This window comes from Pogona vitticeps, chromosome 6, assembly GCF_051106095.1.
Source record: "Pogona vitticeps strain Pit_001003342236 chromosome 6, PviZW2.1, whole genome shotgun sequence".
NCBI lineage: Eukaryota > Metazoa > Chordata > Lepidosauria > Squamata > Agamidae > Pogona > Pogona vitticeps.
The window spans coordinates 104,674,609-104,737,030 of record NC_135788.1 but is presented as its reverse complement, the minus strand read 5'-3'; the positions used below and the strand labels follow the sequence as shown (position 1 = coordinate 104,737,030).

General features: G+C 42.9%; 4 protein-coding genes and 1 long non-coding RNA gene across 10 annotated transcripts; 4 read left to right on the top strand and 1 right to left on the bottom strand.

Moving 5' to 3' along the window:
* The first annotated feature begins 2,239 nt into the window (after positions 1-2,239).
* On the top strand, positions 2,240-10,071 carry LOC110086462 (uncharacterized). Its single transcript, XM_073004477.2, has 4 exons — positions 2,240-2,369; positions 4,014-4,964; positions 6,296-6,419; positions 7,606-10,071. Exons 2-4 carry the CDS (start codon positions 4,257-4,259, stop codon positions 8,646-8,648), a joined length of 1,875 nt encoding a protein of 624 aa, XP_072860578.2. The 5' UTR covers positions 2,240-2,369; positions 4,014-4,256; the 3' UTR covers positions 8,649-10,071.
* Positions 10,072-15,657: 5,586 nt separating this feature from the next.
* On the top strand, positions 15,658-27,458 carry LOC110086464 (serine/threonine-protein kinase SBK2). 3 transcript variants are annotated; one of them, XM_073004484.2, is made up of 4 exons: positions 15,658-15,752; positions 21,634-21,798; positions 24,388-24,590; positions 26,162-27,458. In XM_073004484.2, the coding sequence occupies exons 2-4, from the start codon at positions 21,636-21,638 to the stop codon at positions 26,738-26,740; spliced, it is 945 nt and encodes a 314-aa protein (XP_072860585.1). In that variant the 5' UTR covers positions 15,658-15,752; positions 21,634-21,635; the 3' UTR covers positions 26,741-27,458. The 3 variants fall into 3 exon arrangements, with proteins under 3 accessions (XP_072860585.1, XP_020663057.1, XP_020663056.1); XM_020807398.3 differs by lacking the exon at positions 15,658-15,752 and adding an exon at positions 15,975-16,088; XM_020807397.3 differs by lacking the exon at positions 15,658-15,752 and adding an exon at positions 19,258-19,472.
* A 2,907-nt stretch (positions 27,459-30,365) lies between these two features.
* On the bottom strand, positions 30,366-31,659 carry LOC140708478 (uncharacterized). Its single transcript, XR_012088689.2, has 3 exons — positions 31,521-31,659; positions 31,306-31,407; positions 30,366-30,458 (listed from the first exon to the last, which is right to left on the bottom strand). It is a non-coding gene; the product is annotated as an uncharacterized LOC140708478 (long non-coding RNA).
* A 10,981-nt stretch (positions 31,660-42,640) lies between these two features.
* On the top strand, positions 42,641-49,185 carry ZNF628 (zinc finger protein 628). Of its 2 annotated transcripts, none has more exons than XM_078378121.1 (2): positions 42,641-42,776; positions 44,632-49,185. In XM_078378121.1, the coding sequence occupies exon 2, from the start codon at positions 44,651-44,653 to the stop codon at positions 48,260-48,262; it is 3,612 nt and encodes a 1,203-aa protein (XP_078234247.1). In that variant the 5' UTR covers positions 42,641-42,776; positions 44,632-44,650; the 3' UTR covers positions 48,263-49,185. The 2 variants fall into 2 exon arrangements, with proteins under 2 accessions (XP_078234247.1, XP_020663044.3); XM_020807385.3 differs by having other exon boundaries at positions 42,660-42,776; positions 44,635-49,185.
* Positions 49,186-53,039: 3,854 nt separating this feature from the next.
* On the top strand, positions 53,040-58,788 carry NAT14 (N-acetyltransferase 14 (putative)). 3 transcript variants are annotated; one of them, XM_020807401.3, is made up of 3 exons: positions 53,040-53,211; positions 55,292-55,425; positions 57,010-58,788. In XM_020807401.3, the coding sequence occupies exons 2-3, from the start codon at positions 55,345-55,347 to the stop codon at positions 57,553-57,555; spliced, it is 627 nt and encodes a 208-aa protein (XP_020663060.2). In that variant the 5' UTR covers positions 53,040-53,211; positions 55,292-55,344; the 3' UTR covers positions 57,556-58,788. The 3 variants fall into 3 exon arrangements, with proteins under 3 accessions (XP_020663060.2, XP_020663058.2, XP_072860586.2); XM_020807399.3 differs by having other exon boundaries at positions 53,043-53,211; positions 55,230-55,425; XM_073004485.2 differs by having other exon boundaries at positions 53,110-53,211; positions 55,240-55,425.
* Positions 58,789-62,422: the final 3,634 nt, after the last annotated feature.

The window sequence follows — 62,422 nt, the reverse complement described above, 5'->3', positions numbered from 1 at the left end:
CCCGCCCCTCTAGACAGAATCTACTCGGGGCGGCTTACAAAGAATCATGACCACTGTGCAGTGAAGGAAAAATAAACCCACTCACCCCTTATAAAAGAATATTTAAGTTAACAACAATGATAATAAATGGCTTTACTGCCTGTCCCTAGCCTTCCCATTTTCTTACTTTATTTTCCTTAATAGGGAGGATGCTTGGGTAAATGGGAAACAGTGAGTATGAGTACAGTATTAGAGAACGGAGGCAGAATGCACATTCTCCCCCTGCTTGGTCAATAGTTAAGATTGATTAACTTAAATCAGGGTTGGGCTAAGTGCAGTCCCCCCCCCCTGCCACCTTCAGATGTTGCTGCCTTGCAACATAGCCAGTGGGGGAATTGCTGGGGTTGGCAGGCCAAGAAGACCTGGAGGGCTGCACATTGCATACCCCTGACATACACTAATGGGTTATTTGAACATTCTTGCTTTAAAACAATGGTTAAAACCTAACACTTTGCCTGGGATTTGTTCTTGGCTTTTAAAAGTGCTTAATATTTAGCACTCCGGTTTGTTTAGCACTTAGATTAGCAAGATGAGAGACCTGCTGGATTCTCCATGAAAGGTTTCTCTAATCAAACACCCCACAAGGGCTATCCCTACCCTCTAGTTATTAGCATTTTGACACCCACGGCTTCTCAGCTCATAGGCTGCATTTGGCCAGCTGCCTAGTCCCTGATAGATATACAAAAAAGAGGAATGAGGGAGTTATGTAGTTCTTATATAAAACCTCAAAACAAATCTAAGCATTGCCTTTATTAAACCACTAAATAGGCAAGCAAAACTCAAAAACTTTTCTTTGTGTATTTTAGTGATCTAACAAAGATACTGAAATAATTGTGCATTGATTCTGCTTTAAAAGTGACTCTTTTCAAAGTTTTCTAGGTATTAAATACTCAGAAGTAGTTGTAGTGATCTAATAGAGTATCTCAGTAAAGTTGGTGTGTAGAGTGTCTGGGTATGACTTTGGAGACCTGGGTTCAAATCTCTACTTGGCCATGCAAACTCTGGGGTGGGAGAATTTCCTAATTCCTTTATAGAGGTATATTAACATACAGTACACCATGTGGCAGTGCATTCCATAAATTATGCATCACAGAAGAACTTTCTTTTGCATACCATATATTTATGACATGCAGTGATCCTGCAGTCATGTCAAGGTGGTGTTCATGTTCTCTTCCCTACTTTATCCTCACAAACAACAACATGGTGAGGTGGAAGAATAGAGCAATAAAAGTGTAGCATTGGAAGAGACTTCAAGGGCCACTTAGTTCAACCTCACGCTGATCTAGCTTGGCCTGAGAGTTTGACTGTCCTAAGGGAACGCAGTGAATTTCATGACTTACAGGGGACTCGAACCTGGATTTCCTAAGACTTGCTCTGTGAGGTACAGTAGCTGGCTCTTTAGCACTGTTAAGACAGTTCATTGGTAGTGCCATTTTACAGATGGCAGACTGAGGAGTAGAGTTGATCTACACAGCCAATGATAAAGGGAAGTAAATGCACCAACAAGGCTTCAAAAGTATTTGAAGATGAAAAAGGCCAGCTATACCATTAAGGCAGAGTGAGGCAGATGCCTCAGGCAGCAATTTTTTGTGCCAATAATTACCTCCAGAGGGTGGTGAGCGCTTCAAGAGAAAATTGGGCAACCATCTGTCAGATCTGCTTTGATTTGGATTCCTGCATTGAGCAAGACATTGGACTTGATGGCCTTATAAGCCCCTTCCAAATCCATTATCCTATGATTCGATAACACATGGTGTTTAATTTTTTTTAAAATTGCTCTTGGCATTTTTACAAAAAGCAAGGAGAGGCACTTGTGGGGGATTTTCTGTCCCATGTGCCAAAACAAGTTGGTTTTAGATACTATACAGCTTGGATGGGTGCAGCGCCAGTGGGAGTGAGGCCCCTATTTGCCTGAAACAACAAAATGGACATAATTTCCAACAAACATAGAAATAAAGTATCACTGAATTACAAGAGAAATCAAAAAAAGCTCTTTTAGAAGAAGCTCATACCCACAGTTATAAAAAGAAAAAGTCTTCTTTTCAAAAGAGAAAAAGGTTCCCATGATCTAGTTGTCTGTATCCACTCATGTCTTCCTAGCCTTGGGTCCCTGAGTATCCATCAAGAAGCCTCTCCTAGACTAGATTATGGAGGGTTAAATGAATTTTGCTTTCTGGGTCCTAAAGCCATCCCTATCTTTGAGAGACAGGGGGGAAGGAATACGGTAGGGAGCTTCCTCTCTGAGTCAGCTCTGTTTTTTTTTCCAACAGCAAGCAAAAGCAGCGCATTTTCAGGCAGTGGAAGTCCCCAAGCTGAGCAAAACAACAGAGGTGAGTGGGCAGAGTGGAGCCAGCAGTGTAAGGGGTGGTCTGGAAGCTGTGAGCATGTTTTACTAATCAAGGAAGAAGATGAGTCCTTTGGTATAAAGGGCTCCATTATGTCCTATGCAATGGTGAACATCAATATGTTGGAGAGAAAAATTGTTAAAATTCAGGAGGCACTCCACCCTTGAGCTATGGCAAGATCTAGTTAGCTTTAATGCCCATGGAATCCTTAATAATAATAATAATGTGCGGTCAAATCAATTTTGACTTATGGTGACCCTTTTCAGTGTTTTCCAGGTAAGGAATACTCAGAAGTGGTTTACCATTCTTTTTTTCAGGGGATACCCTGAGACTGTGCAGCTTGCCCAAGGCTACACAGGCTAGCTTTTCTCCCTGGAGCACAGTGGAGAATCGAACTTCCAATTCCTGGCTCTGCGGACAGATACCCAAATCACTGAACTATCCATCCAGCTTGGCAGTCTTTATCTTGATCCTGGCTACAACAGCCCTGTGAGATAGTTTGTAGTTGTTCCCATTTTACAGATGGGAGAATTGATGTTTGTGACTGGGTAGAAATCTTGGTTTGATCCCTAACACCCTGAACAAAATATCAGAGAGAGATTTCTTTTCAAATGTCATGGGAATTGTTCACTTATTCATCTGTGAGTTAGAAATTATTAACAATGCAAGCCTATGGATATTGCTCAGAAGTAAGGTCCAGAGTTCAGTAGAACTTTAAGTGTGCTGCTTATATACTGCCCCAAAGCACTTAAAGCACTCTTACCAGGTAGAACTTACTGCTTGGTAAGTGTGTATACAATCACAGCTTAAGAGATACCCATGCATAAATCAATCTAACTTAACAGAAGAAAATTTAAACTTTGATTCATATAGAAATAACTGTCTGTGTGGGTGGTTTGCTTTGTAAACAATGGTGGGATGGAGCACTTTTTGAGACAGAAGCAAATTGATGGTGACTGTTTATATCTCAGTGCAATTCTTTTATCACATTGCTCAAGATAAAATACTGGTATTAGGTGCAGATCTAGAATCCTAAGAACAGGCTTTTAATGCACCAAAGATAGCTCTAAGAGCATGAGACCTAGGGCAAAGGAAGATAGAATGCCTAATGAGATGTTCATGGTTCTGGTGGCACCTGATTTGAAATCTCTCCTCTCACTCAATTAGCAGAACCCAAAACTAGCTGTTAAATACGTACAAAACAATTTTGCAATAACTACAGAGTTTTTAGACATTGTTTTCTTTTATGTCTCTTGATTCTTGCTTATTTTGAATGAATTTTTAACATGTCGGTATTGTCACACCTTTCCATCCTTTGTTACATAGATTCTTCTTTCCTGTGCCTCTTGCTAATTGACTTCCTGGCTGTTAACAATTCTTCTTGAAGTAGGCTATGAGACACCTTCTTAGATCCTTTTTAATTAGTTTTGTTTTACTTCAGCCAAAGCAATTTTCCACTTCCCTCAGAGCAGGTGCATTTTTTTTTTAGTATTTGATTATTAACCTGTCCCTTTCAGTATGCATGTTTGTAAAAATTCTGTGACATCACAGCATCTGAGCTAATAGCTAGGAGTGAGGCTTGCACCGTTTAGTTTTGGGTATTACCTATACAAATCTCTGTTATTTTAGGATCAAATGAGGATCATTGGAAGAAAATGGTGCTGTGCTCCGTTTTGGTCCTTGGATTTTGAAATCAGCATGACTTGTCTACAGCATTGTTAATGATAAGGCCTGCTGTAGCTAACACCATCCTAAAATTTCAGTTCTGCTAGTTGTGATGTGGAAGACGTGGACTTAAGATGACCTGAAGCCAATAGCTCCTCTCCAAGAGGTAGAATAACAGCTGCCTTAGTGAGTACTCCATAGAGAAGAATGGAGGGGCCACATCCAGCACGCCTTATACTAGGAGAAGGATCAGGAGTTGGAAAATCCTCTCGGGCCCTCCAGGCTGGGGCAATCAGTGAGTTCTTGAGGTGGGCCACACCACCAGGAAGCAGAAACGAACGGCAGGAAGGAATTCCATCCCATGGGGAAGCCCAGTGGCATGAAATCTTGAAGACTTCTCACTCAGGATGGGTAAATTCCCAGTTCGCAGAATTGCCTCCTTGGGATGACCTGTCCACATTTGAGCGGGTAGCTGATGTGTATCAGTGGCCATTTAAGGAAGGCATGGCCAAACCAGTGCCAAATCTCAGTGGAGAAACACAGGCAGCCTTTAATAGCCTAGAAGCCAGAGAGAGAGGAGACTACGGCAAAGTGAAGGCCATTGCTCCACAAGTAGACTCCATTAATGCAGAGAAGCAGCGTCAGCATTTCAGGCAGTTCCGCTACCAAGAAGCTGAGGGGCCGCGGGAAGTATGCCTTCGTTTGCGTGAGCTTTGCCATCGTTGGTTAGAGCCGGAGAGCCGAACCAAGGAGCAGATCCTGGAGCTGCTGATCATGGAACAGTTCTTGACTATTCTTCCGAAGGAAATCCAAAGCCAAGTTCGCGAACGTGGACCAGAGACCTGTGCCCAGGCTGTGGCGTTAGCAGAGGGTTTCCTGTTGCGGAAGCAAGAGAGTGGGAAACAGGAACGACAGGTGAGATTTATTTATTTTGGGTCATCTTGGCGGAATGGAAGGAGAACTAGAGTTTGTTCCACAGTTCTTCAGGGCTCCATTTGAGGCAACATCCATGGGCCTTAACATGTACACATAACTTTCTAAAAATGGACTTACTGGGGCTCAACTTGCCTCAAATTATCCTGGACCCAAAAGAAAATATTTTAGGATGGACATAGAAGGAACATAGAGAAACATTTGCAGGGGGAAAGAACATACAAAAAGTGCATTTTCTACCAAAAAGGAGGAGGCAAGCTACTTACTTGAGGAAAGGCGTTACAGCATTTCACAACCTCATCAATAGCAGGGATGGGCAACACACAGCATATGGACCACATTTTGATCTTTCAAGGCATTGTTGTGCCTTCCATTGCCCCTCTTTGCCACTGCTGAAATCAGTGAGAACACAACTGCACTGCCAAAAAAAATATCCTATAGACTGGAAATAGATGGTGATGCCTGTCCTAAATTCCAGATACAGCGCTGACTGTCATTACTTAGCACTGAGTAAAATGAACTATATGCACCTTCCTGGGGTTCTTTCTCTTCATAGACAAAGGGCTGAACCATGACAGAAGTCAGACCTGATTCCAAAACAAATCAGGGAAATAGTCTTTTCTTGAATTCAGTTGGTGCTATCAAACAATCCAGAAACTGTACAGAAGTGCTTTGTGGTTGCCTAGCAAGAGTCCATACAGTCTCTCAGGGAGGGATATCTGCAGTTGCCTAACAACTATTTATTTCTCCTCCTTTTTTAATTTTTTCCGTACTTTCTACAGGAGTGTTTCTCAAGGCTTTAGAAAGTTTTTTTTTGTTTTGTTTTGTTTTGCCTCGGCCTGTTATGAGAAGCTGGCAACAATGAGGCCAAACGGAAGATAAGCCCACAAGTTCTGCTTATCTTGGAGTAAAGATTCCTGTGCTGCCCCCTTGATGGACAGATATTCCTTCCACTTTTACCAACCACATATTTGTTTCCAGGAGTGATGTTCATTCAAGTGTTAGGAGAGTTGGAGGCAGAGGGCAGAATAGGCTGATCATCTCCAGCTTTTCCTGTGCAGGCTAGGAATAATAGTCAATACATCTAGAACACAGATTCCCATCTTTGAGTCCCCAGATGTTCTTGGACTACCACTCCCAGAAATCCTGTTAAGCACAGCTAGTAGTGAAGGCTTCTGGGAGTTTTAGTCCAAGAACATCTAGATACTTGAGGTTAGGAACCGATGCTCAAGAGAGAACAAGGTAGGGGGATGGCTCTCTTAGGCCCAATATTTCCTTTCTTATCTCCTACATAATTATTCCTACTGTTTCAGATATCAGCCACCATCCAAGGAGGTGCAAATTGCTCTGAGACCCAGCGATCCCCAACCAATGCCAGACCTAGGCAAATCTATAAGGAAGCCAGACAGCAGGATAATGGGAATGTGACCTCACTAGGTAAGGATAGGTTTACCACACATTTCACCATCCCTTACTCCAGTGATGGGAAATACATCATGGTCCTGCAGATGTTGCTGGACCACAGTTCTCAAAATCCCTCACTATTGACTGTGGTCCCAAGAGTTGATGGGCATTGCAGTCCAGTAAGAACTGGAGGACCACACCTTTCCAATGGTGCTCTGCTCTCTTCCCTCTATAGTTCAACACATTTGTTCCTGTGGGGTCCACACTTTGAGGGAAATTCAAACAGCAGAAGTATTATAGGATGGCTTCTAACAAGAATGTCAGCTTTTCTCTCTCATTAAAGAAAAGAGTAGTTGGTTGTCCTCTCTTTTCAAATTCTTTGGGATTTGGGGCCCACTTGCTGACAGAAGGAAGTGTATGCTTGAACAGTATGGAAAATGTGCTTAAAACACACTAGTGTCTTTAAAACCTGCTTGATACATACTATATGACATTTCACCTGGGTAGAAATGTCATATAGAAATGTCATATAGTATGTATGTTTATCTTGAATGTTTCAGTATATTGAGGAATCTTCTGCTGAGACATTTGGCTCATGTACAGTGGTGCCCCACTTGACAATTACCCTGTTAGATGTTGAAATCGCTTGACGATGAGTTTTTTGCGATCACTCTAGCGATCGCAAAACGATGATTCCAGTGTTTTTTTTTTCATTTTACAATGATCAGTTCCCTGTTTCGGGAACCGTTTTTTCACATTACAACGATTAAAATCAGCTGATCGTCGGGTTTTCAAAATGACTCCCTGCTGTTTTCCGGACCTATGATGGCTTCCCCTATGGAGGATCTTCGCTGGACGAGCAGGTATTTCCCCCATTGGAACACACTGACCAGTTTTCAGTGCATTTCAATGGGGTTTTTACTTTTGCTTGACGACGATTTCGCTTAACAGCGATTTTAATGGAACACATTGTTGTCGTCAAGCAGGGCATCACTGTAGTTCAATATTGTCAGCTCTGACTTGCTACAGCTCCTCCAAGTTTCAGATAGATCTCTTTCCTGCATCAGGTAGCACCTTTGAACTAGAGGCAGACATTTTCCCCCATGGTTCTTATTAATTAGTTGATTGTCATACTTCCCTCCTGTTTTTGTAAGGTTGCACCTTTTCCCCGCCTCCTTGCCAAGAGGTTCACATTTGCTTTTTCTGTCTCGCTCAACAGGTGCCAAGTTTTTGGGAAGAGCTGGACAATACTTCCAGTGCCCAGACTGTGGGAAAAGGTTTAGGGGAGAGGAAGAACTCCGAGCTCACGGAGGCATCCACAGGAAGGACAGACCTCATGCCTGTTCTCAGTGTGGGAAAAGATTCACTCGCCCGTCAGGCCTAGCCAAGCACCTAAAAACTCATTCGGGAGAGAAGCCCTACCACTGTGGCCAGTGTCCCAAAAGCTTCATTCAGATGTCACACCTCACTAGGCATCAGAGAATCCACACTGGGGAGAAGCCCCACCCGTGCGCTGAATGTGGGAAACGGTTCAACTGCCCGTCAGACCTGGCCAAACATCAGCACATCCACACAGGGGAGAAGCCCTTCCGCTGTGCTGAATGTGGGGCAAGATTTAACCAGTTCTCCCACCTCACAAGGCATCAGAGAATCCACACAGGAGAGAAGCCCCACGCCTGCAGTGAATGTGGGGAAACGTTTAGCCAGCGGGCACATCTGACCAGTCACCACAGGATCCACACAGGAGAGAGGCCTTATCGCTGCACCTATTGCCAGAAGTGTTTCAGTCACCTTTCCGCTCTCACAGTACACAAGAGGATCCACATGGGCCAGAGGCCTTATGGCTGCCCTGAATGTGGGAAAAGGTTCATAGCTTCCTCTGCCTTAACTAGGCACCAAAGGACCCACTCTGAAGAAAGGCCTCACACGTGCAATGAGTGTGGCAGGAGGTTCAACCAGCTCTCTCACCTTCATAGGCATCGAAGGACCCATTCAGGTGAGAGGCCCCATAGCTGTACCGAGTGTGGGAAAAGATTCAACCAGCTCTCCTCTCTGACCAGGCACCAGAAGATCCACACAGGAGAGAAGCCGTATTCCTGTGAGGAGTGCGACAGGAAGTTTATCCGACTGGCTGATCTCATAATTCATCAGAGAATCCACACCGGAGAGAAGCCGTATCGCTGTACGGAATGTGGGAGGAGGTTCAGGCAGAGACAAACACTGGTCAAACACCAGAGACTTCACCCAATAACAAATTCATAATGTATACGTACATATATGAAATAAAGCTAAGTTCTGTCTTTGGGTTTATGTCCAACAAATGGATATTCTGAAGCCTCTAAAATGTTTAAAAGAACAGCAAGAGAGAGATGTAATTTCCGGTATCTCGCATTCTCCTGTCATCCGATCGTTCTTTTTGGTCTTACCAAGGAAACAGGTTTTTTTCAGCAACAATTTTCAAAACTCCCCCTGCACAAAAAGAGAATTTTCCAGTCAGTTTTATCATCAGATGGCCACATATGTACCTGAATGGGCTCTCTCACATTCTGAAGGGGGAAAAAAGGATCTATGGCTTTCCAAACATTTCAGCTTCAGCTCTGTTTTTAGATCTTGAATGGGAATCCAGAGGATAACTCCGTATCTGGAAGTAATGTAAAGTTGTTCCTCCAATACACACTTTTGTGCAAGTAGCACTCAATTAACTTGATCACGTAATGATCAGCTGACCGAATCCTGTTGCAAATTGGCTGTACAGTAGTCCTTCTGTACGCTAAGAATTGAATGGTGTAAGGAACCATCTGGGTTTGGTGCACCTGCTGCTCATGCCCACCCTAGAAGACTGGACCTTCTCCTTAAAATCCTGTGGGGTAAAAAATAATTCCACTTTGAGGCAGGGTACATTGGCATCCAGTGTTAGAGTTCACCTATGAAATATGTCATGGGCTTACAAAATGGGCTGAATGTGTTCTGCCTTAATCATTCTAGCACTGGTAGAATAAGAGAAAAGGGCCTTACAGATATATGGGTTGTCTTGTTGGGTTAGCGAAAGGCTTGTCTAGTCCACGATCCTGTTCCTGATGGTGGCCAGCCAAATGTCTTCAAGTACCTCACACTGACCATGGTAAATTGCTGATTGTCCTTAGTATCTGCTGTGATCTAGCTTCCATGTTAGGAGGTAGAATTCCCAGGTATGTTTGAACACCTCTCCTGTTCAGAAGTCAAGTGAGAATGGTTCTGGATTCTGGGATTGTTGCATTTTATTTAAGAAAGTGTTTCAGTCTAAAACATTTCCCTACCAGTCTGTGTGCAAGTTCAAGAATGTAGCTATAGAGGCATGTGCTTAAAGATAATATTTTGAAGAAGGAAGAAGAAACTTGAAGTTGGTTGATGTGCTTTAAGGGCTGGAGGGAGACAAGCTGAGGTATATCTTCAAACAGAATCTTCCAGCCAGCACAAGAGTAGCCATGTTGGCTAGGTTATTCTGGGAGCTGTCGTCTTGAAAAGTAATATTTCTAGGCTCTGTCCTGGAGCCATGTGAGGGGGTGGGGGGGACAATTACCTGTCACATTGAGGGGTGGACTGAGGAATCACTGAAAACAGCTTTCCTTGTGAAGTGAAATAAGTAAAATGGCTAGCTGCATTTCTGTGGTAATGAATTATTAAAGTATGGCTTGATTAACTAGAAGATTGCTTGGTTGATTTCTGTTTATTTATACAGCTTTGTTGTTACATGCTGCCAAGTTGTCCCAACTTATGATTATCCCATGAAGGAGCAAACCTCCAAATTGTCTTCTCATTAACAGTCCTGCTGAGTTCCTCAAAAGCCAAGCTGGAGTTTGGAAGAAGTGTTGAGGAGAGGGTAAGAAACAATTATGGAGGCAAACCATTTCTTATTTGCTCTTTCTCTTACCCTATCAACTAATGACACCCAAAAGGTCCTGTCATTAACAGCTGTGCTCAGGTCCTGCAAACTCAAGACCATAATTTCCTTATTGATTCAATCCATCTCATGATAAATCCTCCTCTTCTTGGTTGTAGTGGTTTTTTTGAGCTGTTTGGCCATGTTTCTTCCTAACGTTTCACCAGTCTCTGTGGCTGGCATCTTCAGAGGACAGGAGCCAGAATTTTAGTTCCTGTCCTCTGAAGATGCCAGCCAGAGAGACTGGTGAAACATTTGGAAGAAAAACCTCTAGAACATGGCCAAACAGCCCGAAAAACCCACAACAACCATCAGATCCCAGCCATGAAAGCCTTTGAGAACACCTCCTCGTCTCCTTTTCCTGCCTTCCTCTTTCCTAGTATGTCTTGTCTTCTCATCATATGTCAGAAGTACAATAGCTGCAGTTTATCTATTTCAGTTTCTAGGGAGAATTTAGATTTGATTTAATCTACAGTCTACACATTTGTCTTTCTGGCAATCCCTGATGTTTTTAAAACTCTTCTTCAACACCACATTTCAAATTAATCTTTTCCCTGTTAGTTTTCTTTCTCTAGCTTTTATATTTATATATCATAATTGGGAATGCCATAAAGAGCTCCTTCAACATGTTCTCTTTTATGCACAGCTTAATGTGGCGAGAAGATCGGAGAGGGGCAGGAAAACAGCAATGCCATCGTGGGAAAACTCCTTTACAAATTCAGGCTTTTAGCAGGTTTGGCTAAGGTGGAAAGGTCAAAGCGAAGTCACTAGCTAAGATGCATCTGTCTTAAGGAATTAACAGTCCAATCAGCACAAGAGAACTGATGGTTTCAGTGCTTATGGGGCAGAGACATTTCTTGAAGAGCAACTAGTAGATAGGACAGTAAGCAGTAAGTCAGAGTTCCGAGTCGTAAGATGAGTCTGAGTCACTGAAAAAATATCACCTAGTTGAGTTGAGTTGCCAGTGAAACTTAAGTCCGACTTCAGAGTCTCCATCCATGGTAGAAGGTGGCACTGATGGAGGATCTTACATAGATACTCAAGATGATTCTTGATAGTACTGTGCAGAAGGTGGCCATAGTAAACCACTTCTGAATATTTTATACCGGAAAAACTTTACAATGAGGGAAATGCTATGAATCTGTAAAATCATTTTGAAAACTGGATGCAGTTCTCCATGTTGCCAGTTGATGGTGCTACAGACCTAGTATATGGCATTCACTGGGTACTTGTTTTTTCTTTTCTTTTTTTGTCCCTTTGACAGTTTGACCTGTGTAGTCTGTTTCTCAGATAGCAAGCAGTTAGGTCTTGAATGTGTAAACACAGATCACAATTTCAGCAAGGCTCATTTCATTTCACATCCTCCAGGCCTGGTGGCAACAGCTCAGTAAAGTTAAGGCTGAGCAGTGGCACGGTTGGCCACGGGTGTGTGAAGAAATTCCCTCAGTTATTTGGATGGAAGGGTGTTTAGAAATATTCTTGTACCCTCTATACCATTTGCTTCCATGATTGTGTTCTTTGTGACAATCTTGCCAAAGTAGCTTAATACTGTGATAATAATACAAGCTGGAAGATCAGTATCATGCAACAGATAGCATATTGAATATTCAGAGGGAAAGCTTACACCAGATCTTTGTGTGCTATACAATGGTGGGCCAGGTGCCAACTATTAGTCTAACCCATCCCACAGGACTGTTGTGCTGATAACATGGGGGAATGAACCATATACAGTGGTACCTCGCAAGACGATTACCCCGCAAAATGGTTTTTTCACGAGATATTGACTTTTTGTGATCGCTATAGCGACTGGCAAAACAGTTTTTCCTATGGGGGATTTGCTGGACGATGATTTGGTCCATGCTTCGCAGACCGTTTTTTCGCAAGACGACGATATTTACAGCTAATCGGCAGCTTCGCAAAACGGCTTCCCTTTGGGCGATTTTTGCTGGACGATGACTATTTTCCCCATTGGAACACATTAAATGGGTTTCAATGCATTCCAATGGGGAAACGCTTTTCGCTAGACAATGTTTTCACAAGACAGCGATTTCAATGGAACGGATTAACATTGTCTAGTGAGGCACCACTGTATACCATTCCAAGCTCCTAGAAGGAATGATGGGATAAGAATATAAGCAGGGTCTTAATTCTGAATGTCAGAGTAAATTAAAGGTAATTATAACTTCATAAGGATATATCTAAAACAGTTTCACTTCTGATAGCCTACAAATCTAAGGCCCTGCAAAATAACAGTCATGGAACAAAACAGCCTTTTACTACAACTCCCAGCATACCACAGCCAGCCTGATTACAGGCATGGCTGCTGTGAGATTCTGGTAGCTGTAGCCCCAAAATTTTTTTCCAAGCTCTGGCAGTACCTACATTTGTATTGCTACCTGAAAAAGCTAATGGCAGTTGTCTGTTGGAAGCGTACTCTGGATCACTCAATGTTAGCCATGCCCTTATACATTTAGCCATGTTCTGACAATAATTTTATTTCTAAGATCAAATAATGCACAAGTACTTGGTAATATTTTACATCATTTTTCTCTAGGAATGCCAAGAGTGCACGATTTTTGGTCCACACAAAATACAGTACTGAATGTTTCCAGAGTTTCAGGCAACAGGAATCCTTTCCCAGGTCTACCTGGACATCTCTAGTGTTCTTTCCCAGCCTTACCCGGAAATCTCTGGTGTTCTCCAGTAATCTCTCAGCCCCTCTTCTTGCTTAGCTTTCAAAATGTAACAAAATCAAAGTGTGTTCAAATTGAAATGGCGGGCCTTCTGTACATACTGTATCAAGATATTGGTTTACCCCCTTTTCTCCAGAAAACTTTGCATCCCGTCCCAATTACCAGCTGGGTGTTGATCCCTGTTCTGTAGTTGTTGTTGTGTGTAGGTAATGACCCAACAGAAAGTGCTCTTGCCAAGGTAAAAACAGTGCTTCCAAATTCTCAGCTGTTGCCGGGAGCTTTGTTAACCAGGAAAGTGCTGCCTTACCTGGACAAGCTCCAAAGCAGCAAGACTGATAGCTGGCTTATCATGGGCAACATAATGAGGCAGAGGCCTTGCCCACTCTGGCTCAAGGGACAGGGGCCTCATGACCGGTGACCATGACAACGGAACAATTTTGATTCCAGAAGAGCAAACATAGGTGTTTATAGAGAGATAGTTGTCATAGATGCAGCTCCCCTCAGATATCAGGGAAAATTTGCAGGCCAGTGACACTGTCTATGTGAGAATATGTCATCTAATTAAAAGAAGGAGGGAAGGAGTTGGACAGTATTCATCTGTACAAATAAAAGACTATTGTAAGCTATTACATTAGCTTGGCTCATTGGCTTCTCCAACACAATTCATTCAAGCAGGAAAAACTTAACTGGGTACATTCGTACAAGCAACAACCTCTGGACTGTGCAATGAAGTGGTACCATCCAAGAAAACCGTTACCACTTGATTGTGGTGCATTAATAAGATATCCCAGGAGCACCACCAGACATCTTTGCATGTGAATTAAATAATGATACACAGCCTGTACATGAGTCAGGATCCACCTTGTATACTAGCACAGACATCCACACCACATGCGATGGTGACAGACCATCTTTCTAGGTCTTCTTCTGTTCACATGTGAACATGTGAGACATCAGGCTGCAAAAAGAGGGGGTGGGAACACCACTGTTTTTTTTTGGTGGATGAGTAAGTGGCAAAAAACACCCAGCAGCAATTGTCACCACTCCTGTTAGGGCTCACATCCTACCCAGTGATACACAAAATGCAAATGACATGGGGAGGCTTTTCCCGCCCAAGTTCTGTACTGCTGCTGGGAATTATGGGAGACTCACTGCCAACCTAGTGGGCATTTTCTTCTAGGTCCTGTGCCACTGTTCCCACGTAGAATTTCCAGGCCAGTAGTAGCCCGTTTTCCTATATTTCAGGACCAAAGCTGAGAGTAGGGGCTGGAGGTTCGTAATATCTCAGCAGTACGGCAGGCAAGGCATGCCAGGAGGCAGAACACCTTCTGGGCCAGCTGGCTGTAGAAATGAGCATAAAGGGAATCCAGGTAAATTGGCTTAGCATCCAGGTAAAGTTCAACTAAATGAGCAATAGAGGGTGGTGGTGCTTTTGACAGTGAGAGATGGCAAAATACACCCACACCTGCAGCAGTTACAGCCCTTCCTATGAAGACCTCAGTCCCACACTATCTTACGTATCAAGCACATGACATTAGCAGAGCTCTTTTAGGCCCTGTGCTTCTGATGGGGCTTTTGGAAACCTCACCATCAGCTCTTGCGGAGTTTCTCTCCCACCCCCAACCCAGGGGTCATACTACTGCTGACACAAAAAGAAGCCTCTTAAGCTGTGGTGCTGGTGCTCCACTCCCTGCCTCGCTCCAAGGGGAACAGTGGACTCATGTGCAACTCCCTCCTCAGTCCCCTCTTCTCATTCCTGTTTTCTTTCACCGTGCCAATGTTGCATACACTGATACAACTTTGTCCCGAAACGGTGAGTCCAAGCACTATCAGGAAAGTGCTGCCCAGATTTTAAAACCACTTCAAATACAAAATCAAACCTTATTCTTCTCCAGCTTTGCTCATCTTCAGATTTGTCTCCCTATCTGGAAACCTTGGAAACCAAAGCAATGGAAACTTCAGCCAACACTCCTGGCTAATCTATTTGGAAAGAACCTTTAACCTCCGCCCCTTCTATGTCTTTTCTTCTCAAAATGTATTGCTCTAGTGTCCACTTTTCTGCCTTCCTGTTTCCAGGACCTGAACTTTCCGGAAAGGGAGGAAAAGTGACTAGGACAAGGAACTGTGGGAGGGAAACTGTCGGTGAAGAGAAGTTTACCACTCCTTTCCTCTAACTTCTGTTTATTACAGAAAATTCCTTCCTGATTTTATATACGAACGAGGTAGAAACATGATGCTCCCATAATCTCTGGTTTAATTAACTGAAATGGATATTAGAGGGTGGGAGTTTGCTTCCTGAAGCAAGTGTTTTACTTTATTTCATTGTGAGGCCAGCCGTATTAAAGAGGTTTAAATGACTTGCGCAGCTGATGGTGCGCTGCGCACAATGCCCTGTGGGGGGGTGCCTTGGGAACACCTTTTTTCCCCATCAAAAACACCCGAGATTTCACTGCTGCCTCAGTGGGACCTCTCAGCTACGGAACCAAAACAGGAGTTTCACTTTCTCCCTTCCCTGTTAAAGCACCAAACTATTTCATCAAGTGACTCTCCATGGAAACCCAGCCCCAACAAACAACTTACTGCGCACCTGCCTGTTTAAGCCCTCCGGCCCTTCCCCAGAGGCAGCTTGCTAGGACATCAATAAGCCACCATTGGCAGAGATCAAACCACAAGCTAGGCAAAAGGCTGCCAGGAAACAAGGAAAGGTCAGGGCGCATCTGTATCCTGTTTAAGGGGCAAGATACCCACAGGCAGGTCGGTATAATCCCTGTGGAAACAGGTGGCTCTTCTTCACAAGATTGGCTGCTAATGAACTGGTAATGCTGCTAATGATCCTGCTGCTACACAGGATCTTCATGATGTGGGGTCTGTAAAATGCTGAGTTTTAGGCTCATTCTCAAACTCATTTCATACGAACTTAGCAGCTAATATCATATAACCCTTTAAAGAGAGTGAATAAACAGCCAATGTACCTACCAACACCACCATTTTAAATCATGCCTTAGGGGGGAAGTTGCCAACTTATTTGCAATCGGAGTGAAGAAACTGGAGGAAAGGAGTTGCTTTAGATAAATTAGCACAGAGTGCAAGGTAAGCAATTGTGTTTACAACACTAGAATGTGAACTCCTGGGTTGTTGTTTTTCTTTTTCTTTTCCTATACTAATTCCTCATATTCAAGGCACCATACCAACATACACCCTAATTGAAAAGATTTATAATAATAATAATAATCATGTGTTGTCAGGTCAATTCTGACTTATGTTTATCCATTTCAGGGTTTTCTAGGTAAAGAGTACTTCAGAAGTGGTTCACAATTCCCTTCTTCTGGGGGACATCCTGGAACTATACAGCTTGCCCAAGGCCACACAGGCTGGCTCTTCTGAGATGCACAGTGGGAAATCACATTCCCAACCTCTGACTCTGCAGTTAGATACCTAACTCACTGACCTATCCAGCCAGCTATTACATTTCTACCCCACCTTTTCTCTGTCCCCTCTGCCCTTTATCATGATAGAACCCTATGAGCTATGTCAGTCTGAGGGACTGTGACTGGCCAAAGGTACCATCTCCTGTATTGTGGCTGAATGGAAATCTGAACCCAGGACTCCTGAATCCTAGTCTCCTGTACCCTATCCCTAATTCTTCTACACACGGGGGGGGGGGGGGGGAGAGATAGAAAGAGGGAGAAGTGGGATATGGTTCTGACTAAAAGAATACCTATTAAGGTGTAATGGCCTTAAAAGTACTTTTAGAAGCAGGGAAGGAAGGCAGGGAATAACTACCACTGCCTCTGAAAAAGATACCTTACTGATACACAACACATACAGCTGCCACTGAGGAGGCCATTCCCTACTTTAGGAACCATAACTGAAAAGGCCCTCTTCTCTTGTCCCCAACTTCAATAAAGAGAAGGATCCTGTATGTAAACAAATCTCAAACAGCTTCATATAAGGAGACAAATGGCTTTGTGTAAGAGAATTTCGATTATATGGCGAAAGAGTAGAAGCTGCCCCAAAGCAAGGTTTCTCCACTAAACTTTGGAGCCTTTATTCCATAGACATGAAAACAAGAAACTTAATTACAGTAAATTTGTCTTTCCCAATCTGCTCCATACAACATTGTCTTGACAGTTAAAATAGTATCAGACTGTTAGTAACTATGCAGTGTAGACATATTTTGTCATATTAATTGCCTTATATATATATTTTAAAAAATCTGTTTTCAACTAACAAGCGATTGAGTTCATTCTCTTACAGAACTGTTGTCCAGCAATTTCTTGCTTTAATAGGCCTTTGGCATTCCCTTTTCTTCAGCAATGGTTACCGAGGTGATTGGTAGCACATCCTGAATAGCTGAAGTGTTTCTATGCTGTCATTTGTATACTTACAATTCCCAACGTCAGATTTGTGTTCATTTATGCTGATGCAAGCTGCATCCCCAATCACTTATACCATAGTACATATATTAGCCTTAAAGGACATTTAGGTACCTTTCTTTTCTTTTCTTTTCTTTTTTAACAGACTGCTAAGTACTGGTACTGTTCTCAAGCAATGACATTGATGTTGAAATAAGTCTGAAATGCCATTACAGCTAACATCTATATATGAAAAGGGGAGAAGGTACCATGTTGGTCCTTCCCTTCCAGAGAAAAGTGTCTTGGATCAGTCCTGATAAAGCACTTGTGTGAACCAAACCAAGGTGTGCAGAATGTGGACCTGGAGGTATTAACTCTGGCCTTCTCCAGATGGAACAATTTGTCCCTATTGTACACAGATGATATTGGTATTTTTCCCCCACCAAGATTACACAAGGCTTAAATTGGTACCATCAGTGGCTATGAGGCTGGCTGTACTGTTTGGCCTGCTGCAGGAACAGATTGGCTCCTAAAGATGGTGAACAGACAACATCTTTGCTGAAGAAAACCTTTTTTTTTTTGTGAGCCATTGATAAGACAGCCACTTCAGGACACTGGTACATTAATCACTTCCTCAGCTGCATGGAGGGGCCAAATAAGTGGGGGGAAATTAAGTGTATACTAGAGCAGTGAATATTTGCTACACTACCTTTAAAAAAAAAACCAAATGCAAATATTCCTCCTGGAAGCTTTTTGTTTGCTTTTCTTTTAACTGTCCGGCCAAGATCCTACTGATTCAGTGCTCGTGTGGCAAAAGTTTCTTGGGCCAGAAGCTTCCCATTTAGCAATAATCTATTAAAACCACCACAACAACAATATCCAGCAGAAGGGAATACTTCTAGGGGTTTTCTCAAATTTTTTTTTAACAAAAATGCATTTAAAGATAGAAGATTTCCAAAATAGATTAGCAGGTGATATCTCCTTCCAAGGGCATCAGCTTTCGATACTGATCTACTAACCCAAACAAACCCTCTCTTCCCCCCCCCATCAGAAAAGACCTTCTAACAACAACAACAACTTTCCAGCATCCAAAAACCCATGGGAACATTAGGAAGAGAAGGTGTCAGAAAATTAAGTCAAGATCTTGTTTGATTTCCGGATACAAACTGATAGACACCCTGAACATAACACACCAGATATAGTAGTAATAGAACAAAAAAAAAAGTCTGGATCATTAACATTGCAGTTTCAGGGGATGCCAGAGTTGAAAATGAAGAATTGGAAAAACTAAAAAAGTACAGATACCTGGCAATCGAAACATCGCGCCTCTGGATGAAACACACTTCAGTGGGCTCTATATTGGGGCTTTGGGAACAATATGAAGAAATTTCACACAGGACTATCAGCAGCGGCAGATCTCAGAAATAACACCATTAGAGCTACAAAAATGGCAATATTAGGAACAGCATACATACTGAGGTGATATTTAGCAGATATTTAGGGTTTTGGTTAAAATTTGTATCTGCTAAATAGTACCAGTAAATGTTTGTATAATTTTGATTCACTGTGCCTTGTATTTTTGGGGAAACACGGAAACAGGAAGGGATCAAGTAGCACACAAAAGGAACAAATTCTTTGTTTGGATGTGCTCTCGATGGGGTTAGGATTGGAATGGCTGGGCCGAGTGATCTATCTTGTTTGGCCTGACACGTCTTGTCCCATCAAAACTCAGCCACCTCTCCCTTGAAGAAGAGAAAAGCACCCATCTTACTTTCCAAGAACATCTGGGACAGATATATATGTAAAAGCAGCTGGGCAAGCAGAGGTAAAAATAACCTTGATAAGTAGCTGCTAATCCTGCCCCGTGGAACTGCCTGGACTCCGGAGCTCTGACCTTTTGGGGCAGACCAGTGTCGAGGAGGAGATGGGGGGGTGGGTTGGTCTGTTTCTCTGTTTATGTGGCTGGAGTAAACCAGATAGGAAGTGGTGGCTATAAAAGGCTCCACGAGGATCTACATGCAGCAGCTACCAGACATACAGACAAGGCAGGGTCAAACAGTCAGTCAATCATCAACACAGCCTTGAAGGGAAGGCAAGTGCTCTGGCTTCATTGTAGCAGGTAAGCAGCTGTTTTAGGGAAGGGGCATGTAAATTGCTATTTGAACTTCCTGTGACTGTAATGCAAATGTAAAATTTACAAGCTAAGAAGTGCAGATGATTTTAAAGCCTTCTTCTTTTTTACTTTCTGTCTTGCATAAACAGTATTTAAGGTAATTGTCTGTCTTCTGTTCCTTAAATTGGGCTAGCAGAACAGAAGCTGTACATGAGGATTCTTTATACTCTTAAATTTTGCATGACACTACCCTTAGTAAAATCAGTTCTGATGCTTTTTAAAACAGTTCCACATTATGGGAATGTGTTTGGTGTGAAATGGTGACTCCAAAGTACCTGTAAATTCAGAGTTTGCAGAAGGTTCTGCTTGCAAACTGCAAGCTGGATGCTTGCAAACTGCAGTCTGGGGAGAAAAAAGATTTCTCTGTCCCAAGCTCTGTTTAAATTACAGCGCCCTTCCTGTCCTACCCATCAGAGTTATTAAGCCTTCCGTTAATGTGAAAGCTGAAACATGCCCGCCTATAAATCCCTTCCTCTATCCTACAAGTGTCTTCTCTCAAATCCCAGCTAATCCAGGCATTGGATGTGACTGCACCAAAGAGGTACTCTGCACGCCATCAGAGGCACTTCTTCATATTTTCCATGTCTGAATTCCAACAATGGAAACCCTTTTGCCATCCATCTTCTATCCAGCTGGCCTAGGATTTTGTACTTTGTGCCTCATTTTGTGACTAAATTCATGCCAACTGGCCAGCATGTGGCTATCCTTCAAAGGCAATAACAGCCCAACATCTGAGTTCTCGGCTTATGTCAACTGTTTGGTATAGTCATCTCTGAACCTTTGCCAAAGGTATAACGATACCTCTCACGAGGGAATACATGCAGTTTCAGAATGATGGAAGGGCAGTGAGAGTGGGAAGAGAAGAACTATGGCATTATCATGCAACAAATGACTATACACTCAGGCACCGTCTTCAGGATGAAACAATTTGCTAAGGTCTGTGTCATCATGCAAGTTGGAACATATTTACCACACTTCTTCATGTATTTGAAATTTGGCAAAACTCTCCTCAACTTGGCATTGGTTATCTGTGTTCATCCACCATGTGGCAAGAATTTGACCACACAGCTACATTCAGATGAAAATCCAGAGGAAAAAGGGAGTGCTCAAATTCTCATCCCTTTGCATAGTATTACCTCATGGTAATAGCCATCTTTCAGCCACACTAGAAGCAGCCAGGCAGCAATGTGTATGTTATTCACACATCTCCACATTCATTCACATGTAAAGTATGTTATGGGACCTGTTTTTAAAAATCTGAAATAGAGCCCACAAACAAGGCAAGTGAAAAATGACTGCCTTTTCTACCTTATCTAACTGTGCATCGCAACTTGGATCAATTTCTCCTCAGCCTAACTGCTTTGAATTATTTTAAGTGTCATGAAACAGCAGTAAATAGCTGATTATTTACAGTAGTTTGTTACTCTTTACAATTAGTTCAGTGATTTAGGTATCGTGCTCAAGAGACAGAGTTCGATTCCCTCACTGTGCCTCCTATGAGAAGAGCCAGCCTGTGTGGCCCTGGGCAAGCTGCACAGCCTCAGCGTGCCTCCAGACATGGGGAACAAGAAACCACTTCTGAGTATTCTCTGCCTTGAAAACCCTGAAGAGGGTCAACACGTCAGAACTGACCTGATTACACATCATCAACATCATCATCATTACATTTTTATTGTTATGGGGGGTGCTTTCATAATTTTTTACTCAGTATGCCAAATCATCTCACCCAGCTATGGCAGCTTCAGATCTTCATTTGGAGGGGCACACGTATATTTGCTCCTTTACCTCAGGGAGCAAAATGTACAGAGGAACCCTAGGAAGAAGAATATTTCTATATAGTTGCATTTGATTAAAATAGACTAAATGGCTGTCTCATCAGAACTAATTGGTCACAGTATTTATCCTCTGTTGTGAGGAAACGTATACCACTTAATTTTTTCCAACCAAAAATGTGGAGGAAAAAAAGGAACCATAGTCATGGTATTCCTTGTGAGACACAGCTTCTAAGAAGTGGACATGAGAAGTATATTATCACTTGGCCTATGGTTGTCTGTACTCGATCCAAGTCTCTCTCTGTCTCGTTCAATCTGTCCCTCTCCCTCTGCAGCCATGAAGCTAGCATCTACTGAGATTTCAAAGCGACTGGAAGAGATGATCCTACTGACAGCTCAGAACCTGCCTCAAGTGGAGGTAGCTAAGAGTTACACCATCCTTCGAGAGCTGGGCAGTGGTTCCTTTGGACATGTTTTGATGGCAATCCACCAGTGCAAAGGTGTGTCAGAACCCAAGAAATTATGGAGGGATGGGAAAAACTAAGAAATAGTCACTGTGCTTTCCCAACCTTGGATCCCCAGATGTTCTTGGACTACCACTCCCAGAAATCCTGGTCAGCACACCTAGTGTGAAGGTTTCTAGAAGTTTTAGTCCAAGAACATCTGGGGACTCAAGAAGGCTGGGAGGTAGCAAGCAGAGAAGGCTGTTCTTGTTATGTGTACTCTATTGTGCTTCTTGTTCTCTACTATAGAGGGATGAGAACCTGTCCTAGCCCATCCAGATACTAGTTTTTAGTGAAGTAGTAAACCTATTTTTCAGTTAGATGGTATAGTTTAGCGGGTTGGAGCATTCAGCTGCAGAGCCAGATAATGGGAATTCAAATCATCACTGTGCCTCCTGGGAGTGGGAACAGCTGAGATTATCCAGAGGTGTCTACCACCTCTATGGCCTTGGACATGCTGTATGGTCTCAGAGCACCATCAGAAAAAGACGCTGGCAAACCATTTCTGAGCACTTTAGACCTATGAGAACTTGGGAGTCAGGATACAAGCAAGCTCGTACAATTTAATATTCCTTCATGCACTTTGCCCCCTCAAAATGCCTGCACCCAGAAAACTGCTACATCAGAGATGAGATTAGAATTTTTCTCCCTGCGATGCCAGCTTAGTATAAGGATTTTTTAAATGAATATTAGGGCCATGTGATTCCTCTCTTACCTTCTGAAATGATACAGTCCCCTCAATATGTCTTTCACCTTACTGGCTGTTTGTGGACCACCGTTTGTGCAGGGGTAGTCTGTGGTGGCGGTGGCTGGATTGTCCTACCCACAAGTTTTGGGGTGAGCTCCCGCTAGACCCCAGACAGTTCTGACAATAGTGTCAAATAGAACTGACTCTTTTCCTTCTGTCAATTAGTGGCGTTGTGTCAATTGGACTCCTACTATTCCACCAGAAGGGAGAGGCTTAAAGGGTGGTATGTTGGTAAAGTGGCAGTTGGAAGGTGACAGTTGGACAGCTGGGGTGAGGGAAGTTCATAGACAGCTGGCCAGAGCAGCAACCTCTGACTGTCTGTCTGTTTGCTTATTTAGTATACTGCCCCATTAGTGCAAAGCACTGTTCTGGGCAGTTTACAACATAATAAAATAAAGAACACCAGCAAAGGATAGTAATTTGTTAAATAAACCAATCAAATAAAATTAACACAATATACAATCAGAGGCATGATTTTCCAAATAAAAGGCATAGCAAGTGTGTAAATCAAGCAGGGTTGCATTGAAAGGCTCTCCGAAGAGCAATGTCTTCAGAAGCCTCCTAAACATTTTTACATGCTTTATATGGTATTCTGAAGAAAGCTGTTGTTTGTTCTACTGTCCTGAAGAAAGCACATTATTGTTTCTAGGAGTTCTCTTCCAAACAGAGGGAAGTATAATATTCATTTCCATTCCCTCAAGAATCTGGAATGGAGAAACGGGAAGCCCTATGGAGTATTAATATGTTACAGAGATCTCTTCATCTTCCACTTGTAACCCATACATTTTTCCATCATTTCTTCTGTCTTTTTATTTTACACAAAAAATCCATTAAGAACGAAGTGATAGGCTACACAATATTTTTTTTGCTTTCCAATATTTGGAGCTATTGGTCTGGTAATGCCCAGTCTCCTTTACCCTGCTTCTCCAAAAATAAGACCTAACCTGAAAATAAGCCCTAGTATGATTTTTAGGATGTTCATAATATAAGCCCTATCCCAAAAATAAGCCCTAGTTAAGTGAAATCCTACCCTCCACCACTGTGGAGCAATCAGAAGAAGATAACATGACTGTATTTGAATAAATGTAGATTGTTGTACATGAAAAAAAATGAGACATCCCCTGAAAATAAGCCCTAATGCGTTTTTGGAGCAAAAATTAATATAAGACCCTGTCTTGTTTTCAGGGAAACATGGTAGATTTTAGATTATTCTTCTTCCTATTAATATTTCCATGTGTTATCCATAAAACTGCAAATAATTGCTGCTGTTCATTTCCACAGCAGTTCTCAAAAGCAACAAGATCTAAGTTGTGACTGATGTGCCTCATAGAAATCAGTAACAGCTAATTTAGGTTGCAATCTTGGTGATAAGCCAAAATGAATTTGATACAACTTACTTCTGGGTAAACACACAAATGATTTCAAACAGCCCAAATCCAACCCAGTAAATTTCAACAGAGAACATGTTATTCTTATGTTAGAAATAATTTTAGTTATTATTTAGCTAATTATTAATCTATGTTAAATCTGCTTTAATTTGTACTTTCCAAAGTAAGAGACTGTGTTTTACTTTTTCCCAGTGGTAGGGTCTATGTAAAATTATTAGAAAAGACCTAGAAAAACAACAACTACCCTAAAGCATATTGGACTGGAAGCTTATTACGCAGTTACTCATAAACAGAACTTTATCCATGTGATTTTACACTACGACAGCAGTGTGGGGTTCATATGTATGCAAGGCTAGGTGGTTTAATCTGAAATGCGGAGAAGTCAGACTCCTCAACCCCTCTCTTCTCTCACATGAAACAATTGTTTCAACTTTTCCTCTTCTCTTGCAGGAACGCCCATGGCACTGAAATTTGTACGTAAGAAAGACACAGAACTGCAGGATTTCCTGAACGAATACTGCATTGCATTGACATTGGGAGCCCATCCTTGCATTGCCAATGCCCTTGGTATTGCTTTCCAAACTCCCAAACACTACGTCTTTGCGCAAGAGCTGGCATTGGCCAATGACCTCTTCTCTCTCATGGTACCAGAGGTAACCAACCAATGGGTGGGCTGGGTGGAGTGATTTAGTTAGACTGATAGCGGGGTATTGCTCCCATACTTTTAAAAACAAGTGTAAGACATGAGTTGGAGGGAAGAAGACCTAAAGAAGTGCAACATTTCTCCTCATCTCCCTCCTTCCCCTTTGTCCAATCCATGCAATGGGGGGGGGGAACCTATTCATAAGAACATCAGCAGCAATAAAAGTGCCTCTGAGCATGTACAGAGGGCCTTTCACTCTGCACTAGTCCCTCTATGTAGCCTACTCATCAGAACTTGTACAGCTCGTTCCTTCTCATTAAGGCTAGTTTAAGAGTTTCACACCCTACCTCTCAGGCATCAGGAAAGGAAAGATCACAGTTATCCTTTCTGACAGGTTGTCGGTATGATTTAATAAATACTGATCAATTATCTATGTTTTAGCTGCTGCTACTATTAAATCTGCACATGTATACAAACAATACTTGAAGCAAGAAGCACACTCTCATTTTTTGTTAATGTACACAAATGTTGTAATGTTTTAGAAGAAACTATCATCTAAGGTGTCATCTTAGAAGAAGCGTTTTTCTGTGGATGGGCAATGGAATAATGCCTCACTTAAGATGGTACTTAACACCATATGATAAGCATCTACAGACAAGCTCTGCTTTCTAATTAATGAGTTGATTTTCCTAGTCAAACTTAGATAAAGTGGGGCAACTACCTCAGGTAGTCTCTGGGTGCATTTTCTAAATCCTTCAGTCATTCCCTTCTCTTGGAAGACAAAGGTGTGTACTATGAAGCTTCTTTTGATCCCCCAAATTTGCCTGCTGTCCTTAGCTGCGATGGACGATGCTACCCCATTGCTAATACTAATGTAACATTAAGCAGACTCTCAAATCTGTTCCTTTACAGTGGACCCTTGACTTACAGACGGCTTGACTTACAGACTTTTTGAGTTACAGACTTCTCTGGCCGCAAAATTTAGGTTTGACTTGCAGACTGAGATTTGACTTACAGACCAGAAAAAAATCAAAATGGAACAAAAACGGCCTGTTACGGGATTAATCGGTTTTCAATGCACTGTAGGTCAATGGAGACTTGACTTACAGACTTTTTGACTTGAGAACCGCCTTCCAATACGGATTAAGTTCTCAAGTCAAGACCCCACTGTATATGGAATGGTGAATATATCATCTTGTCCTTTTACTCAAGGTAAAAAAAACCATTTGGGGCCATTTCTGCCAAATGTATTGCTGTACTATGCCCCATTACTATCTGGTCAGACCTTGTTTGAGGGTGCCAAAGAACAGAGGAACTAAGGTCTAAGGGGAAAGCATGTACAGTATATTTAGACATGTCTCTGGCCATTGATCCACTGATGGGGAAGTGCCACATACTTAAGAAGTATTTTAAACCTTTTTAATTCAAATGCTTGTTTTAATTTGATAACCATCTAACCCTTATTATAACTGTAACCTTTTTTTTAGCTTTTGCTATTTTTAAAATCCATGTTCCAATCCTGCATCTTGTAAAAGAGAAAAACAACATATAAATTAATAATAAATTAAACTTTTCCTCCAGGTTGGTGTACCTGAGCTGCGGGTAAAACGCTGTGCCCTTCAGCTTGCTAGTGCCCTAGACTACATGGAAAGCAAAGGGTTGGTTCATCGTGATGTCAAGCCCGAGAATGTGCTGCTGTGTGACCCTGAGTGCCGTCACATCAAGCTGACTGATTTTGGACTAAGCTGCCCACGAGGACAGGCCATTGAGGCCTTACCAGAGAGCCTGCCCTACACAGCACCTGAGTGGTGTGCCCTGGGCCCTAAAGCCCGCATTGAGGCCCAACCCAGCCTTGACACTTGGGGTCTTGGAGTAATGCTGTTCTGCGTATTAACTGGCTATTTCCCCTGGCTCACGGCGGCATCTTCCGATCGGTACTATAGCAGCTTCATCTGCTGGCAACGCAGTCCGCGCTTTGCCCCGCGCCCACCGCACTGGGAGCGTTTCACTCCTCAAGCTCTAGAGATGTTGCAGGGGCTGTTGAAGCCCAACCCAGCTCACCGCAGCCCAGCCAAGGAGGTGATAAATTATGTCAAATCACCTTGGCTGCTGCCGGAGGTCAAGAGCTGCATTAGGCCAAGCACTAGTCGACGGTGCTAAAGATTCAGGCCTTCTCCATGGAGAACATGGCCCCAAACCCAAACGTTAGATTAGCAACTGAGGGACCAAAGACATTTTTATCACCAAAGAGACCTCGCTCTTCTTAGGGATATAAGGAAAATATAGCCAAACTGTCACTTTCAGGAAACAAAGAAAGCTGGAAGCAAAGACAAAATGATTCAGGGATTGTCCCCCATCACATGTGACACTGTTTTAGGAATATTGCTCTCCAAAGCCATCTTAGCTCTGCATTGGAAATCCAAATACTTGATCTCAGCCTTTTCTTCATCAGTGGTTAATCACCAAATTCTTGAAATAAAGCCCATTGGAAAGAAACCAAATGTACATTTAATGGATCCCAAAGCCTTACTATCTCTACTCTGCATTTTAGTTAAGATCAAATGAAGCCAACTTAAAATAGTTTGTGAATGACCATTTTGGAAACTAGTAACCCTGCTGAACCCACTGAGCTGTTCTTGTTTACATAGCTAAGCAGGGTCAGGCCTAGTTAGTCCTCCGATTTGAGACCTCCAGGGAATGCTAGGAATTTCTAGGTACACCATTTTGATGTGGAGCTTGCACAGTTATCTGCAGAAGATGACACAAATGTGGAATCTGAAAGTGACATCATTGTAAATCTACCATGGCTGCCACTTGTTTTATATTCTGCTGTCCTATTGATTCATTTTGTACATTTGTAAATAAATAATATTACAAAGATGGTTGTGTATTGTCAGTGTTCTGCTTCCAAAAGCAAAGAGATTTTGTTATGGATGACGGGAATATTCTATTGCTTGAAGAATGGGAGAGTAAAAACAACAGCTATACACTTACAGACTGATTATCAGAGATACGACAATTCAGCCAAAGTCTAAACCAAATATACACAATTCACCTCACCCATGCTTGTTCCTACTATAACCAGGACAGCATTCCTGCCTGTATCCTTCTACTCACTCTCTGCCTTTATTTGCCATGTCTCTCTAGGCTCTTGTTCATCTAAATTCCCTAGTCTCTTCTACGGATTGCAAGTCATTCATCCTTGGTAGAGTCGATCGGAAACCTTTCCCCAAGCCCTCTTTCACCTTGTCTCCCTTTCAGATCATTCTCCCAAAACCTTGCTCCTTAGTTTGTGACTACTCACACAACTGAGTCAGCAGCTGAATGCTACAACAGTAGTACCTAGCCTTGGACAACCCATGTGTTCTTGGGCTGCAACTCCCAGAAACTGGTCAGCACAGCTGCTGAAGAACTGCAGTCCAAAAACACCTAGGTTACTCAAGTTTGGAAACCACTGTTCTACACATACTGAAGCACACAAACTGACAGCACCAGTATAGCACCTTTTCTAGTTTTTGGTTAGAGGCCTATATTTAACCTGAGGTAGCATTCAGATTATGTCACTCTCATATTGTAAGGAAAGTACTACAATATTTTCTATCATCTTTTCTACCACCTAAGCATTTACTTCATTCTTGTGTATGTACAGAACAGAATTTGGATGAGTTAAATTGTTAAAGTACTTTCATACCTCTCTTTTCATTTAGCTTCCCACCTCACTAATTCTCTAGAAACCTCCAATATGAAGCAATTTTTAGAATGTTATACTAGAACTGCAGAGGCCCAAGTTCTAATCTGCACTGAGCTATAAAATGCACTGTTCCATCTGCTGGTCCAGTCAGCCTGATCTACCTCACAAAAACGTAGTGAAGACAAAAAGGAGAAAGTGATAGCAATGTGTCCTGCTCAATAGAAAAGTACAGTGGTGCCCCGCTTGACGACGATAATGAGTTCCGTTAAAATTGCTGTTAAGCGAAATCGTCGTCAAGCAAAAGTGAAAATCCCATTGAAATGCACTGGAAACTGGTTGATGCATTCCAATGGGGGAAATACCTGCTCGTCCAGCGAAGATCCTTCATAGGGGAAGCCATTTTGCATCGCTGTCTTCCGGAAATAGGTACGGAAAACAGCGGGGAGCCATTTTGAAAACCTGACAATCAGCTGTTTGTAATCGTCTTAATGCGAAAAAATGGTTCCCGAAGCAGGGAACTGATCATAAAATGAAAAAAAACACATTGGAATCATCGTTTTGCAATCGCTATAGCGATTGCAATAAACTCATTGTCAAGCAATTTTGACGTCTAACGGGGTAATTGTCAAGCGGGGCACCACTGTAGTGAGAAATATAACCAGTAATTTTTTAAAAATCCAACAAAACATCATTTTACTAAATCATAAACTGAAAGAAAATGGAAGTGCAGTCCAGTCTCCTACGCAAAGGCAGAACCACAGTCCTGAACACAGTGTTCCAGAAGCAGCAAGATGATGTATCATTAATGGATATCAGTTGACCAAACTACTCAACACTTCATCCAGTAGTCAGCATATTTTCTAAGCAGAGGCCAAAAATCCGAAGTGAAGGCAAGCAAAGAAAGCTTGCTGGAAGGCGGTTGTAATTATTTCCACTCAACAAGATGGACTGTTGTCTTTTTAAAATGTGGTGTGCAGTGCACATCTGTTAGACGCTAATCTCATCATTCTCTATAATAGTAACCTCATGTATGAACCATGCAAACCAATGCCAATCATTAGACATGATGAACACTTGTGAAGCAACATGCTGTTCTTAGAAGAGGTTCCTTCTATAACATGAGGAAGTACACACTTGGTCCATACCCTGAGGAGCTTTCTGACTTCTTGAACTGTGTCTAGCTTTAGACTCCATATGCTACAAGACATATGGGCACTGAAGAGCAGCTGTAACTGGAAACGATGAACAAGCGGCCAGTTTGGCTGGGACTCTTGCGTTCTCTCACACACCTCCTAAATATAATCCTCTGCTGAAGATAGGCACAGCAGGTGGGTAAGAGAAAAATACTCCACCTTTCTCTGTTGCTGCTTCGTTCTCTTCTCATTTTTCTTCATTCTCTTGAGAAAAAAGCTCAAATTTGAAGTCACAGAATCATTAGGAGAATTATGTTCAGGACTATGTGAATTTCTGCACATCCATGACAAATTTGCATAACCACAGAATATAGTATTCGACACTGAACTAGATTATTCCCAGCAGGACAACCCAAAGATTCAAGCTAATTTTTCTAGCTCACATGAATACAGGGATAATCTTGAACATTTATGAACAGTGCACAGAGAAAGTCACAGGTAGGATAAGTTACTTTTCAGCTAATAGTCAAATAAAAGTTGGGAAAGACACAATTCAGATTTTTAAGGGTTGTTTTTAAATACACAAACACACAGACAGACAGACAGACAGACAGACACACACACACACACACACACACACACACAGAGTTTTGACTATACAGTGCTCAGGCTGCAATGAAAGAACATTGGTTGAAGTATGTGCTCCAAAGCATAGGAAGGCAATAGGCAAATGTCTGAATTGACATGAGAACATTTAATTTCACAAGACTTGCAGTAATGTTACTAAAAAGGTGAGGTGTTTCATGTCTTTTGCTTTGCTAGCAATTTCTAGAGAAGAGAGAAAAGAAAAAAAAACAATTAAGGATATTGTTGTGAGGAGGATTAAAACCTTTTCAACATGTTCTCAGCTATTTTACCAAATGTAATCCATGTAATTGGGCAGTGATTGTCAAGAACGGTTTGGGACCTCGTTACCTGACGAAGTGTCTCTCCCTACGATGGTCCACTTGTGCCACCTGATCCAGTCAGTTCTCGTGTTTGCATGTGGTCACCCCTAGAAATGTCCAGAAAACTACCATCAGGAACTGGGCCTTCTTAGGGGTGGCCGCAATGCTATGGAATGCACTTCCTGCCTATATATGCTAGGCTCCCTCCTTTATAGCCTTCAGAAAATGGGTGAAACTTTATTGTTTGAAGAGGCCTTCAGGAACATCTTAGCCCTCTGACAACCTTGTGGTTCCATGAAGTGGTTATTGTTCTGATAGGCCGCCCAGGTTACTTTTTGTTAGATATTTGGGGTTTAAATATTTTTGGATCTCACTATTTATGTCTTGCGAGTGGAGATGGGTAGCTGGGGTTTGTTTTTAAATGTTGATAGGCACAAGGAGTAAATGGGCAGGGTATAAATGTAATGAATTCATGGAATAGGAGAAGTAGCTTTTATGTATATGATAACTTATTCTTCAAAACTGTTGGTTACAGGTCAAAACATCCCATACTGAGGGAAATAACATCTCTGTTTCTTCCTCCATGCCCACCAATTCTCTGTCACCACCTTTCCTTTAAATGCCATCAACATATTTTTGGCTATTGGTGACTGGCAGCCTTCAGAGGGAATAGTAATACCAGGGAGTCATAAAACAGTCAACCCTAGCAATGAATTACAGGATCTGGCAGGGCTACAAAAGTCATGTTGAAAACATAGCAAACTAATTAAAGTCGATACCACCACTACCCTGGTTGATTTCAAAAAGGCCTGGATAGTTTTTCTGCCGCCTGGACTACATATGTCCCACTCATCCACCCTCACAAGCATACTGAGGTCAGCTTTAATTTAAAATGGAATCACATATGCCATCAATTAATCACTATGAAAAAAGGGCCATGGTTTCAATACTTACTAGACCCACAAGTGGACTGAGCTTGGAAAAATTACATTTCTGGATTGCAGGTTCCCTTCCATCCACCAGCCAACATGGAAACAAGAAAAATTAAAAGGACCCCTTTGAACAAAAATTCAATTTGCAAAAGTAATTTTAATAGTAAAATAAATATAAAAACTTAATTTAAATATGTATGTTTTAAAACAATAAGCAAAGTTCTTGATAAATCTTACCTTCTAGAAATAATATCTAGCCCAGAAATTTGTTTAAGGTGATATAAATATTTTTATGTATGATAATCTCACTCTTGCACTTTGAAATTTCTTCGTAGCCTGAAAAGAGGCACTTCTACTAGTTTGGAAACTAATGGTCTGAAATCCACAAAGAAAGAAGGAAAACACATGTTTTAAAGGAGCATGAATGTGCAGAAATGTAGTTGTATGGATTGTCAATAGTGATGACTGTCCAACGGGTGTTCTCGATATTAAGATTATTCATAGCATTCACTACCACAACTAATGCACTGCTGGTGCAGAGAAAATCTAATTGTTCTGCTGATAGAGTACTTCAGTAGGAGTACATGGGGAGTGCAATTTATTTATAACAAAAATGCTACCTTGAACAATGCATTTCTAGATCTACTACAATCAATCAATCCCAGCTGCAAATTAATTGATACCAGCCATCTAGAAAGGCCCTGGTCACTTTTAAACAAACTGATTGCCTTTTGCAACTTCTGCTGGGTTTGCCTTGTTTCAATCATCTAGATAAACAGAAATATGGAGAATGACAGGTCTGCCAGATAGTCTGATCTTTTTTTCCAATGAAGGCAATGACAGAAATTTTTAGAACAGTTCTTTTGGTTCAGCAGCCCAAGTTCTTTAAAACTTTTCAGTTAAAAAATAGAAAAGCTGACCTGAAAAATGCTTTCTTTGACCGAGCAAACTCAGCTCTTGAAAGCTTGTTTCTAGCATCCTTTAGGAAAGAAATGACTCTTTTATGAATCAGTGAATGAGGAGAACAACAGGGAGTTCTGAGAAAGAAAAGGACACCAAGTTAACTGATTAGTTAATTACATGTCAGAGAAATGTCTAATTTGTTTAATTGTGCATCAGATCCCACACATGATTATAACTACTAATACCAAAATACACAGACAGAGACAGATTCACCATCACAATCTACTGGACAAGGCGAAGAGGACAGAAGGTCTCTTCACCATGGAAGCAGGAAGGTGGGATTGAGTTTCCATCTTGCCTACAAAGCAAGGCAAAAGAGCTCCTCAGATTATAGCAGTGCTGACTGGTCACTCACAAACAGCTGAGAAAAGGGACCTGTGATAAGCATAGAACTTGCTTGTTTGCATCCTTCTGGTTGCATTCATACTTTGGGGTCAAAGATCACCATTTTGTTGGGCAGCACTGAATGTGCTTTGCTGAGTGTCAATCCTCTTGACCTTTGGACAGGGTGTGGGGAGTTCTAATCCTCTGTCACTTCAAAAGGCCCCTCAGAAACTGATAGCTTAGCTGTGAAGATCCATAGTATGGTGAAGACATAGACACTGTGATTATGTGAACGGGCCAGACTGAGGGAAAACACCTGTTCCTGGAAAGAACGGCTTTTGACATTGACCAATCCTGGTTTTTATGGTCAATTTATGTAAGAGAGAGAGCCCAGCATTTGAGTTGATGTCACCTTAGTGTTTTAGAACTGTGACTGAAGCAAACTTTTATGTCTGAAAAATCAGGTTTTGTAAACAAAGAATGAATCAGATAGGAAGGTAGGGGAGGGGGTCCCCCCCCAAATTCTTACAGAAGTGAAAAGAAAATCAAATTCTTCATTTATATGTGAAGTGAGCAAAGTTTTCCATTTTAAAATTCATTCAATTTCCTTCACCAGTAGGATCTTATTGTCTTCACTGTCTGTTCTTTGTAATGCCCAGAACCTAAGGTCAGTTGCAGAATTTTTTTCCCCACACAAAGTAGGGTACTAGAAGGAGCTCAGACCTCTGGCTCCCTGTATTGTTTTTTATGGCAGTTGCATTGAACAGCATAGAACACAAAACTGCTTTTACATGCCATAAAATGTATAAAGCATACCTCATGTGGTTAAGATGGTCTGCAAATTCTGTCTTCTTTGAAGTTTATCTGCAATAGACACAAAATTCATAAGCAAACTGACCGTAGATGCTCCCTGACCTCTCCAAAAGAGAGAACTAGGCTCAAAGTTTCATTTTGCTTGTGAACTCTGTTGCAGGTATACTTCAAAGATAACAGAAACTGAGTCCACTGTGAAAAACAAGTATGTGTCCACACTGTACAGCTCTACACAAGTTGCATTCATTAATATGAGAAGCACTTCCATAATACTGCTTAGGTGCACATCATATGTAAAAGACCTACGTACTACTATCTGGAGTCTTCCAGATTTCGAAAAGATCATCCACCCAGCAAAGCACTCGGCATAACTCCCAGCACTGAATGTGCCCGCTTTCTCAGTACACTTCTCTCAGGCACAACTAGAGGTGGCAGGCAATCAAATTAAAAGTGGACATGCAAAGCAACTAATTCTAGCCTCAAAACATGATAACGAACTAGTACTCTTATAACAAAGGGCAAACGCTCTACACGCATTCTGGGATAGTTTGTCCTCTGGTTCTTTCTAACAAAAATTCCCACCACCATGGGGGAAAAGAAGTCTCTACATTCTTATATGGAGATGTTGCTTCTGAACAAAAAGTGACCATTGTACACAGATACCAGAGAGTCAGGATAATCATGTTCTGCTGATTTTATTGCAGATACTCCATAGGATATGGCATGGCGCTATGTAAAGCTATTGGTCTAATAAACAGAAGCTTTAAATATCTGGTGTTAATTTGACAATGTATGTCCAATAATTGACTAAGGCCTTTTCACGTGGTAATAACTCAAAGAAGAGGATCAGTACTGTTGTCTGGCTTCAGTGGGCCTTTGACACTGTGCCACTGCTCAGCCCTTCCTGCCTGGTGCTGTTGAGGGCCTTATCGCCCTCAAAATGCTCTGTGCAGCCCAATTCCTTGCTGCTGACAAGCAGCCAAAGATTCATCTCATCACTATTTGCACCTGGTGCTCCCTTGCATTTGAGGGAATCTAAAAAACATGACCACCCACTCCAGAGCAAAGTTAAGCAGTGTTTTGCTTCTGCGAGTGTCACCACGCCAGGCAAAAAGATTTGTATGATTAAGAGAGGTTAAAATATGTGACTGGCTGATGGTGGTAGCAAGAGGCAACAGTATTGTACCATGGCTCAGGTGCTGATGGAGATGGCAGGGTCACCACCTGGTACCTCTCATATAGCTGACTGCTAGTTGGGTTCTAGTAATGGGCTACAGTGAATAATAATAAAAAGTGATCCTTCTTACAGACTGACAGTTGCCCATTCATAAAGCATCTGTTACTGCAGCCTTAAACACTCAGCAAGGGAGAGACAGTGAGAATGTTGCTCAGCGTTCAAAATTCAAAATGAATTAAATGAGTTCAAAATTCAGAATGAGGGTGCTTTACTATCTGGATTCAGCTTGAACTGATGCTGATGGACATCCTTCTTTTTTAGAATATGAAAATGTCACAACCTTGGGGGATCAAATAACTTAAGAGAAAAATGAGTGGAAGAGGCAGAGAAGGCCTGTTCTCTTGTATGTCAGCCTTCTGAACAACAGTTCAGGCATATGAGGCATGGAATTTTCAAGTAAGTAAATGGTGAAGTCCAAAAGCCATAGCTTTGTATTTTTTTAATTTAATTTTTATTTTTTAACATAAGGGGTGACAAAAAGGAAAAGGGGACTTTGGAATTTATGGGGAAGAGGAGAGACCATAATATGCTAACAACCATTCTGAACTTATTGCCATATCATAGTTTTAAATTGTTCTGTTTTATCTTTTCTGCCTTTTAGATTAAGTTCTCATTTCAATATATGCTATTTACACGTTGCCTGTTAATTTGGTCCATTTGTTGAATAGGTCCCATCTTTCTGTTGCCTTTTGTAGGGGGTAGTCCTTCATGACTTCTGATAAAATGTCAATTTCTGCTATTTCCCGTATTTTTTCAATAAGGTCTTCTTGTTTCGGTATCGTCGGACTTTTCCAATTTTTTGCATATAGAATTCTAGCTGCCGTAACAATGTACATAACTATATGTTGTTTTGACTTATCTATGTTATCAGGTATCATACTCAATAGAAACAATTCTGGAGTTAATGGCACATGCCATAGCTTTGTATTTTTTTGAACACCCAAAAAGAAAGCAGCTTTTGATACTGGACAAGACAGCCGTTACACTGTTAACAGCATCTGGCTGTCTTGCTAAAACACTGTGCTAATGAGATCATAATCCGAGGGGAGGAGGCATAACTATGAGAGGAGGATGACATCACAATAAGGAGCCATGTAGCAGAAAGCACCACAAAGTATGGGCACAGAATTGATTTAACACCTATAAGCCTGTAACACTTTGCCATGTACCAAGTATGCCAAAGCTCTATCTTAATAATCACTGTCCTGAAGACTTAGCAGCAATTACTCTGTACCAGCCAGCTCTGCAGCTGACATAAAAAGCTTTACAGACGACACACTAGATTATTTAAGTCCTCCACTCTCTCCCCACCACTCACTGGCAGTCATTTTTTCAATGCAGGACATTGCTGGCTGGACATTCTAGTGAGCTAGAGATCTCAAACCCTAACAATACTTCTCTAGAACCTTCGTGAAATTGTATGGATAATAATTACTGCAAAATTTCAGAAAACACTTCTATCTAGACCCTGCCATGAATGCCAGGCCCTGGCCCTTCAATTCATGATCCCATAATAAAGAGAAGAAAACTGCACAACTTGTTCAGAATATATCACGATTAAATAACCACACAAGACATCTTTATCTATCTATCTATCTATCTATCTATCTATCTATCTATCTATCTATCTATCTATCTATCTATCTATCTATCTATCTATCTATCTATCTATCTATCTATCTATCTATCTATCTATCTATCTATCTATCTGCCTGCCTGCCTGCCTGCCTGCCTGCCTGCCTATATCTGATTTTTTAAAACCCCCCCCGACAATGTCTACTCAGGGCGGCTTACACGGATAAAAACACAACAATATAACATGTATAAAATCATCAAAGACACGGTTATAGCAATTAATTCCAAAAAACATATTACCAAGATGGCATGACTCAAGGGAAAAAAAATAAAGATAAATTAATTGAATGGAGGGAAGGCCTGTTGGAAAAGCCAAGTTTTTAACTGGCTGTTGAAAACACTCAGCGAGGGTGGCAGCCGAATTTCAGTTGGGAGGGTGTTCCGCAGCCAAGGGGACACCGCTGAGAAGGCCCGGTTTCTTGTTTTTTTCTTCCAGGTCTCTCGGCGTCAGGCCCCTCGGCCGTCCCTGCTGGCTATGTCGGGTGATTCAGGTAGATCTAGGTGGAAGAAGACGATCTGCCAAATATTGAGGTCCCAAACCGTTCCCATACATGTGACATTCAGAGACAAAATTTCCCGAAGAAGCTTGCGAAGATCTCTTTTATGCCTTCTCAAAATGTTTTTACCACTGCTGCACCCTCAACCTTACTTCATCATAACCTGTTTATTCTCAGCCCATTTACGAGGATTCAACCCTTATTTACACGACTTGCTGTCCTTCCAAGAACTTGACACTAATCAACAGTAAACAATAACTTAAGCATTAAAGTGCTGAGAGGAGGGCTGAAGTAGCTAGAAGTGTTACGTATCTCCAGGGGTCTCTGCTCCTAGCAGGGACCCTTAAGAACCTATATCTTCAACTTTGCATTAAACATATTCTGGTGCCCTGCTCACAGCTAGGTATCTAGGTCTTTGTACTATTTTAAGTTTCTCATATGTCCCAAACTGGACTTGCATTTGGAAAATTGCAGAAGCATAAAATGGAGACAAAACCCAGAAATCAGGTACAGCATTGCTAAAAAATTCCTGTCAAGGCCTGCATGAAAATGGGAGCCTAATACAGCACATTTTATCTAGGACTCCTGCAAACAAGGAGCCATCTATAACCTGGGAGCTGGTCTTTTTTACCATATGCTTTGAAGTACCGGTCATGTTTACTTTACATGATGGAGCACCCATGTAGCCAGAAAGAGGCTTATTGACAAAACATACATTCCTTTCTAGAAGTAAACACACAGTAAGGAGGGGAGACAGACATATGGAAAGCCATAGAGTGGTAAGGATAGCTAAAAACCTGTTAGCTGAAAATAATCAGGATAATATGTTCCTCATGAAGATGCAGGAATCCTGGCAGTGTAAGCCACTGTGTCACAGCTGGGAGAGTGGAGAAGCTGGAAATGGGCAAAATAACAGAATATCTTTACACAAACACCAGATTATTACCAATTACATTTGATAAAGAGGTTTGTGGTCCACAAAATGGGGTGCCTATGTTACCACTCAATTTTGGTCCCGATTCTCCGGCAGGGAATAACAGATAAAGACAGTACATCAATCAGTCTATGTAAGCCAATTTATTAAACATATAACTGGGCCCCGTCCCTAAAAGGCGGATCGGGAGCCCCATCATGCATTGGTAAAAGCATTTTATAAGTTTTCTTACACAAAGGACAGTACAGCACAACATCTCCTATTGGTCTCCTGAATCCTATGGATGTCTGTTGGCTCATCCTATTGGCCGTGATAGTTGGAAGAAAATATCCAATTTGTCCCAAGTTTGTGGCTGCCAAGTTTGTGAATTTGTGTGACCCGTTGTGCAGCTTATCTTTAAATATGTTAATGACAGATTATGAGCCATCTATGTTACTGTCTTTGCCTGAAACGCTGTGAAAAGGAGTTATTCTGAGTTGGCCTTCGTTCTCACAAAGCTGTGTGATAATGTAGGAATGTTTCTGTGAGCGCCAAGTGGGAGGGGTCAGGAGTACTACTTTGAGATGAAATGAGAATACAAAATACATTGACTATAGAATACAAAATACAATGACTATAGAAAATGCATATAAAGTACAGATACAAAATGTATGTAGACTATCATTATAGTAAGGAAATAGTAAGAAATCATATTTCAATTACAGGTACAAGGTATGATTACTTGTGTAAAATGCTGATTATGAATGTTAAGTACATGTGAATCAAATGTGAATCAAATAGCATGTGTTGTCTTAAATTGTAAAGTTCAGAACCTCATCCTTGCCCCCTATCACCTACGAGAGTTAACTAGTCTTTAATGTGTCATGAGGCTCCTTGTTGGTTTTGCTGCAACAGACTAACATGGCTACCTACAGCCCTGGAAAGGTTTTACATTTTTATCCTAACCTTTGTCCAATATTCAGGAAATTAAATTTTTGGACTGACACTGGAATTGTTACGGTTGAAGTTCAAAACCCTGGTAGCTACACCATACCAACGGAGAATCCCTGTACTTTAAAGTTCCCAGAGGCTAATTTTTTCACAAGACAAATCTACCCCATCGGAGTAAACCTCAGCCAAAGCTTGCCACCTTTCCTAGTGAGAAGTCCACCATAGTAGGCTGCAGCTACAGACAGCCCGAGAGATTATAATATGGCGTGAGGGCACGGGAGTTTCTGAAATTATTAGGGTTAAGCCTAACAAGACTCAGGCAAGCCACTCCAAGCTTCCAGAGGGCAAGCAAGAAAGCTCCCACTACTTGCAATAGAAATGCATTCGGGCAGATGGCTATCGCATCTGTCTAGTCACCCCTTCACCCATCTGCAACAGATTGTCCTGCTGCAATCAAGCCCACAAAACACTTTGAAATCTGCTCCTGGAACCACTCCAGGAATTTCTTCCTCCCTCTGATTTACATCCTCAGTACATGGTCAGTGTGGGTGTGACTGGCGTTAGCAGTCCGGGAACATCACACAATAAATCATATGCAGAACTCTGGATCTGCCAGCCCTTCAATGCCTTTGAGTCCTTCACCACACCTTGTCTCCTAGCCTAAATTAGACCAGCTAGACTTATGGTAATTTTCAGTTCAAGTAAACACAGCATAATATCACCTGCCAACTCCCTCCCTCTACAGTACTAGTTCTGTGGAACAGCTGAAAAGTAACAGAATTTGATAATGTTGTAATCTACAAATGCTGGATTTGCAGTACAGCCCTTTCCACAATTTGCAGTTTTACTAGTTCAGTCCAATTGCTCTGTATCTAGGGGAGAAAAGTCTTTTTGGGTTTAATCTGATTAATCCAAAATAAGGAGCTTCCCCTCTCTCTGTTCAAAGAATGGAACTTTCCCCATGTATCCACTTTTGGTGGAAATTAAGGTTTATTTTATTTATTTATTTATTTATTTATTTATTTGATTTTTACCCCGCCCCTCTAGACCATGTCTACTCGGGGCGGCTTACAAAATAAAACAAAACAGTATAAAAATATATAAAATCATAAAATTACAAATTTCAATTTAAAACAAATAATTAGGATATATCAATGTGCTCATGTTTTGATTGAGGATACAGGACTAATCTTTGGCCTGAATACTTTATTTTTTGGAGTTCAGTTTTTCTTGTAAACCAACAGGCTTCTACTCCTGTATGAGAATTCATTTCAGAGGGGGAAAATAAAAATGTAGAACTCATGCCTTTGCAGAGTAGACTTATGTATCTCATTAAAATCAAGTCATTAGCTGCAGCATTCAGTCTTAAAGCATAATAGCATGAGTTTTCTTTTAGAGTTAACCAGTGTAACACAAAACCACATGCACAGAGTTGTCTCCCTCTCTCTCTTTCCCTCTACACCAAGAGAAAGAGTAGATACATTTTTATTATGAATATAAATATCTGTGATATCTGCTCCCCCTTCCTTCAAAAGTGTAGCATCTCTACATAGCAAAATAAACATAGGATAAAAAGCAGGAGGTTTTCTGAGAACATTGTCGTACAGAGGTTGGACTAGGACTGGGGAGAGCCAAGTACGAATGTCCACAACCACAAAGTGTTGCAAATGCATAGACTCTCTCTCTCTCTCTCTCTCAGCTTGACTTAACTCACAAAATTATGAGAATAACATGGAAGAGAGTCATGAACCTCCTTGGGAAAAATTTATATAAATGTATGAAACCAATCAGTCTTCAACCCCACTTGATCCAGAGGTCAGTGGCCACATATCCTTTTTCTCCTAGGTTATTTGCAACTGATGTTATGATTCTTTCGCTAGCAGTTCAGAGGAGCAGCCAGCGGAAGGTTGTGTAACAGAAAAAAAAGTGTTTGCATAATCTCTTGTCAACAATGCTGGGCATCTGCTCTCACACCTCAGTCCTGTGGAATGTTGGGCCCGGTCCAGCGCACCAGAAGCTCAGGCTGGTCCAAAAGATGCCAGTCAGCTGCAAGGACAACTCAACAGGTCATTCAGGTCCTCCTCCTGAGGCTGCTATTTTGTCAGCAATCCGTCCTCAGCATAGCATAAACAGGAGGCTGTTGACCTCTGTTGGTTGGAATTATCAAATCCACGCATCATAAGGGACAAGAGGAACCTTTTTAGTCTGCTCACTGCACTGCACGCAGAGCCATGAATGGCATTTACAGAAGAGCCTGAAAACGGATATGCAAACAAATGAAGCAATTTGCTACATTTCAAAGAAAATTCTGTCTTATGCTGTTGTTGATGGATGGCATGCTATTATTAAACAGAAATTAGTTATGTGCTAAGTCAAAATTGACTTATAGCAACACTAACATGAATTTCAAGGTGAGATATTTATGGAGTGGTTGTACCAGTTCCACTCTCCCAGTGAGTTTTCATGACCAAGTAGGGACTCAAACTCTGGTCTCCAGAGCCCTAGTCCATCATTTTATCCACCAAACTGGGTACAATTAGTGGAGTACCTCTGTTTACCTACACTAAACAGAATGGAACTGTCCCAATGTATCCACTTTTGGTGGAAATTAAGGTTGATTAGACATCCCTCAGTCTCGAGAGACTATGGTAACGTGCTCTGTATGGAGGACTAGGAACAGTGTCTAGTGTGGCTAATAAGGCCAATTCGAGAGTAACAATCCCTTCCACACTGAAGACAAATACAATCTGTACCCCGTCTAGCTCCCTGATTTTGCTGCTTTTGGGTCTGCCTCTTTGCCTCGGCCTGCTGGACAAAGGCCTCTTCAAATTGGGAGAGGCTGTGATATACCGCCTGCCTCCAGGCTGAATGCTCAGATGTCAGGGTTTCCCATTTCCAAGGCCTTCAGATCCCGCTTGCAAATATCCTTAAGTTACAATTAGGGTATATCAATGTGTTCATGTTTTGATTGAGGATAGGGGACTAATTTGTGGACTGAATACTTTTTTTCACTGTTTGTTGTAAACCAAAGGGCTTCTACCCGTGTGGGAATTCAGTTTCAAAGAGGTAAAATAAAAATGTAGCACCCATGCCTTTACAGAATACAGTATGTTTAGTATGTATCTCTTTAAAATCAAGACATTAGCTGCAGTATTCAGTCTTGTTAGTCTGTGCAAGCATTATAAATAAATAAATAATCAAACAAACAAACAAACAAACAAAATCAATTAAACCTGGTGGCACCTAAAAGATTGTCATATTTTAACAGTTTTGTGGACCACTCCACTTCATTAGATATAAGAAATAGATTTAACACAGCATCAAAACACAGGGATTGTGGTTGGTTGCTTGGTTGACAAGAGTCAATGGGTATTGAACAGTGGGGTGATAGCCTCTTTTATATACTGTTATATTCCATATGAGCTTGTGCTGTAAAAGGATATAAGAACCTCTGTCATGAACAACAATGGTAGAACACGTTAATTATACTGAGGAGACTGGCCATTTTGTTTCACATTATTATCAACCACTTTTTAAGCATCAATACATAAGAACTGCTGGATAGCTCAGGGGTTTAGGAATCCGGCTGTGGAGCCAGAGGTTCCGGGTTCGAGTGACCCCTGTGTCGGCTGGGGCTCAATTTGATGGTCCATAGGGTGGGTCCCTTTCAGCTCTGCAGTTGTAAGATTAAGATGATGATGTTTAAGATTCTAAGGAACAGACACTTATGACAAATAATCTACCACTTTCCACGGACGTAAAATGCTACTTCAAATCCTTAACACTTCTCCTGCACAACAGCAATGACGTCAAAAGAGCAACTACGACGTCATACGCCTCCCTCCTCCTTCGCCTTTTCCCTCAATTTTAGCCCATGCCAAAACTCCTCCGCGATCACGTGTGCCAGTGGCCGAGAAGGCGGGAGAGGTATTCGGACTACAACTCCCAATATCCTCTGGGTGGCCAATGGCAGCACGGCCCAGGGGTGGGGAAGCTTGCCGTCGCGAGCAGTTAGTGTGAGCGAGGTAAAGGTTGGGTGTCTCGCGCCGGCGGCCGTTGGGAGGGTGGAGCGGGGGCCCCTCCCCCCCGGGCCCCACCGTACCCCTCCCATTAACCCTTCGTTGCGGCGAAGCGCGGAGGGAGGAAAAAAAGCCGCCCAGGTGAGGAAAATAAAACAGAGAGAAGGAGAGGGAAGGGGGAGGGGGAGGGAGAGAAAAGACATCGCGAGGCCGAACGGCAACGAAGGGGGAGGGGCGGGGAAACTCAGATCCTTTAAAGGGGAAGTCTCTTACTTAAAGGGGCATGTCTCAACTGCGTAGGTATTTTTGCCTTCCGATAGAAGAGTCTGGTTCCGAAAGCGGATGTATAGCGGAACTGTGTGGAGGCGTTTGTAATTAAAGGCGCGGAGGTTCATCCCTGCAAGATATTTCGTAGGCCCCCCCAGCCCCCGCATAACGGTAGAAACGAAGGCTATACATTCGGTATATGCCCTGGGGAACTCTCACCACGTGTGTGAAATAGGGATCCAGGATTAGCTGTGCAAAGGGCAGGTTTATAGTGGTTTTTACATTTTTTTCCTGAATTTTCGCACAGGGGCAATGTCAACCTTTTTTAAGTTCCGCGGGATCCTTGGCCTTGTTTCTGATGGCGCTGTGAGGAGCAGTGAGTCAGATAAACGCACAGAGAGTCCTCCCCCCTGCGTAGGTTTAGGCAACTGGAAAAGATTGTGGGGTCTCTTATAATATTGTAGAGATGACAAGGGGGAGGGGTTGTCTAAAAAGGAAATGCTCCTTTGGTTCAGCCTCCTCTTGCCACCCTCTTTTTTCTTCAAACTACACAGCAAAATCCAATGTTTGACTTAAGAGGGAGTGTAAATATTTTAACTGGCTGGATCGCTAAGTGGTTTATGCATCTGGCTGCAGAGCCAGAGGTTGGGAGTTCGATTCCAGCCTGTGTAGCCTTGGGCAAGCTGCACAATCCCAGGGCACCCCTAGAAAAAGGGAACAGTAAACCACTTTTGAGTGCTGTATGCCTAGAAAACCTTGTAAAGGGTTTCCATAAGTCAGACTTGACTTGATGGCACATGATTATTATTGTTATAAATAAACAGTGACTAAACTAATACACTTTTTTGGCTTTATTATGGACCCAAGAGACCTATTAAACTTAATGCAATTTACATACATGGTGATCAACAGGCCTCATTCATTTCAGTGGATCTCTGACTTTGGGAGTGAGAGTGGATTTACCAAATTTCTTCCTTAGTGAGGCACAAAAGCTCAGGCAAGTCATTCTTTTTCAGTCTTAACTACCTTGCTGTAGAAAGAAGACAAGCTATGCTTGAGCTCGCTAAGGGGAAAGGAGGGTAAATAGCTAATAAATGATAATGCCTCTGTTCTAGTGGAAACCATTAAAATATTGCATTGTAACCTGTTCAGTGATACACTGTGCTGTATGGCTCAGTGGTTTGGGTATCTGGCTGTAGAGCCACAGGTTGGGAATTCAATTCCTCACCATGTACCTGTATCCCAAAATAGCCAGCCTTGTGTGGCCTTGGACAAACTGTAAAGTCCCAGGATATCCCCTGGAAAAGGGAATAGTATACTGCTTTGGATAACTTTCTACCTAGAAAACCTTGAAAACGATTGGCATAAGTCAACATTGACTTGACAGGACAGAAGCACACACCTATTTGAGAACTGTAGGATCAACTGTCTTTAAGTAGCAAATCTGTACAGGGTGATTTCACCCCCTCGGTATGGGTTGATAATTGCAAGATATAAGATGTCCTTAAGAAAACTGATATAAGAAATTAATCCATTTTTTTGTGAAGAACTAACTCCTGGAGTGTATAAGATGAATGCTAGTTCTTTCAGCTGCCACTGCATGTGAAAATGAGGGTAAATTTACTGTGTGCAGATGTTCCTTGCAAAGAACAAGAGAAGTGAGAAGCAGTGCAAGGTTGAAATCTGTGAGGATTGTGAGCCTGCTGTACATCTCTGTCTCTGTTCCCAGCAGGTGAAAATCCGAAACCATGGTGGGAGCTCAGCAGCTAGAGATGCAGGCAGCAGCCGTGCCGGCCGTGACCCCCTCAGGCAGTGGCCCTGGTGGCAGCGGTAGTGACCACCAGTATGAATGCCTGGAATGTGGCAAAGTGTTTAAGTGGTCGTCCCGCCTCATCCACCACCAGCGGACTCACACAGGCGAACGCCCTTACAAGTGCTCGGAGTGCCCTAAAGCATTCAAGGGGTCATCAGCCTTGCTGTACCACCAGCGTGGTCACACCGGTGAGCGGCCATACAAGTGTGGTGAATGTGGTAAGGCATTCAAACGGTCGTCCTTGCTCCAGATCCACCAGAGCGTGCACACAGGTCTGCGCGCTTTCAAGTGCGCTCAGTGTGGCCTGGCTTTTAAATGGTCCTCTCATTACCAGTATCACCTACGGCAGCATACTGGGGAACGGCCCTACCCCTGCCCGGCATGTGACAAGGCCTTCAAGAACTCCTCGAGCTTGCGTCGGCACCGCCACACACATACGGGTGAGCGCCCTTACGTCTGCCCGATTTGTGCCAAGGCCTTCACTCAGTCTACCAACCTGCGGCAGCATCTCAGGGTGCACACTGGCGAGAGGCCCTACCGGTGCCAGGACTGTGGGAAGGCCTTCACCCATTCTTCTAACCTGGCGCTGCACTGCCGATCGGCTCACGCTGCCCGCCCTGCCCACACCTGTGTGATTTGTGGAAAGGCTTTTGCGTCTGACAGCTACCTGCAGCGCCACCTGGAGACTCATGCCGACGTTGCACCACCAGCCCAGCTCTTCCTGGAAGAACCGACCACAACGGTCGAGATGTTGTTTCGATGTAGCATCTGCCATCTCACCTTCCCTTTGGAGGAGCAGCTGCTGAGCCACCAGGAATCACACTTGGCCCCAGCAGAGCCTCTGCCACCCCCAGCCCCAGCCATGGCAGTGCAGGAAGAAGCGGCATCAGTAACGTCTCCTGCTCCCTCCCTGGCTTGCTCTGTGTGCAATAAGACTTTCAAGAGCACGGCAGGGTTAACACGGCACCAGCAGACTCAGCATTCCTCTGATCGCACCTACACTTGCATGGTGTGTGAACGCTCTTTCCCGGCACTAGCCAGCCTCTTGGGCCACCAGCGTTCCCATCCCCCAGCTGAACAACGACTAGAGGAGGCTGAGGTGACCTGTCCGGCACAAGCCGAGCCATTGCCCGCGGCCGCTGTGACACCTCCTCCGCCCCCTCCCCCACCCCCTGAACGACCTTATGTTTGTGGAGAATGTGGGAAATCTTTCAAGGGCTCCTCCGGGCTGCGCTATCACCTGCGCGACCACACAGGAGAGCGTCCTTATGCTTGCAATGAGTGTGGGAAAGCCTTCAAGCGCTCCTCTCTGCTGCGTATCCACCAGCGCGTGCACACGGGGCTGCGCGCCTTCACCTGCCCCACCTGCGGGATGGCCTTTAAATGGGCTTCTCATTACCAGTACCACTTGCGCCAGCACACCGGCGAGCGCCCGTACGCCTGCCAAGACTGCGGGAAAGCCTTTAAGAACACCTCATGCCTTCGGCGGCACCAGCAGCTGCACACCGGCGAGCGTCCCTTTGCCTGCCAGACCTGCGGGAAGGCCTTCACCCAGACGTCCAACCTCCGGCAGCATCAGCGGGTACACACTGGCGAAAGACCTTACTATTGCCGGGATTGTGGCAAGTCCTTCACTCACTCCTCCAACCTGGCACTGCACAGACGCACCCATTCCCGAGAGCGCCCCTTCCAGTGCCCGGTTTGCTCCAAGGCTTTCGTCATGGCTTCCTACCTACAGAGACACTTACGTACCCACGGCAGTACCGAGGCAGCCCGTCGCCCAGCACCAGCCTCACCTACTGCCACCCAGGAGGTACAAATCATACCCAACATGCAGGCCACTCTGAACGTGGAGTTGAGTGGCAGCCCAGCCCCAGCGGTTCCTTCCAACACCCAGACTTTCCTGCTGGTGCAAACAGCACAGGGCTTGCAACTTATCCCCAGTGTACAGCAGCCGCAGCCGCCACCTCCACCACCACCCCAAAATTCACCCACCAAACTCATTTTGCTCCCTAGTTCCCAGGTGGTATCAGCAACGCCTACCACTTCGGCCAGCTTTACCCTTTTGCCAGGTACTCCTGCCACCCCTATCAAAGCAACCCCACTCCGCCAAAGTAAGAGCAAGAAGCCTGTACCACCACCACCGGCGCCCAGTAGCCAGAATATCATTCTCTTGCCTGTTGCTACTGGGCCTAACATGCAGTCCCTCCCAAATGTGCAGATCCAAAAGACAGCAGGATTGCAGGCTAGTGGACAGAATGTTATTTTCCTTCAGAGCCTGCCAGAACAGCAGACGGGCACCGTGCAGATTCAAACCGTGCCGGCCACTCTGTCATCAGGAGCCATCCAGATTCAAACTGTGCCCCAGTCCCAACCACTCCAAAGCCTTCCTGCTCCTCAGCAAGGAGGCACGCTGCAAATTCAAGCCCTGCCGGCCCCGCCACAGACGGGCACAGTTCAGATCCAGGCACTCCTCCATTCTCAACAGCCTGGCGTTGTGCAGATCCAAAGCCTGCCTCTCCCCAAGAGCACTTTCCAGATCCAAAGTTTGCCCACCTCCCAGCCGACAGGCACAGTGCAACTCCAAAGCCTGCCCACTTCTCCCTCAACTGCTAAGGTGCAATTTCAGACTGTTCAGACTTCTCCAAAAGCAAACACTGTGCAATTCCAGACTGTGTCATCTTCCCAGCAGGTAGGGACCCTCCAGCTCCAAACCTTCCAGCCTTCACAACAGGCAGGCCCCCTTCAGATCCAAACGTTGCCATCTCCCCAACAGTCCAGCCCTCTACAAATCCAGAACCTGTCCCCTTCAAATCAGTCCATGAGCGGTGTTGAAATCCAGGCTCTCTCACCTTCCCAACAGCTGGATGGCACGATTCAGATCCAGGGCTTGGTGTCTTCCCAGGAAAGGCAGCAGCTCCAGCCTTCAGAGGAAGTGGCCAGTGTCCAGCTTCGGACTTTGGGCCCTCCTCAGGAAAAGAGTGAAGGGACTGCTCTGGCCAGCTCCCAGGAGCTCTCCGAGGTGGACCTCCAAGAAGGACCCAACATGGAAGAGGAAAGCCAGAATCTAATTGTAGTCCAGAATTCTCCAGGGGAAGAACTTCTGGGACCAGTGAGTGAAGTGGAGAGCTTCGAGGGGGTAGAGGACATGCACTTTGAGACTCTGCAGACTGAGGAAGGGGTTCAGAATGTGTTGGTGCTGAGAGGGGCTGGGGGGGAGCAGACCCGATTATGTGTGCAGGAGGTGGAGAATATTCAGACAGTGCAGGAGCTGCCTAGCCTTCAGCTTCAAGCTCCTGAAGGTAGCTCAGGGGCTGGGCAGAACCTCCTGATCATCCGCAGTGCGCAAGGAGAACAGACCCTCCAGGTGCTGGAGAGTGTGCCCACACTGCAGGTCAGCAGCCCCGACAGCACTCAGCCTGCGGTGGAGAACAGCAGCAGCTCCCAAATGGTGCAGCTTCTGCAAAGCCCAGTAACGTCCCAAGGCCTGCCCTCCATTCAGATTGTGCAGACAGTCCCCAGCATGCAGCTTGTTCACACTTTCTGAAAGCAGTGGTGTCCCCACACAGAGATCTATTTTGGAACATCTGCTGGGACCGAGTCATTCTCTTACAAGCACTTGAGATGGGTGAGCCCTTCCTCGTGGCTGCTGTGATTAATTGTCACCAGGCAGGGTGGCTCCTATCTGGGTAACTTCAAGACTCTTGGATGGGGTTGTCGGCTGTCCAGTTGAACTGGATTTGGGTTGTTCAAGACAAAGTCTTTCTTGGTGCAATAGCGGTTAATTCAAACTCATGGCTGCAGGTCTGAATCACATCCTCTGGTTGTTCCCAACCATGCTTACGTGTAGGCTGCTGCTGCTTCTCTCCCTGCAGCCACAGTGATACTCCACCATGTCTCCCTGAGCACATGTCTGTCTGTATTGCATGACAGGAAGGAGGAGCCAGTCCCATCCTTCTGTCCCAGATCCACCTCTCCTTTTCCTCTGTGCTTAAAATATTTGGTTTTGGCAAGATCCAGATTTCTGCAGCTTGATGGATAAAAGACTACGCATGACAGCCAGGATGTCTGTCTTTTCTCACCGCGTAAGACAGGGAATGTGATTGGTGGATTGCATTTGGATGTTTGGCTTCTCCCCGGTCCCCTTTATGTTACAACATTGGGCCAGAGTGCTGTGGAGCAGTGAACAGTGTATGCTCTTTTTCGTGTAACAGAATTTGGGGAAAGAATTTGGGGAGTCTTCCATTCATTCTGGATGCTGTAGGAGGAAGGCCTATAAGCAGTCACGGCCTACATCTTGCAGCCACACTGTCTTTCCCAGTTAAGTCCTATTCCTCACTACAGTCCCTCCCTCACTGTGTGCAGAACCACATTTCTTCCTGAGTGGACCCCACTTCCTGGTGCTAAAAAACGTAAGAGGGCCCCAGATTTTTCGGGCCTAAAAGGAAAATAAAAGACTGCTTTGAAGCACCTTTGCCTTCTTTCTTTAGTCTTGCACATCTCTGTTTCACTTGCAGTATTTTTCCTCCCATCACGTGTCCAGGCCTAGGCCTGTGCAGTACCTACGTACTAAAAGTTCTTGTTGGGTTTTAGCATTACTGGCATTCTGACAAGAGGATGCCCAGGCCCGATGAAGAGAGTCACAGAACATGGGAAGCAGCCTTACCATTGGTTCCTCTACTTTAGTAGTGTCTGTACTGACTGGCAGTGGCTTGCCAGAATTTCAGACTGCATTCTGTCCCCAAAAATGTCAAGAGATCAGACCTGGGGCAGAGCATATGCTGAACTAGTTAGGGACAGCTCTTTCCTTAAGCTCCAAATGGAGAATAGTAACAGGGCAAAGCTGTTTCATCCTGCCACCACATCCTGTGAAAAGTACAGAACTTTATTTTAGTTATTGTTGATAGGAGTGTTAACATGCAACTCCAGAAGTGACCATGAGCTGTACAAATGGCAGGTTAAGGCAGTCATCTTAAAATATCTGCAGGTGAGAAACACAGTAGCAAAGCCAGATGTGTGAACAGTTTTAATTGTAATTTTACTAGTAATTAAAAAAACACCTCAAAATGACTGACCTTTACTTTGGGCATATCATGAGAAGACTGGACTCACTGGAAAAGCTATTGTTCTAATATCCAATGTTAGGAAAAGTGGAAAGCAGTAGGAAAAGAGGAAGCTCTAACAAGAGATTAATGTTACTGAAGGAAACCATGGTGTTTTGTTTGCAAGATTTGAGCAGGGTACTAATCAGAAGACATTAACTCATAGGATCACTGTAAGTCACAAACAGTAGCAGATAACAGCAAAAACCGATTCTTTATCGCAAATCACCTATGAATTTACCAGTAGATACTGCTCATATAAGAAGACTCAGCGAGGATGGTAGGAGGATCCTTAGCTATTTGAAAATGCTCCAAGAAAGTCTATCAAATGATGGGAGTGAAGGCATAAAACAGTTGGATTCTGCCCCCCAATAATATTGAACATTTGTAATTAATAGATTATTCACATTTCCAAGCTGCCACACCCATGCAGTGGTTTTCAAAATGTCTTCAAGGAATCTTGCAGATGAGTATTCCACAGAATAATACTTTTCAGATGCTCTCAGAATGTTCTAGGATATTGTCTCAATACAAGTGCCAGGAGTGTATTAAGCCGTATGTCTGCATAAACTGACAGTGTAATATACATTGGTGCTTCTTGCTTATTTCAGACAGCATCCATTTACTAAAAGCAAGTCTGACTCAGGTTTGTATGCTTGCAATGTAAATTTTCAGATGAAGAAACATTCATGGCTACCTATTAAGACCAACTTTCCATGTACAGTATTGATATGGATGATTTGTTGGTCTGACATCTCCTGAACTAAGGTGGAAGAATTTCTGTCTCCAAAGGTTTTTGTCTGTAATTTCCCTGAGCCCCATGTAGCACAGCCAATGGCAATTGATGGTGGGAATTGTAGATTAACATTTACCAATTACCAAAGATTCCCTGCTCCCCTCCAAACCCCTTATTGTGATGTGCCTTTTGTTGTAAATTGGCTTCTTAAGCATTGCTCTTAAATGTTGCTAGGAGTAAGAAATACAAAGTTTATGTAAGTATCTCAAGCAATCCCCAGAAATGAGATATTGTAGACTTAAAACACACACACACACACACACACACACACACACACACACACACACACACACACACACACACACACACACACACACACACACACACACACACACACACACACACACACACACACACACACACACACACACACACACCACCACCACCACCACCACCACCACCACCACCACCACCACCACCACAGCAAACCCTATAGGGATGGGTGACTGTCAACTATATTTGGACGCCACACACTGGGCTGTCTACTAATGTCAGATGTGCAAGACTATTTTTCAGTTTGTTGGTGAGATGGTTTATGTTCAGAGATATTTTTGCCTTCAGTATCATTTCCCATGTTCCAGGGCTGAGTCCAAGCGTACTGTAGAATGTAAAATAGCTGTGAGAATCTGCTGTTACATTTCATGGTTCAAATCAAGTCTTGCAGACATCCCTTTAATTTACAATGTTTCCAGTCAAGAGCAGAATCTAGCAATTCAGGTTTTCCTGTTCACTTCTATCCATTCCTATTCCCCCCAGAACTGGTAAGTCTTGCTCCCGTTCCACCAGCTGACAACACATTCGATTCAGAGTTGAGGTTTGGGCGGGTTTGAAGGTGCAGACCAGGGAGTCTTGGTGGGCCAGTGGTTTCTGACATCTTGAGGAGAGGCCAAACAGCCTATGGTATAAGCAGAGGCAGGAGCCAGCATTAAAAAGCTATTCATAGAGCATCCACTTGGAACTGGGCAAAAAGACAAACCTGGATGTGGCTAGCAAATTAGCCTCAGTGTTTTCATGCTTTCCCAGTAGCTGTCTTCCAAATTAAGCAAAGCTTGGTCAGGCCATTTCTTTTTCTGTGTGATTGCCATTTTTTCTCTTATGTTGCTCCTTTTAATGTATGATACATTGGTTTCTAATTCAGCGGAGAACTAGGAGAAGGCACTACTAAAGGAAAGCAAACATCCCTAGAGCCTGTAGCAACTGTCAAAAGTAATTAGGAGGCATTAAAAAAGTTAAACTATTGCCCCGTGGGGTTGTAGGTATTAAGGCTATTCATAAATACTGCATGTGATAAGGGGTGGAATGCCTCACACATCACATGATGGTTTATGATGTCACTATAGTGTTGTTACTGCTGCTGTTTGCTTGACCTTTTTGACTAGTCAAATGATCATATTCAGAAGTAAATAACAGACCAGAAGAGAATGTGTACATTCTCCAGCTGCACAATGCAAACATAATATGGGAAAATGGGAAAATCAAAAACATAACTTGTTGTGGCAATATATTAATATTTTCAAAGAGTAACCTGTACACAGTGTAGCAAAGAGTGGAACAGGTTATTGATACAGGTAGTACTATATACTAGGCCTCTGTCAGCTTTTTAAACACTAGGTTTTTTAAATGTTATGGACTATGGATCTAGGTTTTTTCTTACACACCATACCCACACGTACTCTCGATGCTGGCCAGCAACCAATTGCGTATAAAAAGGAAATTCATATGCAATGTAGTACAGACAAAAATCAGATTGGTGTACCTTTTTATTACAATAATGAGCAAGGAAAAAGAAAACCACCACCATGTTCCTCATTCTAGAAATTATTACTCATTTCAATGTAGCCCCAAAGGTTTCAGGAAATAGCATAGCATCATAGAGTAATGGATTTGAAAGGGGTCTATAAGGCCATCGAGCCCACCCATCTGCTCAGTGCAGGAATCCAAAGGTATAGGCTCAGAATAAAGTTTCTCTACCATAAAATCCTTGTTTCCTGCCTTAACAGTATGTTGCCAAACTCAGGCTGTACCTCCCTTGCCAAAGCTCTTGGGGAGGACGAACAAGCAACAGCTCCATGGCCTTTAACAGTTTTATAACAGGTGTATATTAACAGATGCAGCTTTCCCCTTGCTGCCATATTTCCCGCCTCAGAAAATTGATACAGCACAAGAATCCGATCATATAGAAATGTGAAGCCAGGTGTTTCCTAAGCAATACGAAAGGGAAGATGCACTGTCCCCACACTCTCCTTTTTCATTTAACAATTGCAAAGCATAGGGGAGTGAGGACTCCTGACAACTACTATACAGCAGGTTCCGAGCAGCACTAGAGGCCTCGTTTCGCCCCCTTAGCAACAGTTACTAAGGGTTGTGTAGGAAGGGAAGGGGGCGAAAAAAAAAGGTGAGACGCAGGGCGCATGCGCATACGAAGCGAGACGCGGTCTGCAAAGGGATGTAGGTTTGAGTACCAGGCCTCTGTCGTGAAACTGTATTGTTATTCCCCCCCCCCCCGGTGGGCGGGAAGCGGGGGAGTGCTGCGCGAGACCCGGGGAAATTCCATGCTGTTCTTTGGAGGGGTGCTGGCGGCTACAGCCTGGAGGCTGGGTGAGTCCATTGTCTGGGGAGGAGGGGGGAAAGTGAGAATGGTTCGGGATTAAATTGGGCGTTTCTATTTTTGTGGAGGGGTGTGGCTCCAATATTTTGCCAGGTCGCTTCATTACAGGCTGGAGTTTATGGTAGAATTGTCCCTTCTCATCAAGGGGAGACGACCGGATATTACAGTTTCCGTGCAACTGGTTTAAATTAGGACTGTATTCTGAGCAGAGGAGGGAAAGCTATGCTGGCTGCTATTTTGGTGCCTATGCACATTGCTCAGCAATTGTAAAGCGAGGTGGGGGGGGGGAAGGATCCTGGCTGGGAATTAATTGTTCATAAAATGGCCACCGTTCATTTAATATAACCCTTTTTAAAAATACATCCTACGCTCTCCATTTAATTTGTTTCCAAACATGAGCTGTGGATGTACTGTCAAATTGCATCTAATAGGGTTTTCAACATACAGTATATGTGGTGTTTAAGGTTTGGTCATATCCTTGCCATCTGTGAATTTCCATGGCTGAGGAGGGATTTGAACTCAGGTCTCCGGAGACCATGTTTACCGCTCTATACGTGACACCATACAGGTTCCTTTATGCAATTAGTTTTGGCCTTCATTTAACAGACAGGGAAACTCATCACAAAGAAGATGGGCTTGACTAAAGCCATTTAATGAATCTACTGCTGAGAAAGAATATTTATGTATGTATTTATTTTATTTAAAAAATATTTTTGCCCTGCCTTTCTCCTTGAAAAGGATCCAAGGTGGCTTACAAACTATGAAAGACAATATTTAAGATTGAAAACAATGAGCATATAACGGTGGCTAGCATCATTAAAAGACAATATTTAAAACTATGAATAAGGAGACATCTTAGAACTTAACAGGCAATATTAAAGCAAAGATCAGTAAGTATACAAAAAGGGCACTCTGAGAAATGGAAAATACAAGTAGTACTAAAAATCCAATCAAAGCAATAATGTATAACAATACTTCCCCTGCAACCATGACTGTTAGCAGCTTGCGGTATATCTTATAATAAATTTCCTAATATCTGGATTGCCAATTTCTACAAGCAGTTCTGTGCTTTTCAGCAAGGTATTCACTACTTTGCAACTTTTCGACAATCTGTGGTCCTGCAGGCTGTTGTTCATCTGCAGCTTCCATGATCCATAAACAGTGTAGCCCATTTGGAAGGATGATGGGAGTGGCAGTCCAACATTAGGAGGACTATGTGCATCCTATGCCTGCTTCAAAGCATGAAAATGCAGTAAACTGAAAGTGGGGCAGGAAGGAGTACCGTACTAATTTTATCCAGGTATGAAGGAACTGCATCAGAAAGAAAATGGCATTATTAAAGGGGGGAAGGAGAGAAAGCAAAATATTGCAGCGACTAGCAAATTTATTTCACTGTGAGCTTTTGTGGACCAAATGTACTTCAGACACAGGGAATCTGAAGCTCGCACTGAAATAAATCTGTTTGTCTTTAAAATGCCACACTATTTTGCTTTTTCTCTCTCGCTGCCCCTTCTTTTTCACCTTTAATTTTGCCAACATGCTGAATAAGACTAACATGTCTACTTTGGAAATCTAAAATATTTTCAATTCTGCTTGCTGCTGTATACCGAGTTTCTGTACTTATATTAATTCGAGCTACTCTTTCCCCAAACACCCTTTCTCCTTTACAAAAGGGTTCCAAATGGATTGTCCCTCATCTTTTCCTGATTATTTTTCAGCTGTATTCATCTGTTTTGTATGTTGCTTGACAATTTATTCCAAAATGTATACAGTCAAGACTAACAGTACATAACTAAAAAAGAAGAAGTTTAAAACAAGAAAGTGTTAATTACTTTGATAATATAGGTTTAGTTTCATGTGGTAAAGAAGAGAAAAAACAAGTTACCATATTGATCTGAATGAGTTGTTTGAAGATTGACTGCCTGGCTGTTTTGTTAACACGAATTATCCATGGATGCCAAGGTTCATAGAACGTGCTTCAAATAATATTTCTCCCCATTTTTACAAGACATTTCCAGACAGTGATACACTTTCTTCATCAATCCCAACCTCTCATCATGGACTAATCAGCCATCATCTGAAGTTTCCTTCCTTTTTGGGTGCCCTTTTCACCGTCTGCCAGTATGCCTACCCTGGAACCTGAGCAACTGGCTATCAGAGAAATGAGAGAGGATGAAGCACCAATAGTCTTGGAACTTCTGAAGGTGAGAAACACTTGAAGAAGATTGTTTTGCTTGCATAAACTCTTTTCTTTTTTTCCCTTAGTTTATAGAACTGTCTGTTGCAGGAGTGGGCAACATGTTGCCTCCAGATTTTGCAGGGTGGATTTGGCAGGTGGTGAACAATCCAATGCTGCAGTCATTTGAGAGAAAATTGGACAACCATCTCTCAGATTTGCTTTGACTTCTGCATTGAGCATGGGTTTGGACTCGACGGCCTTACAGGCCCCTTCTAACTCATTGATTCCATGATTCTAAATCAAATTGATTTAAATTACATTTTAAAGTTTTTTTAAAAATCAGGTTTTTTTTGACAATTTAATGAAAAATTTAAATCATGAATTAAACTGATTTTTAAAAAAACATTGATTTTTATCCACCCCTTTCTTGGGGGCTGCACAATGTCCATTCCTGTACTGTGGGATGGACCTATGGAATATGTCTCTCTTAACAAAAACGTTACTTCGGATTACTAGTTTACAAATGGATTGTCAGTATCTTTACTGGTCTTTGTACCTGAGCCTTTTTACAAGAGCATCATTGTCCAGTTTAGCAGGTAATAGTACAGTACTTGTATTATCTATAACTTTAAAGCCTCCTAGACTAAACTACTATTTTAATGACACTATTTTTTCTTACTGAGCTTGGGGGTTCCTCAGAAGCTTCTCTAGAATGCTTCAAGGAGAAGATCTGTAACATTAAACAAGCTTTCCTAAAAAGTATAGCAAAAACAGACAGATATCAAGGGTTGTGGTGGCTTTAGGATTTAAAAAAAATACTTTATCATGAACTTTCATGAAAAAGGTACTGTGCCTATTACTGTGCATGATTTGCTGCTATATGCAACTGTAAGGGATTTTTCTCCTCTCGTTTGTGGGAACAGACTATTTCTGTATGTATATGGAGACAGAGGTGGAGGCAGAAAGAGAGAAGGCATATTTTTAAAGCGTCAAAAAATGCCTTCAGGCAAGTTTGTTCTGGATCCCAGAAGGAGGCAGTTAAATTTCAGTGACTATCAGTCTCTCCTAAAATATTCTTTTAATATTTTCAAGAAGAGAAGGAATGATTGATAATCCTTTCCAGCTAGGATCAGGCAATATGAAATATTGTTACCAAAAGTGATTTTATGTATAAATGAGGACGAACGCTTCCTGAGTAGGGGAGTTGTTCCCCCCCAATGGAACAAGCAGTCGAGGGGTCCCATTGGTACAGTTTTCAGTGGGGTATGCTGTTTCCAACTTCACATTCCCTTTTGGAGTCCACCATTGCCAAATGAATAGAACAGAATTAAGATGTGGAAAATATAGAATGATTCTGCCATTTGCAACCTCCCCAATGCCAGCAAATGGTGGCTTTTAAGGTTGTTTCCATTACCTAGCTTTTATTTTAACTCCATGCAAATTGTCACAGAGGACCTGTGCTTATTTTCCCCTTGAAGCTTGTGGAGGGGGGGGAAGCATGTTTGGAAAATGCCTTAGACAGAACAAGTCCTACTTCAGGGTGATCGTCATTATTTAAGTCCCTCCTAGCACTCTAATTTCATATATCTTCCTGTTTCTTTTCCCACAGGATGGATTCAAGGATACAGAGAACCGCTTAATATTGTATGTCCTGACAAGGCCGCTGGCGTTGCTGCTAATGGCGGTGGTGAGCAGCGGCCTGCGTTTCTTCCTGAACTCTTTTGTGGTGGCACTTGTGCTGCCAGTGGTGCTCACCGTAGTGGCTCTCAAACTTTTGCTATGGCGCTCACCGGATCTGAGGCATCTGTATGCGTATTATAATGTAGGCCAGCGTGGGATCTGGGTGGCTGTGTATGATGAGGATGATGTGTGTGGCTGTGTAGCTTTGGAGCCCTGGAGTGGGGATCCCGGCGCAGCTGAGCTGAAGCGCCTGGCTGTCAGCAGATGGTACCGTCGCTCGGGTATAGGCCGTCGCCTCCTCAGTTTCCTGGAGAATCAGGCTCGTGCCCAGGGCTTCAAATTCTTGGTGGCCCAGGTCTCAGTGGTCACCAAAGCGGCAATTGGGCTCTTTGAGAACACTGGCTACAAAGTGAGTGGTGGACGTCAGTGGCTGGGTTACACCATTCAACAAGAGTTCATCAAGGAGCTTTTGTAGCTATGTTTGTCAGTTAGCTACCCACCAAGTTACCTAGGAAAACAGGGAGAGGACAGCACGTGGCTTATGGAGAATTTTGCCCCCAAAGAACAAAGTACAGAGCTCCAGAAACAGTCACTGCCAGCCCACGTACAGGGCAGTTCTTTGCCAAAACGAGGTGGCTTTCTTTCCCTGGAAAATGAAGACTCTGCAGCCATGAATGTGAAGCTAATCAGAGGAACGATTGTCTGTTACAATCTACTGATCCTAGTATGTCATTCACACTCAGTGTGACATAGCGATTTCAATCCTAGGCTATGAGCCTGGAGTTTGGGAAATGAGAACGATCAAAATCCATTCCCTGTGTTCTTCCTGAGGTCAGGCTGTGTATCATCAATGCAAAACACATCCAAATTTTAAACCAAGGTAACCTCATTCTGGAAACTGAGTAAAATGAGCATGTTTGGTACTGATTACCATATACAGTGGGGGCCCGCTTGATGACGATAATCCATTCCAGCAAAATCGCTGTAGAGCGAAATCATCGTCAAGCGAAATAAAAAACCCCATTGAAATGCATTGAAAGCTGGTCAATGCATTCCAATGGGGGAAATACCTCACCGTCCGGCGAAGATCCTCCATAGGGCGGCCATTTTCCAGTGCCTGTATAGTGAAGAATCCGTCCTGAACACAGCGGGGAGCCATTTTGCACAGCGGGGAGCCATTTTGAAAACCCGACGATCAGCTGTTTTTGATTGTCGTTAAGTGAAAAATTGGTTCCTGAAGCAGGGAATTGATCGTTGTCAAATGAAAATTGCCCATAGCATCATCGTTTTGTGATCGCAATAGCGATCGCAAAAAAATCTTTGTCAAACGATTTCGTCGTATAACGAGGTAATCGTCAAGTGGGGCACCACTGTACCATGCCCTTGGTCTGCATGTCTCTTTAGAAGTTAACAGGCCCCTGCCCCAGGAAACTTACTGTCTAGAATTTATTTTCATTTTACTAACCAACCAGAATGCTGATAGCACATTCTAAAGGCTCACTCCCCTGCGTATCATCCTAAATGCATGTTTGCCTCTAAGATGTCATTACTATATACCAACATTAATTTTGCCCTTAGCAAGCAAACAGTCGACATAGATAGCTAACAAAGACATTCGGGATGTTGAACTGTCCAGCAGTTTCCACTGTCTTACTTCCATATTTATTAGTTTATTTATTTATTTATTTCCTACTTTTCTCCGCATGTAGTCACCTAAGGTGGTGAGGACATGTAGCAATCAAATTTTAAAGAGTCCAGCAAGCAAATTTGTTTGCAAGCAGTTTATTTTGTAAAGAGCAACCCCCAATTAACCCCTTTACGCATCACATTCAGCTTCTGTCTGTTAAATTATTTGACAGACATGCACACTACAGCTTTTGGTGGTCTAGTGATCGTTTGATAGACGAGTCTCCTGTGTATATTTGAGTACCTAGGTAGGATGAGTGAAGGAAAGAAATACATAATCACCTTCATTTCAGCTCAGGGAGAATCATCATATGAATGTTTCCTCGGAAGTAAATGTACAGTGTTCAGCATGGTTTACATTCTAGTACAGTGGCTGCCAACCTTGGACAACCCACGTGTTCCTGGACTGCAACTCCCAGAAACCCTGGCCAGCACAGTTAGTGGTGCAGGCTTCTGGGAACTGCAGTCTAAAAACATCTGGGTTACCCAAGGTTGAGAACCACTGCCCTAGTAGATGAGTTTAGAAGAAGGCAACTTTCCTGCGAGCAGATCCCCTTGAGCTCAGTATAATTTAGACTTGAGTGGGCATGTATATCCATATTGTGTTGCTTTCTGTTTTCATGCTACATTGAAAAGCATGTGTCAGTGCTCTTTGTGGCATGTATAGTTGTAATGAAGCACAACAGCTGTGTAGAAGATAAATTATGCATTCCAGGCCAGTGGAAATTTTATGGTGGCTGTATAAACTGGTTGAAGCAGAAACCAATTTAAGTTGCCCATCTGAAGCCATTTGTACTTTGAGTTCCCCTTACTGCCCCTTCATCCGTCAAGTGATCTCTTGGTTAGAATCAAGTATAAAAGGGAATGGTTAAGCGTTCATGTGGTTTGAATTGTTCCTTCCCCAAATCTGCTTTTACTTACCACAGGATGAATATCATGTGATCTTCCTGCACACACACCCCCACTGATATTATTTCCCAAAATGTCCTCATGTGCCCTCTAAGGGGCCCTATTCTGCCCTGTTTTGAGAGACCTCCACCACTTTATGAGGTCCCAGTGCACTTCCAATTTTATCTACATTTTATAAGAAAAATTGGGCAAAGGGGGGTTGTGGGCTTGGGCGCAGCCCTCCAAACTTGACAGGGGTGTGTGTGCATCGCTGAACCTCTGAAGGTTGCCAGCCCCTGATGTGGCAGAAAGAAACCACTGCAGCTTTGTTTCTCTTGTTTGTGTGGAGCACGTAGCTCAACTTTTTAATAGGTTTTCAAGTCAATTCCAACTTAATGGCAGTCCTAGGAGGGTTTTTGAGGTACGGGAGACATTTGAGTGGTTGACTGTGGCACCGCCCTGTCAATGAGTTTCCCTGGGTGAGTGCTGATTTGAATCTTTGTCTCCTTAGTCTTGCACTCTATCCAGCACAGTGGGAATAGCCCTCATAGTTTAGCCTACAAAGGGGAAATTACAAAAGCTCTCCTTGGTACTTTATCATATTAGATAAATTGGGAATAAGCTATTCAGGATTTAACTGGTCAAGACACGGTGGCAGCTGAAACCATCACTTGTGTGCACATGATGCTTTCACCTTCCTATTTAGGTCTAGCCGGATTTGTTGTATTGGTCCCTCACCAGGAGTACACAGTAGCCTGAAGTGCTAAATGAGCAGCAAAGACAGTAAACGTTGTGCTCTGTGCACACGAAAACACTTCATGAAGTGCTTCAGCTTATCAGCAGGAAGGTGTACCTCTACAGAAGGAGGACCCAAGGGGGAGGCCATAGTATATCCATGCACATTGCTTTACAATGCCTGTTAGTAGGGGGTGCCGTGTGTAGCAAAGAAATTTTATCTGTACTATTCTCAGCTATATTCTCTGTACTTGCAGATGACGAGTGAATGGTAGGTATTTGCTTGTATGAAAGAACAGAAACAGTTGTATCTGAGGACACCAGTGGGAGAGGGCGTATCCTCTCCTCAGGCATCAAGTAGTTAGATCTGGCATACTATAACTAGACAACAAACTCTTATTCCCCACCAAATTCATCAGCACTTCTGGATGCATGGGACAGCAACAAACGGCTGCAGCATTGAACATTTGCTTATTTGCTTGTCTTGCATTCCCACTACAGGCACTCAGCATTTCTGCAACCACTAAGCATGTTTAATTCTTACTCTGTTTTGGGGAGGCTCATTATATACGTATATGCCTGAAACTGCAAGCAATTCCATCTTGCTTTCCAGTAGACACTTTTTGGCTGCATAGTAATATTAATTCAGTATCTGAATTGCTATCAGTATTTCTTCTGTAGAAGCAATGAGAGCCAATGACAGCTGCAGTCGTACACACTCCTGTTTCTAACCCCAAACCATCACACTAACCATGCTGGATTTCACTGTTTGTGGTTGACCTGGCATGTGATAGGTGTGTGTGTGTGAGGGGGCAGGGAAGGCCAAGGTTGGTATTGCTGAATTCTCAGTTTTGAGAGACCTCCACCGGTCATTTACCTTGCACATGCAAGACCAAGACCTGGCAAAATCTCATAAAGGGGACACAGATGTCTGGTTCAGAGGGAGAGTCAAGGCTAGATTCAAATGACATGTGAGAGTTCCAAAACTGGGAATCAGTGTGATTTTATGCAGCTCAGTAACAGCAAGAGATGGGTGGGCATTTGGCCTGGGGACATGCCACTGGGATTTGACGTTTTTAATATTTCTCCTTACACAGTTTGCTCTGTTAAAACATGCATCCTACTTACCCTATGGGGCAAAACATTTGTACAGGCACCTACCTGCAGGTTTGTCTTCAGCTGGGTAAAGAGTCTCTTGGCTCTTAAACTTATTTAATTAAGTTGAGAAATGGCTCAGGGAAAGGAGTTAAGCCTACCCAATTTTCCCAGCTACATAGGTGCTGTTAGCAATTTTAAAAAATCCAAGGAAAACTGGATCTCATCAAATTTTGCCCTGATGTAATTTTCCCAAGAGAAAAGGGGGTGTGTGTGGGGGGGAAGGAAGTTAGTATACCATAAACCTTCAAGGGTACATAAAGGTGTCAGTGAGGCAAGGGAGCCATATAGTTTGTGCTTAATTTCTGATAGAAAGATTTTGCTCCAGGGGTTATGAACATGTAATTCAAAAGGAGTGACTTCTAAAGGTGTGTGGTTTGCATGTGTGTGTGTGTGTTAAGTAAATGTGTGGTGAGGTTGCTATTGCATTAAGAAGTGAGGTTGGGGTGAGATTTAAGAAGATGTAAAACTCTGGAAACATGTTGTTTTATAAATAAATGTATTTTAAAACATTTATATAGTTTCATTTGTATGTTTCAACCCATTTTTAAAGCACTTTGAATAGTTGAATTGTGTCTAATCTAAGCTACTTTGGGGAAACTTTGGGATTGAAATTTAGGAAAGGAATTATATTTTTTAAAAAGACTCTGTTAAATAGTATGTTATATTGGAAGCCGCCTAGAGTGGTCTTATAGACCAGATGGGTGGGGTACAAATTAAATAAATAAATACATAAGTATGGACCTTATCCATTCTCTTGCTCATATAAGTTGACCTTTCTGAAATGTTATCAAGGACTGCCCTATGCAGGAATTTATTATAGTGCCCTAGGCTCAAAGCGATTTTAAAAACTAAAGTATTGAGGCTGAAGCTTAGTC

What these genes read in the sequence shown, in the direction of transcription:
- LOC110086462 (XM_073004477.2), top strand. Translation starts at nt 4,257, where the DNA reads ATGGAGGGGCCACATCCAGCACGCCTTATACTAGGAGAAGGATCAGGA. An exon ending in GTGGGAAACAGGAACGACAG is followed by an intron (nt 4,965 to 6,295) that starts GTGAGATTTATT and finishes CTACTGTTTCAG; the next exon opens with ATATCAGCCACCATCCAAGG. An exon ending in TGGGAATGTGACCTCACTAG is followed by an intron (nt 6,420 to 7,605) that starts GTAAGGATAGGT and finishes CTCGCTCAACAG; the next exon opens with GTGCCAAGTTTTTGGGAAGA.
- LOC110086464 (XM_073004484.2), top strand. Translation starts at nt 21,636, where the DNA reads ATGAAGCTAGCATCTACTGAGATTTCAAAGCGACTGGAAGAGATGATC. An exon ending in GGCAATCCACCAGTGCAAAG is followed by an intron (nt 21,799 to 24,387) that starts GTGTGTCAGAAC and finishes CTTCTCTTGCAG; the next exon opens with GAACGCCCATGGCACTGAAA. An exon ending in TCTCTCTCATGGTACCAGAG is followed by an intron (nt 24,591 to 26,161) that starts GTAACCAACCAA and finishes CTTTTCCTCCAG; the next exon opens with GTTGGTGTACCTGAGCTGCG.
- ZNF628 (XM_078378121.1), top strand. Translation starts at nt 44,651, where the DNA reads ATGGTGGGAGCTCAGCAGCTAGAGATGCAGGCAGCAGCCGTGCCGGCC.
- NAT14 (XM_020807401.3), top strand. Translation starts at nt 55,345, where the DNA reads ATGCCTACCCTGGAACCTGAGCAACTGGCTATCAGAGAAATGAGAGAG. An exon ending in TAGTCTTGGAACTTCTGAAG is followed by an intron (nt 55,426 to 57,009) that starts GTGAGAAACACT and finishes CTTTTCCCACAG; the next exon opens with GATGGATTCAAGGATACAGA.